The sequence below is a fragment of the Hordeum vulgare genome, chromosome 5H (assembly GCF_904849725.1).
Source record: "Hordeum vulgare subsp. vulgare chromosome 5H, MorexV3_pseudomolecules_assembly, whole genome shotgun sequence".
Taxonomy (NCBI): domain Eukaryota; kingdom Viridiplantae; phylum Streptophyta; class Magnoliopsida; order Poales; family Poaceae; genus Hordeum; species Hordeum vulgare.
The window spans coordinates 579751171-579822633 of record NC_058522.1 but is presented as its reverse complement, the minus strand read 5'-3'; the positions used below and the strand labels follow the sequence as shown (position 1 = coordinate 579822633).

Genomic DNA, 71463 nt, shown 5'->3' with positions numbered 1-71463 from the left:
CGCCGCTTCCCCGCCCCTCCGCAGCGTCGCCCCGTCTGCCCCGTCCGCATCGCCGCAACTGCCGCCGCGCCGCCCCCGCCGCCCCTCCGCAGCGCCGCCCCGCCGCAGCGCCGCCCCGTCCCCGCCGCCCCTCCATAGCCCCGCAGCGCCGCCCCGTCCCCGCAGCGCCGCCCCGTCCATCAAGGAGAGGATTTCGCGTGGGGAGAGGATTTTGTTCGTTGAATAGGAGAAGCGCGTCGTTCCCCTCGGGCCTCCTCCAGCGGCAGCCTGTTCTATGAAGAGGAGAAGAGCGCCCCGGAGCAATTTTTCCTGAGGTGCAGCCACCCCGTTCCTCCTCCAGCGGCCAGAGCAGCCCAAGGTAACGCCCCTTCAGTATATACTAACAATTACATGGAACTATGCAATGCTCGATTGCTAATTTTTCTGAAGTTTCAGCAATATCAGTATATTATTTCAGTAGTTTCAGTATATTACTGTTCTTGCCTGTCCAAAAGAACCCAACTTCAGGCAACAATATGGCAAGATCCGGCATATATACTATATACTTGGATTTCAGTATATATGTATTAAGATTTGAGCTGAATGTGTTTCTTTTTTACAGTTACTGGATGGGTTTACAGTATATATATATATTTGGATTTGAGTAGTTTCAGTAATACTACTGTTCTTGCCTGTCCAAAAGAATCCAACTTCAGTCAACGATATTTCAGTAGTTTCAGTAAATATATATTATGATTTGAGCTGCGTCGATGTTCTTGTCAATTTTGTCTGTTTGGAGGAAGAAGACTCGTATGGAAGCCATTCAGCATACAAGTTCTCACCTTTGTCCTGCAAATTTCTTATCTTGTTGTCTGAATTCCGTTTTGGATATTTGCAGGGGATCTCTTTCAGAGTACAGGAGTTCAATCTTGGTCTTTTTAGTGGGCTTGCCATACACAGTCATACTTTTGAGCTTGAGCAATGACGTCTGGAAGTTTACTAAGTGCATAACTGCAAACCCACTTATCAAGAGTTGAATGTGTTTCTTTTTTACTTTCAGTCACATTTGATGGGATATATACTGAAGTATTGTTTAGTTAAGGAACAACCACATATGATGAAATGTGATGAAATGTGTGATATATGAATGACAGTTTTAAGGTTTGGGGTTGGGGCAAAGACTAGAACCCTCAAACCCAACCCTTATAACGGAATATTCCGTTATAAGGGTTGGGTTTGAGGATTCTAGTCTTTGTCCAGTTTTTCAACCCTTAAAAATGTCAAAAATGTGCAATTCTCAACCCTTAAAACTTATTTTTGTTTTAAGGGTTTAAGGGTTCTACTAGACTTGCTCTTACTACTGCACAAACCTGTAAAAAGTCAGATGGAGGGAGAGGAGGGGAGAGAATGGTGTGTAAAATATATCCTTTTTAAAAAAACTTGCATACTTTTTTATGGGATTTTTTTTAAATGTTTAGGGGTAACTGTTTACTGTTGTTCGGAAGCACACTGCATACGATGTTTCATGTGCACGGGGTAAGTGTTTACGCGCACGTACGGGGATGTTGCCGTGTATATACAAACAGTAGGTGATGAAAAAAATTCAAGTGTTTATTGGTTGCTTACTGTTCACACCCCTGTTTATTAACGTCGACGTTGCCGTGTATATACAAACAGTAGATGCAAAAAAAAGTCAAAAAAACCAGAAAACGCAAACCCTTCCCGGTTTAGTATATTGTACATATTACTCGCGGAGCAGCTACATGGGAGGTAACCACCGATCCGTACATCTAGGAATATGGGAGACGTCGTGCCGCACATACCTGGTCAAACGGGCCTGACACGGCACGGTCCGCACCGGCACATTTACCAATTGGGCTATGCCGTGTCAGCCCGTGGACTACGCCTCCAGGCCCAGACATGGTATGATCATTAAACGGACCGGCATGTTGATCTGATTAGCACACTCAGCTAGCTATTCATATGACTAGGTCATGCAGTTAACCAACATCATACTTGGTCAAACTGGTCGGTCCGACACGGCCTGTCATAATCGTGTCATGCACGGCCTGTCACGGCACGCTTATTAACCGGGTCGTGCCGTGCCGGCCCACGTGCCCGGGGTCAGGCCCAAGCACGGCATGAGTCTTAAACGTGCCGGCCCGCAGCACGCTGGGGCACGCTGGAAACGTGTGCCGGGCCGATTGCATTTTTTCGAAAAACAGACCAAAAAAACCAGAAAAAAAATCCAAAATATATATAATTTGATATAGTATTATATGGGATAAATTTAGAGTTTTATTAGCGCCTGCCTCATTAAATACCATAGAAGTAAAAGAGTACAAGCCATTCTATAAAAATACAAAAAGATGAAAAGATAGAGAAAGGGAAAAAAATACAAATACTACATTACATGCCATGCTTTGGATTTCTAGAAATCCTTTAACCTTGCCCTGCAGCCGCAGCTATAGCCACCGCCTCGGCTGCCTCCTTCACGTGTGCCGTTATGTGCCTATGGTCAGGAAAATGCCAAGATCTATAGTCAGGAAAATGACAAGATCTATGGTCATGAGAGGTGAGGCCGGTGCGCGCCTGCGTGGTCTGACATCGCGAGAGCATCCCTGGGGATGCCGGCACACGGCTCCGATGCTCGGGATAGCAAGGAAGGGCCCTTCCAGTTGTGGGCGCAACAAATCTGGTCTCCAGTGGGCGCGTCGGCGCATCTGATGCTTGGTTGCAGCTTGGAACCATGGTGGTTCTTGGCATCGGTGCAACGCTCATTTTGTTCTGTGTCGACATTGTATTCCGTATGGCACATTGGGTAGCGCTGCGTGTGGTGGCTTTGTGTCCGGACAACCATTGATGGTCACCGCGAGGTACGGTTAGCTGTAGCGAAAATCAGTGCTTCTTCATCGATGAGCAGCTTCGATGCTGGCGGTGGTTGGTCAACGTCACTTCGGGATGATGTTCGACTGAGGTGGTGTGGGAGCTTGGAGACCCGGTCCCGGCTCTATGGCATGACCAGCGATGGCGAAGGATGTGGCCATCGTTGACCTTCCTGGAGGCATCGCTACTATGCTCCCGCACCCCTCATGTGCAGATCTTGTCATCATGACCTCTCCGGGGAAACTCTTGATCTTGTGTGATCACACGATGATGACACCTTGGTGTTGTTTTCCTTCTTGGGTGCTTCGTCTTTGGAGCTTGGCATCAAAGAGCATGGTCGGTGGATCGACGGTTTTGGCGTCCAGGCTTCTTTTGCAATGATGACGGTGCAAGTGATGTTGGCGACGTGGCAATGTTTGAGGTAGCCGGCTCTTCAGCGGTGTGTCCTCGGGATTGCCTCGATTTGTTTCTTGTTGTGAAGTTGAAGCAGCAGCGGTTGGGGTCCCTATGGCATACGATGACTGGGTCAGTTCGGTGATCTTCCTTGGCGCCGTCGTACCTTGTTTGTTGTGTTGCTATTATTCAAGGGATTGAAAAACTTCACCGCTTCAACCGGTTCATGTGTAAGATCAAGGTGCAACCCCCGAGGGTGAGATGAGGACATTAGGGCTAGCACCGTTGACCTTGAGTCTAGGATGAGGGGAAGATGGGGGCATTGCAGATGGCCGTAGCTGGTGGAAACGAAGGAGCATCTTAATGCGCTGGGTGGGAAGGGTTGTCGAATCCAAAAAAAGGTTGGGTTTAGCGGGATGAGGGTGAAGGGGGCGGCCTGTGAAGGAGGGATGACGAGGTGGTGCAACACCGCCGCCGGCCACGGTAGGTCGTGGCAGGCGGCACTGTTGACGTCAGATGGAGGTACTCCGGGGTTGAAGGAAGAAGATGGTTCGAAGAGCAATAAATCTACTCCATTCGTTTCTAAATATAAGTATTTTTAGATATTTTACTATAAACTACAGGATGTATATACAAATATTTTAAAGTTCAGATTCACACATTTTGCTCCGTATGTAGTCGGTAGTAGGATATTTAGAGAGACTTATATTTAGACACGGAAGGAGTATAAACTAATAAAAACAACGAAACCCAATATAGTTACTTATTGATCACTGTATATGTTTTTCTTCCATGGAGAATTGTCAAAATCTAAGCTTGGCCCTCACCTTTTTATGGGTTTATTTGGGTTCACATCCAAGGTCAAAAACCATCTTGATTTCAGATACCAACACTTCATATGAACCGAGAAAATAAGAAGAAGAAAAAAAAGCAGGGAGAAATAAATATTCCAAAAATGCTAATAAGCTTCTACGAAATTAAAATTCATAATATTTTAGACAAACATTTGGCAAAAAATCTCAAAATTCATACTGAAGTTACAGATTTTGAGGCTTTGTGAGATAATTACGTGGATGTGAATGACACAGTAGAGTACTGCAAAGGTGAGTGAATTCAACAAGCCTGTTGTTTCCTTAGCTCTATAACAAGCTTCAGTGTAACCCTCACAATCTCTGACCAAACACTATTCATATGCTTATTTCAATATAGAAGGAGGAGCCATTTATTGCAAATTCAAACGCATTTTACACCCAAGACTTTAAAGTGCTTGTGAAAAAAGTTGCTCAGCCTGGGCATCATTGGACACTGCATAACCTTGTGACCTGAAGTGAGCAATAAATGCTCCTCCAAAGAGTCTCTAGCAAAATTATGTTCAAGTCAGCTGATCATAATGGACAGCTGAAGTGCATTACGAGGAGAGCCGGCAGCAAAACATAGCTTCCAATGATCATGATGTTAGATCCTGTCATGTTCTCTGCAAATGTAGATTCCAATGCATGCAGCAAGTTCGGAGAGGCATGTGCAAAAGAAGAAAACAAACTTAAACCTGCAATGTAATAACATAGTTTTAAAATGTAGATCCTGTAGTTTTAAAATTTGAATGGGTGGCTCCCAGAGGGGATCAATTATCAACATCTATCATTGCTCCTGCCAGTTAATCTTGCTGCCCAGCGGCACCTGTCTCCAATGCTGAATTGCTGATCACTGCATAATAACATAGTATGAATATCTCCATCCTCCTACATGGGCATCGCAGTCTACTATTATTCCACTCTACATGGCCAAAAGTATTCAACAAGTAACTGACAGTTTTGTCGACCTGCTGAAGCAACAAAAACATGTATGAGATCTTACACCGTTGACTACAAATTCAGTTTCCATGCTATGCTCTTTTGACTACAAATTCAGTTTCATTGCTATGCTCTTCAGCAACATTGCTTTCTAAAAAAAAACTACTGCAGTGACATCAGCACTTGACAGATAGCACTAATGTTTTTTAGGGTGACAGATAACACTAATTAAAGCCACACAAGATTAACTAGGATACATCAGCAGACCAGCATGCAGAAACCATCATTATATCAATTCTTGGATGACAGAACAACTAACCCTGGATATACTTTCATCATCTCCTCAGCTCAGCAATGGACATCCTTTGAGATGAATTTAAAGAATGCATCAGAGCTGGGAGAGCAAATAGTATAGTTTAGAAAAGGGTAAGACTAAGCTACTGTCTACAGAAACAACAGAGCACATCTCTCATGCTGCAAGAACATAGAGGTTCATTAGAAGAAAACCAATTCACTCGCTACTGTCTATATTTTTCTGAACCACCACTATCATCTTCGTCAGTTGGATAGTTATCTGTTGCCTACTGAATCTGAATTAATTTTGCAACCTCAGTTGGAATGAGAAGAGCTTTTGCTTCTGCCTGAAGAGGAGACCTGACAGCAGCACAACTTGCCATATGATCATGATGTTGATCCTATGATCACCCTGCTCTCTGCAAATGCTGATTGCTAGCCTACACCAGCTTGCAGAGAGGAATTCTTCCAGGAGCATCTGCAACAAACTTAAAATCAGCAATGTTCAAGTCAGTTTTAATGGTAGCTCCCTGAGGATGGTCAGTCATCAACCTCTGATCATCAACACTAACTAAATCTACAAGATTAATTAGGGCACATCAGCATGCCAACATGCAGAAATCATCTTCGTATTATCTGTTGGGCATGTTCTCATCAATGGAACATCTTTTGAGATAAATCTAAAGAATGGATCAGAGTTGGGACAGCAAATTGTACAGTACATGGTTACTAAAAACAAAGCACATAGCTGACGCAGCAAGAAACTGATGGTTCATTACAAGATAACTCATTCATCCGCTTACACATGGCTACTGACGGGGAAATTATAAGCTTAGTGGCAAAAGCCAACAACAGTATGAAAAAGAAGCACCGGTGCACAAAACCAACTACTCCCTCCGTCCCAAAATAACTGTCTTAAGCTTAGTACAAATTTATACTAGATCTAGTATAAAGTTGAGACAGTTATTTTGGGACGGAGGGAGTACTAAATAGCGATTACCCTTCTAGCCTCCAATTTCTTCTTGATGAAAATGGCCTCCTACCCCAAGCATACTCAGCCATACATTGTCAGTGCGCCACATCACCAGTGATCAGTTTTTCTGCAAGCATAAGTTTGTCAGTGTAATTCCAAAAAGGAGATGACATGATATTATATAAATTGCCACTCAGTAAGCATAATAAATTGTAATTACACAGAGAACTCAAAATTTGCTTGGGCACATTTCAAATATAGCTTTCAATCTGATTAGGCATTCAATGTTTTGTTTGTCCCACTAATTAATATGTAGTATCATATAAGAGCTGTTCCCAAATCATAAATGAGAGGACATATAGTTATAGATACAAACATACCTTGTGGATTGTAGAAACTCATGTATGGAATCAAACCACGAAGCTTTTCTCTCTTCTGCAGCATCTTCCACCGTAACGTCTTGAGGTTAATCTCGTAGATGTCAAGGCCCATGGTCACGAAAACGATATCACTGCCCCCCAGAGATCCAATCAATCTAAATCTTTTATTGGGAATTTGAATGGGGAGATGGTTATCAAGATCGATGACTGTACGCCTAGTCCATGACCCAATTCCGTCAGAATCTCCCTGTCTTGACCACAAGTGGAGGGTTACCTTGTCCACATGTGCAAACCCCAGAGTGCCATCCTCCATGGCCATGAGGATAGCGGCGTTGAGACGGATAGACCCAGCGAACGGCACATCAATCAGTGATAAGCAATTAGATCTCAGGTTGTACTTGAGAACTGCAATGGGATCACCTGGGTCATACATGAGCTTGATGTAAAGTGCGTCTTCCACGAAGACAGGGGCCCTTTCGTCCCAGGATGGAGTGTAGCCACCAACACGAAGAAGAGAGCACGGATCACCCCACTTATCAAGACGAGATTCAGAGCACGGCTTGCTCCGATCAGCTGACATCGGCAAGGACAAGCATGCGGTCGCAAAGCATTCGCCATCTTCTTCAATCGTATCAATACCAATGTAGGCAACCTGGAAGGGGCCTGCGTGGCACGCACGGTGGTCACAGCCGGCCACCGCGCAGAGCACCGCCGCCCCATAGGTGCTGCCGACCTGTCCGGGCTGATCCAGCTCCCTCCGGCAGCCAGTCATGGGGTCCCAAACGACGAGCGAATGGGGGTCGCAAGAGCCATCGCCGAGGAGAACGCGGCCATGGCGGCAGTCCCACGCAGCGTACCGGAAGTTCCCCCAGTCGTCGTCGGGAATGCGCGCAGGGAATTTGGTGGTGGGGAAGAAGTGCGGGATGTTATCTCCCACCTCACGGACGGAGTTGTGGCGCCAGGAACAAAGGAAGCCCAGCATGGGGGGAGCTCCATGGAAGTCACGGTAGCGAGCACGGAAGCCAGGGTCGGAGAGGAGGGCGAGCCAGACCTTGCTGACGAGGGAGGCGCGCAGGAGGTGCTCGGGCTCGTCCGGCGGGAGGCGGAAGAAGACCTCCTCGAGGAGCTCGTCCGGCAGCGGCGGCGGCGGTGGCGGCATAGTGGGTGGAGGCGGCGAGGGTTTCGGATGGGGAAATTTTGGGTCTGGGTGTGGTGCTCTCGATTTCTTCTGATCGGCCTCTACTTTGGGGGCAAATCATGATTAGATCATTTGCCTCACTTTTTTTTTTGTGATGATTTTCCCTTTTCAATTAGTGTAATCATTTTCAGATTTATATCTTCTTTTCTCCATGCGGAAAGACACAATTGCTCCCGTGGTTAAATTATAATTTGATACTCTATAAATCTTTTCTTTATAAGGCTGTATCCAACCGAAGCAACTAATTAACAGGAAACAAATCATATCCCTTTCTTCACGTGGCTTTACCCAACAGAACCAACTATACTAACAAATCATAGATTGATTATGTTCCTTTGGTCGTCATATTCATTGCTAGAGGAGAGGTCGATCCACTGCCGGTCGCAAAGCCATCAACTTCGACGACCCCCGGACAACGAGGCTTCACACAAATGGCCGTCGAGACAATTCTACAGACTGCCGGACATGGAGGCACCTCTTGCGTCCATGGCTCACCACGATCTGCTCCAGATTAGTCAGTATATGATCTCCCCTCTCACCCATCCCACCCCAAACACACACAGTGTCACACGGGTCCAGAGTTCGAATTTCTTGTCATGCTACACTTGTAGTAACCCCTGCAACTGCAAGACCATGATGGAAACATAATTATCGGGATTCAGTAGTATAAAGGCTAAAATTATCCAAATCTTTGAACCATGTGGATGAATACTTGTAGGAGGATCATGGATGCAATGTTGATGGCTAGATGATACGCCTGGTTTTACTGGAAAATGAAAAATCAAACAATTTGTTACTTGTTTCCTTACGTAACAGAATGATAGTCAGGATGTCGGTGACCTTTTTTTTACTAATTGGAGACTTTGATAGACCTCCTTATCATTAGCTTCCTGGAGTTGCATACATGTAGCATGCTTTTAATAGTTGCTAACTAATTAGATGATGGCCTTATTTCCCCTCCATTACTAAAAATCTTTATTTGTTTTCCAAGTAGGTCTCGACCGGTGGCTACAAATGGTACATACGTATCTATTGGAAATTGTTGGAATTATGCCCTAGAGGCAATAATAAATATATAGTTATTATTATAATTCCTGTATCAAGATAATAGTTTATTATCCATGCTATAATTGTATTGAATGAAGACTCATTTACATGTGTGGATACATAGACAAAAACACCGTCCCTAGCATGCCTTTAGTTGGCTAGTCAGTTGATCGATGATAATCAGTGTCTTCTGATTATGAACAAGGTGTTGTTGCTTGATAACTGGATCACGTCATTAGGAGAATCACGTGATGGACTAAGACCCAAACTAATAGACGTAGCATATTGATCGTGTCATTTTGTTGCTACTGTTTTCTGCGTGTCAAGTATTTATTCCTATGACCATGAGATCATATAACCCACTGACACCGGAGGAATGCTTTGTGTGTATCAAACGTCGCAACGTAACTGGGTGACTATAAAGATGCTCTACAGGTATCTCCGAAGGTGTTAGTTGAGTTAGTATGGATCAAGACTGGGATTTGTCACTCCGTATGACGGAGAGGTATCTCAGGGCCCACTCGGTAATACAACATCACACACAAGCCTTGCAAGCAATGTAACTTAGTGTAAGTTGCGGGATCTTGTATTGCGGAACGAGTAAAGAGACTTGCCGGTAAACGAGATTGAAATAGGTATGCGGATACTGACGATCAAATCTCGGGCAAGTAACATACCGAAGGACAAAGGGAATGACATACGGGATTATACGAATCCTTGGCACTGAGGTTCAAACGATAAGATCTTCGTAGAATATGTAGGATCCAATATGGGCATCCAGGTCCCGCTATTGGATATTGACCGAGGAGTCTCTCGGGTCATGTCTACATAGTTCTCGAACCCGCAGGGTCTGCACACTTAAGGTTCGACGTTGTTTTATGTGTATTTGAGTTACATGGTTGGTTACCGAATGTTGTTCGGAGTCCCGGATGAGATCACGGACGTCACGAGGGTTTCCGGAATGGTCCGGAAACGAAGATTGATATATATGATGACCTCATTTGATTACCGGAAGGTTTTCGGAGTTACCGGGAATGTACCGGGAATGACGAATGGGTTCCGGGAGTTCACCGGAGGGGGGCAACCCACTCCGGGGAAGCCCTTCGTGGGCTGGTGGGACAGCCCACCAAATCCTATGCGCCAAGGAAGAAAAATCAAAGAAAGAAAAAAAAAGGAGGAAGAAGTGGGAAGGGGGAAGGACTCCCTCCCACCAAACCAAGTAGGACTCGGTTTGGGGGGGAGAGTCCTCCCCCCTGGCTCGGCCGACCCCTTGGGGTTCCCTTGGACCCCAAGGCAAGGTCCCCCTCCCTCCTCCTATATATATGGGGCTTTTAGGGCAGATTTGAGACGACTTTCTCACGGCTGCCCGACCACATACCTTCATAGTTTTCCCTCTAGATCGTGTTTCTGCGGAGCTCGGGCGGAGCCCTGCTGAGACAAGATCATCACCAACCTCCGGAGCACCGTCACGCTGCCGGAGAACTCTTCTACCTCTCCGTCTCTCTTGCTGGATCAAGAAGGCCGAGATCATCGTCGAGCTGTACGTGTGCTGAACGCGGAGGTGCCGTCCGTTCGGTACTAGATCGTGGGACTGATCGCAGGATTGTTCGCGGGGCGGATCGAGGGACGTGAGGACGTTCCACTACATCAACCGCGATCTCTAATCGCTTCTGCTGTACGATCTACAAGGGTACGTAGATCACTCATCCCCTCTCGTAGATGGACATCACCATGATAGGTCTTCGTGCGCGTAGGAAAATTTTTGTTTCCCATGCGACGTTCCCCAACAGTGGCATCATGAGCTAGGTTCATGCATAGATGTCTTCTCGAGTAGAACACAAAAGGTTTTGTGGGCGGTGATGTGCGTTTTGCTGCCCTCCTTAGTCTTTTCTTGATTCCGCGGCATTGTTGGATTGAAGCGGCTTGGACCGACATTACTCGTACGCTTACGAGAGACTGGTTTCATCGTTACGAGTAACCCCCTTTGCTCAAAGATGACTGGCAAGTGACGGTTTCTCCAACTTTAGTTGAATCGGATTTGACCGAGGAGGTCCTTGGATGAGGTTAAATAGCAACTCATATATCTCCGTTGTGGTGTTTGCGTAAGTAAGATGCGATCCTACTAGATACCCTTGGTCACCACGTAAAACACGCAACAACAAAATTAGAGGACGTCTAACTTGTTTTTGCAGGGTATGATTGTGATGTGATATGGCCAATGATGTGATGTGATATATTGGATGTATGAGATGATCATGTTGTAATAGAAATATCGACTTGCACGTCGATGGTACGACAACCGGCAGGAGCCATAGGGTTGTCTTTATACTAACATATGTGCTTGCAGATGCGGTTACTATTTTGCTAGGATGTAGCTTTAGTAGTGATAGCATAAGTAGCACGACAGCCCCGATGGCGACACGTTGATGGAGATCATGATGATGGAGATCATGGTGTGGCGCCGGTGACAAGAAAATCGTGCCGGTGCTTTGGTGATGGAGATCAAGAAGCACGTGATGATGGCCATATCATGTCACTTATGAATTGCATGTGATGTTAATCCTTTTATGCACCTTATTTTGCTTAGAACGACGGTAGCATTATGAGGTGATCTCTCACTAAAATTTCAAGACGAAATTGTGTTCTCCCCGACTGTGCACCGTTGCTACAGTTCGTCGTTTCGAGACACCACGTGATGATCGGGTGTGATAGACTCAACGTTCACATACAACGGGTGCAAAACAGTTGCGCACGCGGAACACTCGGGTTAAGCTTGACGAGCCTAGCATGTGCAGACATGGCCTCGGAACACATGAGACCGAAAGGTCGATCATGAATCATATAGATGATATGATTAGCATAGGGATGCTTACCACTGAAACTACTCCCCACTCACGTGATGATCGGACTTGGGATAGTGTAGGTGGATCATGAACCACTCAAATGACTAGAGAGATGTACTTTTTGAGTGGGAGTTTAGCATGTAATTTGATTAAGTTGAACTCTAATTATCTTGAACATAGTCTAAGTCCACTTTGAATATATTTGTGTTGTAGATCATGGCTCACGCAAGTGTCATCCTCAATTTTAATACGTTCCTAGAGAAAGCTAAGTTGAAAGATGATGGAAGCAACTTTGTAGACTGGGCTCGTAATCTTAGGCTAATCTTACAAGCTGGAAAGAAGGATTATGTCCTTAATGCTGCGCTAGGAGATGAACCACCCGCTACGGCTGATCAGGATGTTAAGAACGCTTGGTTAGCGCGTAAGGAGGACTACTCAATAGTTCAATGTGCAGTCTTGTATGGCTTAGAACCGGGACTTCAACGTCGCTTTGAGCGTCATGGAGCATTTGAGATGTTCCAGGAGTTGAAGTTCATCTTTCAGAAGAACGCCCGGATCGAGAGGTATGAGACCTCCGATAAATTCTATGCTTGCAAGATGGAGGAAAACTCGTCTGTCAGTGAACATGTGCTCAAAATGTCTGGGTACTCAAACCGTCTAGCTGAACTGGGGATTGAACTCCCGCAAGAAGCTATCACTGACAGAATCCTCCAATCACTGCCGCCAAGCTATAAAGGCTTTGTGTTGAACTACAACATGCAAGGGATGAACAAGTCTCCCGGCGAGTTGTTTGCGATGCTGAAAGTCGCAGAGTCTGAACTCCGTAAAGAGCATCAAGTGTTGATGGTGAGCAAGACCACTAGTTTCAAGAGAAACGGCAAAGGCAAGAAGGGCAATTCGAAGAAGAGCGGCAAGCCTGTTGCCAATCCGCCGAAGAAACCCAAGGCTGGACCTAAGCCTGAAACAGAGTGCTTCTATTGCAAGGGTATGGGTCACTGGAAGCGCAATTGCCCCAAGTATCTGGCAGATAAGAAGGCGGGCAAAGAAAAATCAGGTATATTTGATATACATGTTATTGATGTGTACTTAACCGGCTCTCGTAGTAGTGCCTGGGTATTCGATACCGGTTCTGTTGCTCACATTTGCAACTCGAAGCAGGAACTGCGGAATAGACGAAGGCTGGCGAAAGATGAAGTGACGATGCGCGTAGGCACAGTGTCACTTCAACTACCATCGGGATTAGTGATGAACTTAAATCATTGTTATTTAGTGCCTGCGTTGAGCATGAACATTATATCTGGATCTTGTTTATTGCGAGACGGTTACTCTTTTAAGTCTGAGAATAATGGTTGTTCTATTTCTATGAGTAACATCTTTTATGGTCATGCACCGAATGTGAGAGGATTGTTCATATTGAATCTTGATAGAGATACGCATATACATAACATTGAGACCAAAAGAGTTAGAGTAAACAATGATAGCGCCATATTTTTGTGGCACTGCCGCTTGGGTCATATTGGTGTAAAGCGCATGAAGAAACTCCATGCTGATGGACTTTTGGAGTCACTTGACTTTGATTCACTTGACACGTGCGAACCATGCCTCATGGGCAAGATGACTAAGACTCCGTTCTCCGGAACAATGGAGCGTGCAAGTGACTTGTTGGAAATCATACATACCGATGTATGTGGTCCAATGAGCGTGGAGGCACGCGGCGGATATCGTTATCTTCTCACCTTCACTGACGATCTAAGTAGATATGGTTATGTCTACTTGATGAAGCACAAGTCTGAAACATTTGAAAAGTTCAAGCAATTTCAGAGTGAAGTGGAAAATCATCGTAACAAGAAGATCAAGTTCCTACGGTCTGATCGTGGGGGTGAGTATCTGAGTTTCGAGTTTGGTACTCACTTAAGACAATGTGGAATTGTTTCGCAGTTAACACCGCCTGGAACACCACAGCGTAATGGTGTGTCCGAACTTCGTAATCGTACTTTATTAGAAATGGTGCGATCTATGATGTCTCTTACTGATTTGCCGTTATCGTTTTGGGGTTATGCATTAGAAACAGCTGCATTCACTTTAAATAGGGCACCATCGAAATCCGTTGAGACGACACCATACGAACTGTGGTATGGCAAAAGGCCAAAGTTGTCGTTTCTTAAAGTTTGGGGATGTGATGCTTATGTCAAAAAGCTTCAGCCTGAAAAGCTGGAACCCAAAGCGGAAAAATGCGTCTTCATAGGTTACCCAAAAGAGACAGTTGGGTACACCTTCTATCTCAAAACCGAGGGCAAAGTGTTTGTTGCTAAGAACGGAACTTTTCTCGAGAAGGAGTTTCTCTCGAGAGAATTGAGTGGGAGGAAGATAGAACTTGACGAGGTTGTCGAACCTCTCATCCCTCTGGATGGTGGCGCAGGGCAAGGGGAAACCCCTGTGATTGCGACACCGGTTGAGGAGGAAGTTAATGATGATGATCATGAAACTCCAGTTCAAGTTTCTGTTGAACCACGCAGGTCGACGAGATCACGCGCTGCTCCAGAGTGGTACGGTAATCCCGTCTTATCAATCATGTTGTTAGACAACAATGAACCTGCAAATTATGAAGAAGCAATGGTGGGCCCAGATTCCAACAAATGGCTAGAAGCCATGAAATCCGAGATAGGATCCATGTATGAGAACAAAGTATGGACTTTGGAGATACTACCTGAGGGCCGCAAGGCTATTCAAAACAAATGGATCTTTAAGAAGAAGACGGACGCTGACGGTAATGTGACCGTTTATAAAGCTCGACTTGTGGCAAAGGGTTTTTCACAAGTTCCAGGAATTGACTACGATGAGACTTTCTCTCCCGTAGCAATGCTTAAGTCCGTCAGAATCATGTTAGCAATAGCTGCATTTTTCGATTATGAAATATGGCAGATGGATGTCAAAACGGCGTTCCTTAACGGTTTCCTTAAGGAAGAGTTGTATATGATGCAACCCGAAGGTTTTGTCGATCCTAAAAATGCTGACAAGGTGTGCAAGCTCCAGCGATCCATTTATGGACTGGTGCAAGCATCTCGGAGTTGGAACAAACGCTTTGATGAGGTGATCAAAGCATTTGGGTTTATACAAGTGGTTGGAGAATCTTGTATTTACAAGAAAGTGAGTGGGAGCTCTGTGGCGTTTCTAATGTTATATGTGGATGACATATTGCTGATTGGAAACAACGTAGAGCTTTTGGAGAGCATAAAAGGTTACTTGAATAAAAGTTTCTCTATGAAGGACCTAGGAGAAGCTGCTTACATTCTAGGCATTAAGATCTATAGGGATAGATCAAAACGCCTGATAGGACTTTCACAAAGCACGTACCTTGATAAAGTTTTGAAGAGGTTCAAAATGGAACAGTCCAAGAAAGGGTTCTTGCCAGTGTTACAAGGTACGAGATTGAGAAAGACTCAGTGCCCAGCAACTGATGAAGATAGAGAGCATATGCGCTCCGTCCCCTATGCTTCAGCCATAGGCTCTATCATGTATGCAATGCTGTGCACTAGACCGGATGTTAGCCTGGCCATAAGTATGGCAGGTAGGTTCCAGAGTAATCCAGGAGTGGATCACTGGACGGCGGTCAAGAATATCCTGAAGTACCTGAAAAGGACTAAGGAGATGTTTCTCGTGTATGGAGGTGACGAAGAGCTCGCCGTAAAAGGTTACGTCGATGCAAGCTTTGACACAGATCCGGACGACTCCAAGTCGCAAACCGGATACGTATTTATTCTTAATGGGGGTGCAGTAAGCTGGTGCAGTTCCAAGCAGAGCGTCGTAGCAGATTCTACATGTGAAGCGGAGTACATGGCTGCCTCGGAGGCGGCTAAGGAGGGTGTCTGGATGAAGCAGTTCATGACGGATCTTGGAGTGGTGCCAAGTGCACTGGATCCAATAACCTTGTTCTGTGACAACACTGGTGCCATTGCCTTAGCAAAGGAACCAAGGTTTCACAAGAAGACCAGACACATCAAACGACGCTTCAACCTCATCCGCGACTACGTCGAGGAGGAGGACGTAAATATATGCAAAGTGCACACGGATCTGAATGTAGCAGACCCGCTGACTAAACCTCTTCCACGACCAAAACATGATCGACACCAGAACTGTATGGGTGTTAGATTTATTACAATGTAATTCGCATGGTGATGTGAGGACTAGATTATTGACTCTAGTGCAAGTGGGAGACTGTTGGAATTATGCCCTAGAGGCAATAATAAATGTATAGTTATTATTATAATTCCTGTATCAAGATAATAGTTTATTATCCATGCTATAATTGTATTGAATGAAGACTCATTTACATGTGTGGATACATAGACAAAAACACCGTCCCTAGCATGCCTCTAGTTGGCTAGTCACTTGATCGATGATAATCAGTGTCTTCTGATTATGAACAAGGTGTTGTTGCTTGATAACTGGATCACGTCATTAGGAGAATCACGTGATGGACTAAGACCCAAACTAATAGACGTAGCATATTGATCGTGTCATTTTGTTGCTACTGTTTTCTGCGTGTCAAGTATTTATTCCTATGACCATGAGATCATATAACTCACTGACACCGGAGGAATGCTTTTTGTGTATCAAACGTCGCAACGTAACTGGGTGACTATAAAGATGCTCTACAGGTATCTCCGAAGGTGTTAGTTGAGTTAGTATGGATCAAGACTGGGATTTGTCACTCCGTATGACGGAGAGGTATCTCAGGGCCCACTCGGTAATACAACATCACACACAAGCCTTGCAAGCAATGTAACTTAGTGTAAGTTGCGGGATCTTGTATTGCGGAACGAGTAAAGAGACTTGCCGGTAAACGAGATTGAAATAGGTATGCGGATACTGACGATCAAATCTCGGGCAAGTAACATACCGAAGGACAAAGGGAATGACATACGGGATTATACGAATCCTTGGCACTGAGGTTCAAACGATAAGATCTTCGTAGAATATGTAGGATCCAATATGGGCATCCAGGTCCCGCTATTGGATATTGACCGAGGAGTCTCTCGGGTCATGTCTACATAGTTCTCGAACCCGCAGGGTCTGCACACTTAAGGTTCGACGTTGTTTTATGTGTATTTGAGTTACATGGTTGGTTACCGAATGTTGTTCGGAGTCCCGGATGAGATCACGGACGTCACGAGGGTTTCCGGAATGGTCCGGAAACGAAGATTGATATATAGGATGACCTCATTTGATTACCGGAAGGTTTTCGGAGTTACCGGGAATGTACCGGGAATGATGAATGGGTTCCGGGAGTTCACCGGAGGGGGGCAACCCACTCCGGGGAAGCCCATAGGTATTTGTGGGGGTCACACCAGCCCTTAGTGGGCTGGTGGGACAGCCCACCAAATCCTATGCGCCAAGGAAGAAAAATCAAAGAAAGAAAAAAAAAGGAGGAAGAAGTGGGAAGGGGGAAGGACTCCCTCCCACCAAACCAAGTAGGACTCGGTTTGGGGGGGGAGAGTCCTCCCCCCTGGCTCGGCCGACCCCTTGGGGTTCCCTTGGACCCCAAGGCAAGGTCCCCCTCCCTCCTCCTATATATATGGGGCTTTTAGGGCAGATTTGAGACGACTTTCTCACGGCTGCCCGACCACATACCTCCATAGTTTTCCCTCTAGATCGTGTTTCTGCGGAGCTCGGGCGGAGCCCTGCTGAGACAAGATCATCACCAACCTCCGGAGCGCCGTCACGCTGCCGGAGAACTCTTCTACCTCTCCGTCTCTCTTGCTGGATCAAGAAGGCCGAGATCATCGTCGAGCTGTACGTGTGCTGAACGCGGAGGTGCCGTCCGTTCGGTACTAGATCGTGGGACTGATCGCGGGATTGTTCGCGGGGCGGATCGAGGGACGTGAGGACGTTCCACTACATCAACCGCGATCTCTAATCGCTTCTGCTGTACGATCTACAAGGGTACGTAGATCACTCATCCCCTCTCGTAGATGGACATCACCATGATAGGTCTTCGTGCGCGTAGGAAAATTTTTGTTTCCCATGCGACGTTCCCCAACAGAAATATGTCCTAGAGACAATAATAAAGTGGTTATTATTATATTTCCAGTTCATGATAATTGTCTATTATTCATACTATAATTGCATTAACCGGAAACCGTAATACATGTGTGAATATATAGATCACAATGTGTTCCTAGTGAGCCTCTAGTTGGCTAGCTCGTTGATCAATAGATGATCATGGTTTCCTGAGCATGGACATTAGATGTCATTGATAACGGGATCACATCATTAGGAGAATGATGTTATGGACAAGACGCAATCCTAAACATAGCACTAGATCGTGTTGTTCGTCTGTTAAAGCTTTTCTAATGTCAAGTATCATTTCCTTAGATCATGAGATTGTGCAACTCCCGGATACCGTAGGAATGCTTTGGGTGCATCAAACGTCACAACGTAACTGGGTGATTATAAAGATGCACTACGGATATCTCTGAAAGTGTCTGTTTGGTATTTTTTTCCTTTCCCGTCTGAGTTGGTCACACGTACATGTGTTACAACTGAATAAAAAATCTTTAGACTCCTACGGTCTTCGTATATGCTTTTTGAAGAGAAAAAATGGCCAGCTTAATTTATGAAGCACGTTAAATACCTTGACAGGTTATCAACACCTTTTATTATGCTCATCAGTGTTCCATATATTTTTATTTTAATTACTCATTTCGTTTACATGGGACAACAGCCCTTAAAAGCGCCCCCACGGTTCTGTGACGTGTAATTGCTTTTCACCGAAAGAAACAGAATTACAAGTCTAAATACGAGGGCCACAGAAAAAAGTAGCACGAGGACAGGCCGTTGGCCCTGATAGCTAACTCAAGATGTCCTATGAATCATGAACCGTAAACTGCCGGACATCACTTTTTTTTTTTGAATCACATTCACACCTGATAATGTACCACTACTCTCCTTCGAATGGTGATAGGAAACCACTTTTTTTGTACAAATAATTGGAACAAGAAAGAAACAAAGCAGACGAATGCTACAATGGAGACCCGTCATGTCAGCAGCCATTCATACACAGCACACAAGTATGATTCAGTTTTCCTGATGGAACAGAGACATACATGATGCCCAACCACATACATAATCAGTAATCACTAACCAGCAAGTACCTAAAGTAGTAATTAGTTTGGGTGGCACTATCAGCGAACTCGGCACCAACAGTCTGGCACCGGCAATGAAGTGAACTGTCCCCCAACAAGAGTTTGGCGCCAGCAGTATTGCTAATTTGGAGAGGGTGAATAAAGTTGGCAAGCAAATCAAGGCTTGTTTCAGCGAGGCATGTGCGCGTACCTGCTTCTTCTTCCTGGCGAGGTTCCAGATCCGTCAGGACATGTTCTCCAGCCGCGTGTTGCGCTCCTGCGGGCTCCGTATCGTCGACGTTTGGGCAGCAGAAAACAGAGCCCGAGATTATGAATCAACGGAAACAGGAACCAATTAGCGAAGGCGCGAGGAGGAAGGGAGCGGCGAGGAGGAGGAGGGTGGCTTACTCGGACCCATGTCTTGTAAAGGTCGGTCTCGTCGAAGTCGGAGATGACCTCCTCGACGAAGTAGCGCGCTGGTTTGAATCGGCCGCGCTCCCGCAGCATGAGCGACGCCTTGTCTCGCTTCTTCTCTGCCGCGTCGGCGCCAGTGCCGGGAGCCGCGGAAGAGGAGGCAAACGGTCGGCGGCGAGGGGAGGCTTACTCGGACCCATGTCTTGTAGAGGTCGGTCTCGTCGAAGCCGGAGATGACCTCCTCAGCGAAGTAGCGTGCCGGGTTGAATCGGCCGCGCTACCGCAGCATGAGCGACGCCTTGTCTCGCTTCTTCTCTGCCGCGGAGGAGGAGGCAAACGGTCGGCGGCGAGGGGAGGAGGAGAATCGGGGAGGGGCGGACGGCGGGTTGATTTCGGAAAAACATGGGGACTTTTCTGCAAAATCATCACGACGTACGGTAGAAGCAGTAGCTGCTTTATTATTAGGGAAAGATTTGTTCAATCAAGTTTTTTAACATAATGCATACACAAACGCTTATGTACACGCGCATATACTTATCTTTACAAACACACACATCATATTCCTATAAGCATCTCGAAGAGACTGAGACGACATATCATCTTGATATTGACAAAGTCATTATAAACGCCTGATAGTTGACGGAATCGTCTTCCTCCACTGAACGCGCTTAGCCATAAATCCTGAAATAAATCCTCAAAATACAAGCAGTAAGAATTGAACCCTAATGGGTTAGGAATATTACAGTCCACCTAATTGGTTTGCTGTTCAATCAAGCCTTCCTGGTAACATTAAGTGGTCTAGTCGACTCCAACATATGTAAAACGTAATTTGGATGCTTCTTTTTTCCTTTGATACAGGACAAAGTTCAGTTGCCGATATGGCACGAATTACACAGGCCAAGTATTCCCTCGTTATGCAACAAGATTGGTCTTTCCTAGAATGCTGAAGAAGTGGAGTATATTGGGGCGCTGGTCGGCATGGCTGCACTGGCGCATGCCTACCATGGTCCATCACATTATTTTTTAATGATATGATTCCGTTATCAAATGATACTTCATGTTTATGTTTAAAAAATCTTAATCATATTTGATCAACGAGCTAATCTAGTAAGACTTATTAGGGACACGGTGTTGTTTATACATCCACATATTTATTAAAGTATTTAGTTAATATAATTTTAACATGGATAATAAACACTAGTAGGGCAGAAGGTGCGGCGGCACGCCGCACCCGAGTTTAAGCCTGTCATTTAGCAAATTTGTTTTTTATATATTATTTATGTTCATAATTTTTTGGTAATTTTATATTTTCACTTAGAAAAAAGTATGAAAATTTGATCGTCATAATTATTGGTTGGCTATAGTTACTGTTTATCCACTATTATTATTTTTAGAAAAGTGATATGATATTTGTTGGTTTTTTTGTAAATTTATCTTTTTAAGTTTAATTTTAAAGAAGGAATAAAAAATATGGATTCATTGTAACCATAGCTTATTGTTTGACCGTAATTACTATTTACAAAAAAGTGATCTAATGTTTGTTTTCAATTTTTGTTGGTAATTTTAAATTTTGAAGAAGAAGTGGAACAAATTGGTAATTTTGTAATCTTAGTAATTTTAATTTCAAAGGAGAAGGGGGTTAAGGAGAAATAATATATGTTTTCATTTTTCTTGGGAATTTTATCTCCTTAATTTGAATTTTAAAGAAGAAGGGGGAAAATAAATAATATATGTTTTCATTTTTTTGGGAATTTTATCTCCTTAATTTGTATTTTAAAGAAGAAGGAGAAAAAAGGATGTAATATTTGTTTTAAAACTCGAAGAATATTTTTTTGTAATTTTAACTTTTTAATTTTAATTTTGAAAAAGGGGTTTTAAAAAAGGGAAAACACAAGACACTATTTCGTTCAAAAAAAGGAAGACTGTTCGATTTTGTTTGTCGACATGTACTGTTCATAAGAGCGCACTGTTCACCCGCAGTTACCGTTCACCCCGTACTGTTTACACGTGCCGGCTGGGGGAAGGCCAGCCCCAACGCTGGGGAGCTCCCTCGTGGCTCGCTGCTTAGCAGCTTTAATATATAGGTATATTTATCATTTATCATGAACAGAGAAATGTGATAATGGTCGATCTATTATTGTCTCTAGGACATATTTCCAACAGGCTTCACCAAGCTTAGAAGACAAAGTCCTTCCTTCTCTGAAGAGGAAACCTACCCTTTTGCCCTGGCTCTTAGGACGTTGCACCGTCAACAAGAAGAGGTACTCACCCAAGAGCTAGGCAAGAAGCTAAACTCGCGACATGGATGCCCACAACAAACACCTCACACAAGTCTGAAGCACACCTTGCCATCTGCAACGTCGCTACTCTCAGGAACCCAAACATGGAAGGAAAGGAACTTGAGGCAATCTAAGACACAAGAACCGACACCAGGGCCAATTCAAGTCGACGAACACAAAGAACACAATGACATCCGTCACAAAGGGGAACCGGGCATCCAGAGTCAAAGACGTGTCACTGGCACCGGGAAAGAGATCACTATCCCCTTCGACGCAGGGATTCCGAATACAACCCAGTGTGAAATGGTGGTCACGGATGAGCGAAGGACACTAGCATAGGAAGACGTTGGTTGCAGGAAAATTATCACAAACCACAGCTTCTTGAACTTCAATGCCGACAACAGTTCCACAAACACGTGCCCACTCCATTGGACCTACCCCAGGTGCTGTCTCGAAGGAGCAAACGATGCGCCTGACGTTGTCGCCACACAATCCACTGGATTTTGAGCTCTCGCTTGGGAGGATGTCTTGGGATGGGAAGGGGGCTCCTCGGTCGTTCTTCCATGAAGGAAAGTAGTACCCTTGGGCGTTGCCGCAATCGTGGCCAGACCAACCAATTAGGGGTCGTCTTCGGAGCCAACCAACATAATCTGTACTTCGTCAGCTTTAGGACCGGTAACAATGACCACCGTTCGACAAGGGATGGGGGAGGAGTGGATCTGAGGCCCAGTTCTTTTGAACAGATTCTATAGAATCTCAGTCCCGAAAATCGCGAGTCAAAAGAACTCGCATGAACTACCAAAATCTGAATCAGATTCTGCAGAATCTCAGTGCAATTCAAAATCTGAGGAAAACCTGATTTCTCCCACAATCTCAAGATTCTACCAAATCCCACAAAAGAAAACCTTTCGGATTGATACCATACCCCTATTGTACCACGTAATTACAGGCAAAATGCCACCGAGCAGTCAACCAAAACGCCCCGCATCTGCGCTTGCTCCCCACCTCGCCTCTGCATCTGAGCTCGCTCCTCAGGCCGCATCTGCGCTCGCTCCTCAGGCCGGCCCCGCCCCGCCGCCGGCAGGCCCCGTCGCCCCGCTCGTCAGGCCGGCCTCCGCCCTGCTCCTCAGGCGGCCCCGCCCCGCCCAGCCGCCGACCGGCCCCGCCCCGCCCCGCCTTCGGCCGGCCAGGCCCCGCCCCGCCCACCCTGCAGTCTTTTTTTAGTTTATGCACTTGCCGTCATGAACAAAACTTTACACCCATTGTAATATTTAGCAATTTTTATGCTATTCTTAAAATACACTTTCGTCACTGTTAGAAACAACAGAGTGTTAACAATTCAGCAAACAACTTCTATCTAAGGGCAGTACAAACATTTCAACACACGACACTTTTCAGAATCTCAAACTACAATCTCTGAAAAGAACTCGACCACAGATTCTGGGAGAAGCAGATTCTGGGAGAATTTTCCATAATCCTGATTCTCTAGAATCCAGGGTGAAAAGAACTGGGCCTGAGTGGGCTCGCCTCTCGCGTCCGCGTGTTTGGGTTGACCCAGAAATCAGGTTTCTTAGCATGTCAAACACTCGGGTAACTTTAGCAAACGCCCGATGGGTGAGGGTATGTCGTTTATTTTCTTCTTTGTTTACTGCTAGGACTAGTCTAGCTTTACTTTTTAATTTTATATTATTGTGCTTTCTTTTGTTTTATAGATTTTAATTATGTTTGTTCTGTGTTTTTCTTTACAATTTTATACACTTTCCCTTTTTTTATGTTTTTATACACACTCTTACTTTTTCAGTTTCTTTGCATTGGTATTTAATAGTTTTATTTGTTTGTTCACCAGTTTTTCTGGTTTTTTGGTTTATTTATTGGTTCCAACACATCCCCGCATTTTGCGTATGGATCAGGAACATTGTTTACACAGATTTAACATTTAAAAAAATACATTATAACATTGTTTTCATAAAAAATGTGTTCGTATACATCAAAAACATTTTTTGCATACATCTAGCAATTTTCAAATACATGTTTTGACATTTGTTTTTTCATACACATTGTAATTTTTTGGTATACATCTAAATTTATATTATACATGTCTATCATTTTTCAATAAATGATTAACATGTCTTTCAAATACATACTTTTGAACTTCTTTGAATACATGTTAAACATTTTTAAATAAATATTGAAACTTTGTTTAATGATATGATACATTTCTTAAAAATTATGTGAACATCATTTCATTTTTTTATTCTCCAGTAAATACAAGTTTTGGACTATATATATTCTGATTTTTTTAAATCACCAAAAGTAAAAGGAAAATAGGAATGAAACAACAAAGAAAAATGAACTAACCTGAACCTAATTGGGCTGGCCTAACTGGACGCTCGTTGTTGGTCAACGCTACGTTCCAACCGCATCACACGACGAGCAATGCTGCATATAAATAAATTTACAGAAATTTTACAGGCAGTTGATTTTTTATTAGAGATTAAGAGGAATGAAGGGCCCATCCCCATAAAAATCAATGAAAGAATGGTTAGTTAGAAAGATAAATTCTAGTCAGCATGTAATTACGTGTAATTCTTTGTACTTTGCTTCCTTCATCCCAACACGTTTATAACCACAGATGACTCACAAGCCACAAATAGCAAATCCCGAACCTATGGTTGGGTGGTTAGAAGGACAGTGGTATCCCAGCTCATCAGGGTTCAAATCCTGATGCTTTGTATTATTCCTGAATTTATTTCAGGATTTCCGGCGATAGCTTAGTCTCTGGAAGGTGCTCATAGGGATATGGCGTGCGTATGTGCGTTCATAGAGATGAGTGTATGCGCGTGTATATGAACGATTGCGTTTATACTATGTTAAAGAAAGTAGCAAATTCCGAAAGAAAAATTGTTGCATGCCTTTTATTCATGTACTATGTATGAGTACAAAATCATCACGGATGGCCATACAATAGCAATTACGATCGATCTAGTGGGGGAATCAAACAGTACACACACCGTACGATAATCAACACTGCTACACTGACCTGGCACCTGACGTCGGTTCGACAGTACCGAAGTAGGTAAGCTCGGCCATTTATTCTGTTAGGAATGAAGCTGCGTTCGTTGTGTCACGTAAAGACGCTGCTCGACGGTGGACGACGCGACGAGGCTATCTAGGCGGCGGTGACGGCGATCTTCATGCCGGACTGGCAGTGTCCGGGAATGCTGCAGATGAAGTAGTTTGTGCCGCGTGCGAGCGTGACGCGGTCGGTGCCGGACTTGTAGACCTTGGCGCCCTTGGCCGGCTTGGCGCAGGCCTTGTACCCCGCCGCGCTCACCGCCACCACGTCGTGCGCCGCCGCGTCGTACTTGAACACTGAATGCATCAAAGGTCTATTAGTTTGCAAAATGAAGGATAGTTAATTGATGTATCTTGCTCCTTGTGAACCACAATACTTGTAGCTAAAGAAACTTGTATCAGTTTTCTCCAACAGCAAGTATTTAGATACAAAGAAAGTAGTAAGTTTGATGCACCAATGCATGCACTTGCAGAGATGGGTGTAATGGTACCTAGGACGTCGCCGGCCTTGAAGCGCTTGCCGGTGGGCCAGGAGTTGGTGTTGAAGGACCAGCCGCCGCGGTCGCCGACGTTGAACACCGCCGCATCCGCCACGAGCGTGCAGAGAAGAAGCACGCCGAGGACCACGGCCACGTTGGCACTGCCTCTTCCCTGCGCTGCCATTGCTAGCTAGGTTAGCAGCCGCCGATCAGTCACTCACTCGAGCTAGCAGCTAGCAGGTAGCAGGTACGAGGAGAGGCGGGTAGAGAAATGTTGGGAGTGAGGTGCGGTGGTGGTTGGCAATGGAGTAGCCGGTGCGGTTTTATAGGCCCGCCGGAGTGGAGGCGTGAGGGCATGTAGGCCCCGTCGCACGGCCGAAAGGAGTGTCGGAATACTGGTTTTCTTGGTAGGGTTGTAGTATTTTTCTGGTGATGGCGTAGAGTAGAGTGGAATGGGGGTTGGCCAACGACCCACAACAATGGAGGCGCGCCATTACTTTCGTCTTTGGAGTTTGGACCCGACCGACGGCGACAAATCCTACATGCATAGACTTGGAAGTGAACGTTTGATGTATCAAAATTTTATTAGTAACTATGGACACCAAAGTGTGGACGGAGAAAAACTAAGCAAGAAGTGGCGTCCAAGTATAATTGGACTGCGCACTATACGTTATAATCAATCGATCCATCCATCTCGACCAACAACATCAAATAAGCTTAACTTTCCCGCTTTTGCTAAACTTCACGCGCCTGAAATATTTCGATGCGAGAGCTTGTTCTGTACAATTATTTTTTGCTTCATAATGCGGGGTGAGAGCCTGTTTCGTGCAAAAGTTCGCCGTGTCGGTCGATTCACCCTTTGCCCCAAGCATGAGACGTGGAGTCCTTGGCCGAGTGTGAGCTGTGAATGAGCGTGAGCTGATGTGGCCCGATGACCAGTGGCAGACCATAATTTGAATATGGCCGCTGAAAGAGGAGGGGGGACCAAATACTTTCATACTTGTTCATATGAATCAAATATACGCTATATACTTTAGGTTTCGTGGATCATTGGGGGGAGGCCCTGCTTGTCCCCCCTGTCTCAGCCCCTGCCGATGACCATGGCGACAATGGTCCAGGGCTAGGATGGCGAGACGAGCGTGGCACTGCGAGGCAGGAGCACGTGGCTCATCCGGCGTCGATAGACGGGCGCGGGGAGGAAGAAGATGAATAATGCATGGTCGGTCGGGGCCTTTGGATGAAGATGTAACGCTCTAGAAATTTGGCTGGCGCAAAAAAAAAAAAAAAACACAATTCGTGCACTTGACTCGTAGTCGGTCCCGAACTTCTCACTCGAGTACTGTATGTATATACTCCCTCCGTCCTAAAATTATTGTCTTAGGTTTGTTTAGAAATGGATGTATCTAAATACTGAAACGTGACTAGATACATTCATATCTAAACAAATTTAAGACAAGAATTTTGGGACGGAGGGAGTACTACATAATAAATGACACGTGAAATGGCCGATTGAATGCTCTAGATGCTCTTTGCCTGATAATTCTCACTGGAGTAGTGGCTAACCCTGGCGTGACATCAAAGCAGGGTGGTGAGTGGGGCTTGCCGGTGATGGAAAATGGAATGGAAGAGGGCTGGAACTGGAAGGTCAGGTGAGGTCGCCGTCGACTAGAAACATACACATAGGTTTCTGGTACATCCGCAGTTACGTACAGCGTGTTGTACGGGTTCCGCTGCCTCCCAGTCCCCAACCAACACCACGCACCAGAACCCGGCGTCTCCGATAACCTGCCTGGCCTGTCTTCCGCGGGCGGTCAAAGGCAACGACGGTGGATCGTCGACGCATGCAGGGCAGTTTGTTACTGTGGTCTGGCTAGTCCTCCGTGCTCCTAGTGAACGCGTAGAGCGATGGGAACACATCAATCGAGACCATCATAATCGACACCTGAAAGCCAGTGCCAATACTACTGGCGAGCTTCACCTGTCCGATTCTTTATAAAAAATACTAGTCGTTGGATGTTTTCTCATCTGGTTTATTTTCATTTCGTTTTTTGCAAAAAAAAAAAAAACGTTTGGTGTGTGTTTCAAAAAAGTATCATGTGCATTATAAAATGTTTAGCATATATTAAAACAAGTTCGACATAATTTAGAAAAACGAGCTCGGTTTGTCTATTCAAATATTCATTGCATGTTAATGAAAGTTCGCTGTACATTTTTCACAGTATATAGAAAAAAATGGTTCAGCGTATGTTATAAAATTGTTCAATCTACATTGACAAAAGTTTGATTTGTATTAGTAAAATTTCATTGTATGTGAAGGAAAAATGTTGAAGAAAAATTAAGCCTACAAGAAAGAAAAAAAGGAACAAAATAATAAAAGATCACAAAGGAAAGAAAACCAAATCAGAAACAAAAACAAAAAAACACAAAACAAAAGAAATGAAAAAGAACAAGCCAAGAAAAGGAACTGAAATGGAACTAACACCAAAGGTGGCGGACCTACTGGGCCATCCGGCCTGGCTCGCTTTCAAGATAAAAATGTTTTAAAGAAAAATCATGATTTTTAAGAATAATCATTTTGAAATGCTTGGAATTGTTTATGGAACAAAAAAGGTCACAAATTTGGAAAAAAATATCTAAGTTAGGAAAAAAATCATCACTTTGAAAATCTTCTTCATCTTTAAAATCTCTTTTCTTACATGACTCAATCTTGTACTTCTCATCTGTAGAAAAATAATAAATGTATCAAATTACAGACATGTAAATACCAACTAGAGTTTGCCATAGTTTTAATTTGCCCCGCAATGCCAAGTCTACGATGGACACACTCAACCATTAAAGTTATTGACCAACATCGGCAAGAGTATCAACCACTGTATTTCAGGGACAAAAGCCGAATAGTCAGGTCGATGTCGCTCGGAGCCCAGAGTATCAATCATCATTGTGAAGGACGTAGGAGTCGGCCCAGATATTGCAAGAACAATCCTCCTTGCAGCGACCAAGAGAAAATAAATCCAAAATCAATCTGGCGAAGCAAGATTTGAAGGACCATACCACTAGTGGGGACCGGACCTTTAGCCCCGGCCCGTAAGGGGCTTTAGTCCCGGTTCTCCAACCGGGATTAAAGGGGCGGGACTAAAGGCCTAACCTTTCGTTCCGGCCCTCTTACAAGCCGGGACTAAACGTGCTCCACGTGGGCGTCTCGTAGCGCCTCAGGGGCAGGCCCTTTAGTCCCGGTTCATTACACGGACCGGGACTAAAGATTTTCAGATTTTGCTGGTTTTGGGTTTTTTTTTGAATGAAATTATTTTTGGGTTTAGGGTTTTAGGTTTTAGGTGTTCGGGAGATTAACGTGATGCCTCGTTTGGTGTTCGAGAATTAGTTTTCATATAATTTAAATAGAAATAATTATGCATATATATATAAGGTTAACTTATCTTACAAGCGAGCATATATATACAATTATATGGAGATCTAAATTATCGGGACTAGAGCCCGTCTATTCGATTACATGGACGAACATCAGTAATGGCCCTTAGCTACACTAAATCGTCCTTTGTCATCTATAGCTTCCGTCCTCAGAAATCCCGCAAGCTCCTCTGCAACAGCAATCGCGCGTTGCTCTGGTAGGACCTTCGTTCTCATGGCCGTGTGCTATATAAGAAGAGGAGATGAATATGAATATCAATCATGATAACAAAGAATGACGGGTAAAAATAGAGGTGTGAATGTTCATTGCTTACGTCGAATTAGTGATCCTTGCGCTCAGAGGTAAACGTGCGAATGGTCTCGCAAACATAGTATCCGCATAGATGCGTTCCCCGGGGCTGCTGGTCGCACTTTACGAGAATAGAATATATAGAATCAAAATAATAATCTAGCATCATAAATGTATTGAAAATTAATAGAAGTATATCATACTACTACTTACCTGAGCCGCTCTAAAGGTCAGCTTCTCAGGAAAGTTACCGGGAGTCACGCACTTGAACCGCTTCCAAACCCTGCCCGACAAGGATAATGATTTGCTAAGTTTTTCATTAATTGATATATCAGAAAATCATCGAAAGAGACCAATAGAGCGCAAGAATGATTAAAATTACCCTTGGAGCATGTCCTGGAGGCTTTGGAACTGTTCCAAGGATCTCGATAATGGGTCGAAGGCATCAACTCTTCCCTTATCAATTTGAATGTCCAACAGAATCCAATGGAAGCTGCACATGTATATATATATATGTGTGTGTGTCAGTAACTTATCAATTACACTTATAAGTGAATGGACACAACAGAGTAAAGACTCTCACCTGAAGTTGTATGGAAACAGTATGTGGTCACAGAAATTTTGATCTCTTAGAAACCTTAAAAGGTTTTCCTCCGTCTCCTTGGGTTTGTCAGTTAGCGTCGCTATATGTATTTTATCTGGGTCAATAAACCCAATATTTAGGATGCTCTTACTTTTACAATCCAGAATCTTCATTCTGCATAATAGAGTACAAGTTATATATAGACAATGAATTGAAATAACTAAACAAGTTATATGTAGACAACGAATTGAAAAACTTACAGACAATAGCAACTCATAAGCGATTTGTCGAGGGCGTCGCCATTGTACATCTGGAGGAGTTCATCAAAGTCGATATGGATTTCTTCGGAGCGGCCGTAGTACTCCCGTGGGACACTCAGCACGATCATCGTTCTCCCATTCTTTGATTCACTTAAGTACCATTTATGCAAGTAAGCATATTTGTTGGGAGACCATCTTTGCTGACCAAAGGCTCTCCCATGACAAACTGTGGCTTAGGGGCTACCACAGCCTTGGGTATCCTGTCGTCTTGGGCAGCCAGCAAATCTTCAACCGAGATACCACATTCAGCTGCCAACTCCTTTGCTCTTTCAAAAGCTTGCCCCTACACCGGAGGGGGAACATTCTCGGTTAACACCTTGAGGGGTGGGATCGACTGTTTGGCCTGTTGTCCAAGCTGAGGAACGTCTGATTTTTTCTTGCTTGTAGTTGAACTTGATTTGCTCCCACTTGCACTTGCACGTGAGCTGCTCTTTTTCACTTCCGTCTGCAATGTGCGTGTATAGTCATCAGGCTTATAGTGTAAGTCATACTATGATGGAAGGGTTATGAAGTCTTTTGCCCATGCTATTTGCTTCTCGGTGTATTCCGGGCGGGGCTCGGGTTCCTTCTTTTTCATCTGCGCATCATGATGTTCCTTTGCTATCCTGGCGTTTTCCTCGGGGGTACGATCATAAGGTCTGATAGGAAGATTAGCATGAGGTACCTTTGGGAGGGGCAACAGTTTGCGCTTTGGGGAGCTCCGTCGCTTAGAAATCATCGACGGAGCGTTCTTGCTGGCACGCTTCCGCTTAGTATCCGGAGCGGGCGGCGGCGGAGACGGACAACCCAAGTCCGGCGGCGGTGATCGAGATGGACTCGTGTTGTGCTGGCCGACGTCATGTGGAGGGCTTGGAGGTAATGGAGGTGTAGGTGACCTGCAACGACTCGGAGGCGGTGTTGTCCTTGGGGCCGAGCCTCGAAGCTTGATGTAGTTCTTGTCCCATAGGATGACTCCACCCAATACTTCTCCGAGTGTCCTCTCATCTTCGGGTCCAACTATGTCGAGGTCCATATCATTAAACCCCGTCATGATTTCATCCACCCCGACTTTAGCAAAGCCAGTTGGAATCTCACGGCCATGCCAGCGTGCATCAGGTCCAGAAGGTAAAGTTTGTCCGACGGCCACCTTCATGGATATGTTCTTGAATTTCTGATGGAGTTCACATGATGTTGACTCCTTGATTCCATCCATGGGGTAGCCGGGACCGCCCTCTATCATTCTTCGTTCATCGTCGAGCGGGGCCTCAGATTCAGCCACGCTGCTTTTCCGCTTAGATGGGGCGCCGGTAATATCAAGTGCAGGATCTTCCTGGCGCGGTACTTCTCTAAGCTCATCAATCTGCTTCTATTGCTCGTTAATCCTGGCAAGCAACTGGTTGAACTTGTCATTCTCCTCATCCTGCTGCCGCTTCTTTGCTCTCTCTCGGCTTCTGTAAGTGTCTTGGTCTCTGGCAAACCCAAGCCACCACGGGTAAGAAGGACCGAAGCCTCGCGTTCGTCCTCCATGTTCGTCATTGCCGAGGACCAGTGTGAGCAAATCTTTATCTCTATCTGCAGTGAACTTTCTTTGTCCCTCCTTAATTTCTTTCACTATCCTTTTCCAATTCTCCCTGGGTATCCTAAGATCGTCATTCCAGATGAGGTCCCCTGTTGTTTCGTCGTACGACCCACCATGCGCAAGGAACCAATTTCTTGCTCTCAATTCCCACTCATCACGGAGTGGTTCAGGTACGATGCCTTTATCTATCAGATCTTGCTCTTTCTTATCCCAGTTTGGGATGACAGTCTCATAGCCCCCTGGCCCCAGCTTGTGGTGATATTTCTTCTTGTCGGCATTTATCTTGTTCTTTTCTGATAATGCCTGGGCATCTTCTGACTCCTTGTACTCTTGAAATGCCTTCCAGTGATTCGCCTGCTTGGCTAGATACCCCTCGAATACTGGCACTTTCTTTGTCTTCAGATAGTTTTTCCATAGCTTCTTCTTCCAGCTATGGAACAGTTCGTCCATCTTCTTCAGAGTCCACTGCTTGACTTTGGCCCTCAGTTTGTCTGCGGTGTCTTCATTCTCACATTCTGGCAGGTTGAAATGTGACATGAGATCATTCCAAAGATTATCTTTGTACCTTTCGGCGACATAGTCACTATCGGCTGCCCCTTTGCGCTTGTTCCACTCCCGAATGCTGATCGGGATGTGATCCCTAACGAGAACTCCGCATTGCTTCTTGAATGTGTCAGCAGCATTCTTAGGAAGCTTGGGTTCGCCCGTAGGAAATATCACCTCAAATGTGTAATGCGTCCGTGCATCCAACTTTCTAGTCGGGCCTCGTTTCGTAGTTTTGCTCGATGTGGAGGCCTAAGAGGGAGAAACATTCGTCAAATGAATGTATATGTATACAATATAGAGCTATCTCCAATATTTTTCACATATTACAAGTGATTGTCGAACTTCATATGTATACCTCGCCGGACTTCTCCTCTTCACCGGCTTCTCCATCAGTGGAGCTATCACCTTCTCCGTCATTGGACCTATCTCCTGCCCCATCGGCTTCATCTTCGTGTCGCTCGACCTCCATTCCAACGTCGGGGTTTAGATATGACGACGGAGATTCAGCTGGTTCAACATCGGGGCCGTCTTTGATAATGTCTTCGAGAAGTTCTTCCTCTTCGAGGTTCCTGATATGTAGATCCATAGTTCTGCAAAAAACGGATTCTCTTAACCTTTGTACCAAAAAAGAATTATTCTATCAGGAACTCCGTTTCAAAACAACTTAAGTCCCGGGTCGTGGCTCCACCCGGGACTCCTAGATTTCTGCATAGTATTCAAAGTAGGAGTACTTTTCCAATTTGAGCATTCAATAAGCAAAACCAAATCGTAAAATAAAGTAGTATTCAAATTAGCATGCATTCAATTATAAGCTAATACATCATCACTTTTGTCCATACATCGTCGAATATTATCACTAATACTCCTCGAATACTATCATACATATAGCATCACTGATACATCTAGAACCGTAGCGCCCGACGGGTATCGGCGCGGGCGGTGGACACCCAAAGAGAAGGAACCATCACAGGATCATAGCTCCAGTGAGATCCCCGAAGAACCTGCCAGGTATGCTCGAACCTGCCCTCCAACGCAAACATGTAGCGATGCAGTTCCGCGGTGTCCGGAAGCCTCGGCACCCTCACTGGCCCACGCGACCGCCACCAAACAAGGATCGGGTCAACGACGGGCTGGCTCCTCATCAACCTACGCCCCCCGGAAGGTAGCACCTCCCAATACCAGTTGGGCGGAGCCCAGTTCCGGACAGGGCCCCTCTGACCAAGCAGGTGTCCTCCGCCGAGTCGACGACGAGGATGCGGGATAGGCATCGTAAAATGAACTAAAAAAACAAACTAGTTCTATTAATTTTCTTGCTAAAAATAAACTATTAACACTTAAGCATATACAATAGCAAAATTAAACTATTAACACTTAAGCATATACAATAGCAAAATTAATCAATAATCTAAAAACACTATTAACACTTAAGCATATACACTATACAATAGCAAAATTAAATGACAATTTTTTTTTTCTTCTTCTTGTAACCCTAAACTAATTTTTCCTCTTCTTATATTTCTCGTCTTCTTCTACTTCTACTTCTCCTCTTCTTCTACTACTTCTGCTCTTCTCTTCTTCTACTTCTCCTCTCCTCCTCTTCTAATTTTTTTCTCTTCTTCTACTTCTCCTCTTCTTTTATTTTCCTCTTCTTCTCCTCTCCTCCTCTTCTTATTCTCCTTTTTCTTCTTTTCTTCTCCTCCTCTTGTTATTTTCATTTTTCCTAATCTTATTTTCTTATTTTGTTCATATTTCTTCTTATTGTAACCCTAACCTAATTCTAAATATTACTAACCCTAATAATATAGCACAAACCTAATAACAATAGGAATTAAATGACAAAAAAATCTTTTTCTTTTTCTTATTTTCTTCTCCTTTTTCTTCTTTTCTTCTCCTTTTTCTTCCTTTCTTCTCCTTTTTCTTCTTCTCTTCTCCTTTTTCTTCTTTTCTTCTACTGGCCGGAGTGTTGGGGAGGAGGGGGCGGGGGGCTTACCGGCCGGAGGTGTCGACGGCACGCGACGAGGAGGACGGCGCGGCGGCGAGGAGGACGGCACGGCGGCGAGGAGGACGGCCGACGGCGAGGAGGACGGAAGGCGGCGGCGAGCAGGACGGCGGGCAGCCTGACGGCGTCGTCGAGTTCGTCGCTGTGCCGCGCCGGGCGAGCAAGAAGAAGAGAAATAGACGATTTGGGTTGGAAATTTTTGAAGTCCCGCTTATATAGGTGGATCTGTAGTCCCGGTGTGTGGCTCGAACCGGGACTAAAGACCCCCTTTAGTCCCGGGTGGAGCCATGACCTGGGACTAAAGGCCTCTTTTCGGGCAGACCAGGAGGCGGGAAGGAGGGGGTCTTTAGTCCCGGTGTCTTTAGTCCCGGGGCGTGGCTCCACCCGGGACTAAATCCCCTCCTCGGCTGTACGATAAGTTTAGTCCCACCTCGCCCAGCGAGGGGGACTAACACTTGTTTATAAGCCCCGTCGCAGCTTCTCCATCGAGCTCCTCTCTAAAGCAGGCTTACGGGCCTAAACTCACTGAAAATTGTAACTATATTAGAAATTATAGGGAAAATTCAATCTAAATTCAAATGAGAATTTAGATTGAATTTTGTCTATGATTTCGAATATAGTTTAAATTTTTTCTATTTTCATAATTAATAATTTTGACTATCCAAACTATTATCTATTTTGTAATTTTCAATTAAAAACTATGTTTATTAAAAATTCTTTTTGCATATTTGAGAATTTGACAAAACTATGATAATGAAAAGTGTTTCAAATTGCATAAATAATGCAAAACTATTTTTTATTTTCATAATTAATAATTTTGACTATCCGAACTATTATCTATTTTGTTATTTTCAATTAAAAACTACGTTTATTAAAAATTCTTTTTGCATATTTGAGAATTTGACAAAACTATGATAACGAAAAGTGTTTCAAATTGAATAAATAATGCAAAACTATTTTTTATTTTCATAATTAATAATTTTGACTATCCAAACTATTATCTATTTTGTTATTTTCAATTAAAAACTATGTTTATTAAAAATTATTTTTGCATATTTGAGAATTTGACAAAACTATGATAATGAAAAGTGTTTCAAATTGAATAAATAATGCAAAACTATTTTTTATTTTCATAATTAATAATTTTGACTATCCAAACAATTATCTATTTTGTTATTTTCAATTAAAAACTCTGTTTCTTAAAAATTCTTTTTGCATATTTGAGAATTTGACAAAACTATGATAATGAAAAGTGTTTCAAATTGAATAAATAATGCAAAACTATTTTTTATTTTCATAATTAATAATTTTGACTATCCAAACTATTATCTCTCGAAGTAGCAGCGTTTCGAACGAGGACTCATCTCTTACAAAGGGATTTCATTTTTTTGAACTTATTTGAACTCCATACTTTTTGTGTTCTCAAAATGCACCATTAAAGGCACATCACAAAATTTCAACAATTTCTGACTTCATTCGGTATATTTCGTGCATTTACTTATTTTTTAGCTAGTTGACCGTGAAATTGAAAAGCACTACAAATGAACTCTGAAAATGTTGAAAGTTGGCATGCTATCATCATTTCACCCACATAGCATGTGTTAAAAAGTTGAGAGGGCTACGACAAAAACTGGATGCAGTTCGTGTACAAAACGGACAATCTCTCTCGAAGTAGCAGCGTTTCGAACGAGAACTCATCTCTTACAAAGAGATTTCATTTTTTTGAACTTATTTGAACTCCATACTTTTTGTGTGTTCAAAATGCACCATTCAAAGGCACATCACAAAATTTCAACAATTTCTAACTTCATTTGGTATATTTCGTGCATTTACTTATTTTTTTGAGCTAGTTGACCCTGAAATTGAAAAGCACTACAAATGAACTCTGAAAATGTTGGAAGTTGGCATGCTATCATCATTTCACCCACATAGCATGTGTTAAAAAGTTGAGAGGGCTACGAAAAAAACTGGATGCAGTTCGTGTACAAAACGGACAATCTCTCTCGAAGTAGCAGCGTTTCGAACGAGAACTCATCTCTTACAAAGGGATTTCATTTTTTTGAACTTATTTGAACTCCATACTTTTTGTGTGTTCAAACTGCACCATTCAAAGGCACATCACAAAATTTCAACAATTTCTGACTTCATTTGGTATATTTCGTGCATTTACTTATTTTTTTGAGCTAGTTGACCCTGAAATTGAAAAGCACTACAAATGAACTCTGAAAATGTTGAAAGTTGGCATGCTTTCATCATTTCACCCACATAGCATGTGTTAAAAAGTTGAGAGGGCTACGACAAAAACTGGATGCAGTTCGTGTACAAAACGGACAATCTCTCTCGAAGTAGCAGCGTTTCGAACGAGAACTCATCTCTTACAAAGGGATTTCATTTTTTGAACTTATTTGAACTCCATAATTTTTGTGTGTTCAAAATGCACCATTAAAGGCACATCACAAAATTTCAACAATTTCTGACTTCATTCGGTATATTTCGTGCATTTACTTATTTTTTTGAGCTAGTTGACCGTGAAATTGAAAAGCACTACAAATGAACTCTGAAAATGTTGAAAGTTGGCATGCTATCATCATTTCACCTACATAGCATGTGTTAAAAAGTTGAGAGGGCTACGACAAAAACTGGATGCAGTTCGTGTATAAAACGGACAATCTCTCTCGAAGTAGCAGCGTTTCGAACGAGAACTCATCTCTTACAAAGAGATTTCATTTTTTTGAACTTATTTGAACTCCATACTTTTTGTGTGTTCAAAATGCACCATTCAAAGGTACGTCACAAAATTTCAACAATTTCTAACTTCATTTGGTATATTTCGTGCATTTACTTATTTTTTTTGAGCTAGTTGACCCTGAAATTGAAAAGCACTACAAATGAACTCTGAAAATGTTGAAAGTTGGCATGCTATTATAATTTCACCCACATAGCATGTGTTAAAAAGTTGAGAGGGCTATGAAAAAAACTGAATGCAGTTCGTGTACAAAACGGACAATCTCTCTCGAAGTAGCAGCGTTTCGAACGAGAACTCATCTCTTACAAAGGGATTTCATTTTTTGAACTTATTTGAACTCCATACTTTTTGTGTGTTCAAAATGCACCATTCAAAGGAACATCACAAAATTTCAACAATTTCTGACTTCATTTGGTATATTTCGTGCATTTACTTTTTTTTTGAGCAAGTTGACCCTGAAATTGAAAAGCACTACAAATGAACTCTGAAAATGTTGAAAGTTGGCATGCTATCATCATTTCACCCACATAGCATGTGTTAAAAAGTTGAGAGGGCTACGACAAAAACTGGATGCAGTTCGTGTACAAAACGGACAATCTCTCTCGAAGTAGCAGCGTTTCGAACGAGAACTCATCTCTTACAAAGGGATTTCATTTTTTAGATTATGGAACACTATTCATTTTTAAATGACTATTTTAATCAAAAGTGGTTCCGCGGCACGCCACGTGGTTCCGCTGCACGCCACGTGGGACTAATGGTCTTTCATTTTTAAATGACTGTTTTAATCAAAAACAGATCTATTACAAAAGGGATTTCATTTTTTGAACTTATTTGAACTAAAGACTTTTTGTATATATATGTGGTCGAAATGCATGATACCATGAAGTTTGAAAGGGCTAAACCATTCAAAAGTAGCAAATGAAGTTAGAAAGGGCTAAACCATTCAAATTTGGAAACTATAATGGCACAAACAGAAACTAGACATATATAAATTGGTCCAAGAAGTACATGATACTACTCCAAACAGTACATAATAATAGCTACCATAGATATATATACAAGTGTTCGACGTTCAGAACACTACTCGTCTGAATCATCTAAATCAGAATGTCCACCTTCCTCGAGGTGACGCTGGCCATAGTGGACGACTCGAATCTTGCGGTACAACTCGTATGAAACGTATGCATCTTTTGCTGCATACTCAATGTTGATATCATCAAGTGGGCCCTTCTCCCAAAGTTTGTGCTGAGACTTTGGGAAACTGGTCTTCATATCAGTATATGAATCGTCGATCAAGGCAACTGCCATATGAGCCATCGAAGTCCTGTCATGTCGAGGCCTGAATATCGTTTGGAGATCAACGAGGCAACCAGCTGGTATCTCAATACCGAAGCTGTGCCTCATCTTCAGCTTGTCGTTCCTTATGTCAACGGAAGAAAAAGTGATGCCACTGCGAAGGAAGTCCATGAGTTCTGGACAATGCTTGTCACTCCTGCAACAGAAACAAATTAAAATGGAACAAATGTTACATACTGCTGCAATAAGGAAACATGTTTCACTACAACTAAAGAGAAAATTATCTTTAGGATTCAAATAGAACATATGCAATGGAACCTAGAGAGATCACTATAGCTATCCAGTGGAACCTAGAGAGATCACTAGCTATATGCAATTGTCATGACTATGACATATCATATTGCTATCCAATGGAACCTAGAGAGATCACTAGCTATATTCAATTTTCATAACCTTGGATCAAAGAACACCGCATAAAATTGTATCACTACAACTATGATTTCAATGGAACATATTGAACCAATCAGATTTTTCAGATTGTGGAACACTATTCCAATCAGATTGTGTTCCCTTCAACTAATAAAAATTGTTTCACTACAACTATTTGAAGCGAACCAACTATGATTCCAATGGAACATATTAAACACTAGTTGATTCTAATATGATTTTTCAGATTATGGAACACTATTCCAATCAGATTGTGTTCTCTTCAACTAATCAAAATTGTTTCACTACAACTATTTGAAGGGAACCAACTATGATTCCAATGGAACATATTAAACACTAGTTGATTCTAATACGATTTTTCAGATTATGGAACACTATTCCAATTAGATTGTGCTCCCCTTCAACTAATCAAAATTGTTTCACTACAACTATTTGAAGGGAACCAACTATGATTGAAACAAATAAACTTACAATGTCATTATCTTGGATCAAAGAAAGCCTCAAAACTTACCTCGCCCATTGGAAGATCAAGGCATGGCGTGCGAAGCATAGTTGGATGACGGCAACACCGCGTTGATCGGCCGTGTACTCCAGATCAAGCCCCAAGAACTTCTCATGATCCACTGCGTTGTCAAACCATAGTTCCTTCAACTGTTGAAGAAAAAGCGGCACCTCCCCGCTCAGGTTCGTGTACACGACATGGAGCTTGGTCGTGCCATGTGCGAGCACCTCATGAAAGCTAGTTGGCATGGTGGAAGAAGAGAAGGGAAGAAGAGAGGAGAAGAACACAGAGGGAGAGCGAGAGAGAAGAAGAAACAGAGAAATGGCGACTGTACGCTTCGGTTCGTTCTTTTCATCGCCCGAAACGACGCAGATGCAAACCGTTTGGGTCCTTAGTCCCGGGTCGAGCCACCAACCGGGACTAAAGAGGTATACCAACGGTCGCCACCACTACGGCAGGCCACGTGTTAGTCCTTTAGTCCCGGGTTGAGCCACCAACCGGGACTAAAGGGGGATACGAACGGTTGCCACCACCACTGCCCGCCGCATAGCCCTTTAGTCCCGGTTTGGGACACGAACCGGGACTAAAGTCTCCTTACGGGTCGGGACTAAAGCCTCGAGGGAGGCATTGAGAATTGGGGCGACGTGGCCGGGCCTTTAGTCCCGGCCAGAGGCAGGTCGGGACTAATTGGTCCCGGCCAAAGGCCCATTTTCCACTAGTGTACCTTGATAAAATAAATCTTCCAACATCACCATTGACATCGAGAAGGAGATTTTGTCGTCAAACCAAGGGCGGAAAATTATTTATTATAGACAATGCCATCTCCAATGAAGAAGCCGATAGTTACCAAAACCCTACACCAATCTAATAAAAACATTGCTGTTATTAAGAACTCCACTCATAGATCGGTCCGCCGTCCCTCCCAACGCCGCAAAAGGTCGGTCGGAGAAAAGGGAACCGATCTATGATGAAGACAAAGGTGGTGGTGGCGTCCTCTAGGTTTAGAGAGGACCTCTTGGGCGAGGGAAGGAAACATTGGTTAATCCTCCATCTTTTTGCCTTTGTGTTCATACTTCCATGCAAGTATGGAGAGAGAGGCATTGTTGTTACCCATCAACATTTTTACACTTGCCCAACTATGAAATTCTGTAGGGCCTATGTAGTTGTTTTCTTCTCTCTCGAAAGGCTTTAAAAATAGTTCACAGAAACTCTTGATGGACGACCATTGGTATGAGATATGGACCCAGTTCTTTTCGTCCGGTTCTGGTGATTCTAGGTTTGAAAAATCAAAAGCTTAAAATAACACGATTTGCTTCTTCAAAATCATCAATCAACACAATCGAGAGTGTATCGCAGAATCCAGCAAAAAGGTCGATTGTGGCGATTCTGATAAGTTCCACCAAACAAAATGTTTTGTCTATACACAATACTATTTGGAACGCAAAATTGCTAGGGAAATGGCACCGGTGGCCAGCTGCGCGAACGAAAACGAGTCGTGTGACTCGTTCCTCTCACCCTCGATTTCACACTCCCCGCTCATCCTCAAGGTAGGGTTCCAGGGCTGCCGCCACCTGAGAGCCCACCCTGGCAGCTCCTCCGCCCGCCCGACGCAGACCCTCTACCCCGCTCGTCCGCTCCGCCCGCTCGCCTCCAGGCCCGGAGCCGCTGCTCCGCTCGCATCCATCCCCGGAGCAACTGCTCGTCGCCGCTCTACAACCGACACCCAACACTAAATCCGCCTACTCCACATGCTGCCGGACGCCGTCACGCCGGAGTTCGCTCAGGTGGGCTCTCCTCTCCTCTCTATTTTCTCTGTTTGTCATGTCGTTCAATCGTTGTACATAGAAAAGCAGAGGATATATGGATGCATTTGTCTGTTTTTCTACTTGTGAATGGTTCTGTTTTGCTAAGGCTATGGGCTAATGGAAATACATTGTAGTTGGATAAAGAAAAGAAAATCAAGGCACCTAAAGAAAACTGGAACTGTGCGGCGCATACTATTTATATGGATGCGTGTGTAGAAGAGGTGCGAGCTAGTAACCGTGGCGGCACCACTTTGACTAACGTAGGAAAAGCTAAGCTGGTTAGAAAGTTTAATGGACGCTCCGATTGAAATTATTCTTCTGACCAACTGAAAAATAGATGGGATATATGTAGAGCAGAGTACAGTGTGTGTGTGGAAGACATTGACTCAAAAAACATCTTGTATTGGTAGAGATGAATATATGAAGACCATTGCAACTTCGGATGAGTGGTGGGCATTGGAGATAAAGGTATGTCCTCGTATCAGTTATTCAAATAATGTGTGATACTCTTGTTTCATTATTTAACCATGAGTTCGGGTATTTGATTGCAGGCAAATCCGGTGGCTGCCAAGTTCCGGTATGCTTCACTACTAGAGGAGGAAAAAAATGAGAGAGGTGTTTGACGCTTCTTGTGTCACAAATGAGAACTCTAGGGTTCCAATTCCCACATATATATCAGAGTGGTTCATCTTGCTTCAATATGGATGATGACCCAGGTTGTGAAAGCTATGATGTCGAAGCTACACCTCGCCCAAAGCGGGGCAAGAATGGGAAGAAGATGTCTTGTTCTTATTGGCCAAGTCCTAAGATGAATGAGAAGTGGTGAAATGAAATTGTTAAAACTGATGCACTTGTGCATATGATTGACCTCTTTGGTGCAAGGAAAATAAGAAAGGGAAACTCTGGAGAGGATAGAACAATAAAGGAGATTGGAGACATGATGGACATGGTGATTTGGGATGGTGCTAAACCTGGGAGTGATGTGCATTTCTATAATTCTCATATTATGCTAGAAAAGAAATATCGTGATATTTTCGTAACCTTCAAGGGTCACCAACCTAGTTCAAGGCGTCGAGGGATAGCGAGGACATGGGAGCTCAACAAGAATAAGTAGAGCCATTTGCTTGTAATGTTGTGAACTTATATGTACCGTTTGCTTTCAATTATTTGCTTCAAACCTAAAATGCGTTGAACCCCAACTATTTGCTTTGAACATGTTTTGCTCTCATATTGTAATGTTCACTTGTCCAGAACATAATTATTTGCTTTGAAATTGTGTTGTATCATGTTGAACTATTGTTGATATTTTATCTATGTTGTTGCTCAACTCTCATGTGTATGTTTATGTGGCAGATGAACACTTCAGATGAATTGGACACTTCATATGAATCAGACGAGGAATGGGATTTGGCCATGTATGCATGTGCTATAAAAATGGAGTCGTCAAATGAGAGATTGTCATATGCACCAAGAAAGTTACACCTTGTCACTGGCCTCCAATGGGTGGAACAGAAGGAACAAGATGCAAAAGTTTTCTACTCTATGTTCATAATGAGGAGATCAGTGTTTACTCATTGCATGAATTGCCGGTTCAGAAGTACGGGCTTAAGTCAACTTGCAACATATCATCGAAAGAAGCATTGGCACAATTTTTATGGACTTTGGTGCATGCCAAACAACTGATAATATAGCAGATCGGTTTGGACATAGTTGTTCTGTCATTAACAAAAACTTTCATGAGGTTTTGGAGTGTGTAGACCTCATGCCTGGTGATTTCATTAGGCCTATTGATCCATCATTCTCCGAACCACACCTTATACTACGAAAAACAAAGTTTTGGCTCATTTCAAAAATGCTATTGGAGCCATAGATGGAACACACATTGAAGTGATTGTTCCTAAGGAGTTGGATCCACAACACAGGAATAGGAAAGGAGTTACAGATGAAAATGTCATGGCAGTCTGTGATTTTGATATGAGGTTCACTTCTGTTGTTCCTGGATGGCCCAGATCTATTCATGACACACGTGTATGGAGTGATGCTATAGTTCGTTATGATCATTTTCCACACCCATAGGTAATCTCTTGTATGTCTTTGTGTTCTTATGTACATGATGGTACGTAGTTAATTTCTAATATCTTCTCGTGTCTTACTAGATAAATATTACCTTGTGGACTCCGGATATCCAAACATAGTTGGATATCTAGCACCCTGCAAAGGGCAACGATACCATGTACTGGAGTTCCAACAACACCCACCCGTTGGTAGACACGATACGTTCAACCATCGTCATTCTTTTGTATGAAATGTCATCGAAAGATCATTCGGTGTTCTCAAGATGAAATAGCGAGTACTCAGAGGCATACCATGGTACAAACTAGAGTCCCAAAAGATGATTGTCACTGCATGCATGTGTCTCCACAACTTCATTCGTGATAGCAAGTTGCATGATGAGCATTTTGACAAGTTTGATAATGATGCGTATGTGCAACCCCCATTGTCATTTACAGGCGCCAACGCTCTACGACCCGAAGATGATGGTACCATGGCCGCAACACATGAGGCTATTGCTACCAGTCTTGTATCATGAGATTAGTAAATCTATTTGTACTGAAACTTATTTTGTAGCAAAGAAAACGCGGAAATCTTCTTTATTGTAATATTTATCTATCTAAGATAATCATAAATCGTATTCATGCTCATATTTGATGATAAATTGTTCGAAACATCTAAGTATATTAACAATCTAGAATCTAATTTTTGTTCAATGGCGTTACATATATTTTAGCATACAACTTGTTCCATAATATCATACCATAATCTCAAAAAAGAATTCGACGTCTGATTTTGGCTGATTCTGGGGAAGCTGATTCTAGAGGAAGTTTTTCAAAAGCTGATTCTCAAGAATCAAAAGGTAAAAAAATTTGGGCCATGATCATCTATGAACCAATGGTCGCACTTGTGCCGGCCTCGCGCCTCGGCTCGCCCTCATCGAGGACGCTCCATCTAGGCCTTGGGACACTCTCAGGCAAAATCGCGTGACACATTTTTGTAATTCAGGCAACCGACAGATAGCAAAACCAGAAGAATAATTGTTGCACGCATTTTTATTTTCGTATATATGAGCACAAAATCAGTACACATGGCAGCATATACAACAGCAAGTACGATCGGTGGAGTCGAAATCAAACAGTACACACACCGTACGAATAATACCCTCAGCCTTTTATTTTGGTTATTATTATTATTACTCTCGTGTCACGTAACGTCGCGCGTACGAGTTACGTGCATGATGGACGATGGACGAGGCTAGCTAGGCGGCGGTGACGGCGATCTTCATGCCGGACTGGCAGTGTCCGGGGATGCTGCATATGAAGTAGTTTGTGCCGCGGGCGAGGGTGACGCGGTCGGCGCCGGACTTGTAGACCTTGGCGCCCTTGGCCGGCTTGGCGCAGGTCTTGTACCCTGCCGCGCTCACCGCCACCACGTCGTGCGCCGTCGCGTCGTACTTGAACACTGCGCGTACGCATCAAAAGACTTGGTATCAGTTAACTCTTGCATGCAGCATATATACATCGATCCATGCATGCATGCATGCACGGACGTACCTAGGACGTCGCCGGCCTTGAAGCGCTTGCCGGCGGGCCAGGAGTTGGTGTTGAAGGACCAGCCGCCGCGGTCGCCGACGTTGAACACCGCCGCATCCGCCACCGCTGCGTTCAGGAGCACGCAGACGAGCAGCACGCCCACAACCACGGCTGCACTGCCTCTTCCCTGCGTCGCCATTGCTAGTAATTACCTCAGGAGCTCCTACCGATCAAACACTCACTCCGGAGCTAGCAAGTACGAGGACGAGGAGAAATGTTGAGAGTGAGGTGCGGTGGTGGTTGGCAATGGACTAGCCGGTGCAGTTTTCCTTTATAGACCCGCCGGAGTGGAGGCGTGAGGGCAAGTAGGCCCCGTCGCACGGCCGAAAGGAGTGTGTGGAAATATTGCTAACTAGTGCTCTCCGGAGTTCTCCGTTGCTGTATTTTTCTTCCGAGAAGGCGTGGAGTAGAGTGGAATGGGGGTTGGCCAACGACCCACAACAATGGAGGCGCCATTAAATTGCTTAGCTTTGGACCCATCGACCAATGTTCTGCTCGACGGCGACAAGTCCTACATGAGTTGAATTACAAGTGAAACGTTGAACGAATGGATGTGGGACGCGACGACGCCAACCCGGCCACTACATAGCGTGGAAACATGTGAAGTAGGCAAAGGTGTGGAAAACAAAGCACCACGCGCGCAAAGGTGGCGTCCAAGTACAATTGGACCGCGCACCATACCTATAATCAAATCTCCCAAGTCCCTCTCAACACCTTCAGATTAATCTTGATTCGATGTTAAGGGATACTGACAAAGATTGGGTACTCCATCTCTTGATAAATTGTTCGAAGCAGGTTAGAGACCTTGTAATTATGACTATATGACGAATTTGGCAACTGGGCAATAACATACACATGAAAAGAATGGATGCATAGTACAGATAACTATTGACTACTTAGACAACTACTATAAATCTCTGAATCTTGTGCAGGAGTATAGCATGGAGGATATTGTTAAAGAAAAGATGCCATCTGTTGTGCACAACCGAGTAAAAATTACAAACACCAACCATGTTCCACCTAAGCATTGGTCTCCACCACCGATAGGATGGGTGGCACTATCTGTGGACAGATCTTTCTCTACTCAGAACGACCGTGCATCGGCCGGGTTGGTGCTACGGAGGGAGAATGGTTTGTTGATATTTACAGCTTATAGGTATATCTTTAACTGTAACGACGCCTTGAAAGCAGAGATTCATGTTTTAATGCAAGGTAAGGCACTAGCCTTGCAGCATTCGGATATGTCCGTCATTGTCCACTCATATTCTTCAAACGCTTTGGCCATCATTGAGGGCGATGCTTGGTCTAGGTCGGCCTATGGACACTTAGCTGATGAGATTAAAACTCTTATGGTTGATAAAGAGTTTGTTCCACTGGAAATTAGTAGAGATCAGAATAGGGTAGCACATGAGCTGGCTCATTATAGCCGTACCAATGCTTGTATTGCGGTATGGTTGAACTCGAACCCTCCGTTCTGTGAAGACTTGTTTTCTCAGAGATTGTAACCCGACTTTTTTGAAATAAAACTCTCTTTAACCTCGCAAAAAGAAAATCTTAGCTACAACTTTGCATTGGAGTACACGCCTGAGTATCGTAGTGTATGCATACATATTTGGCGTGTGAAGCTCGACGTCTATATTATACTCGATCCGTAACGCATACGTAGTAGGAGTAGTAGTGACTAGCGCTAGTTAATGACCCTGGCTGGCTGCTGTTGTGACATCAAAGCAGGGTGGCGAGTGGGGCTTGCTGATGGATGGACCGGAGGAGGAAGACCGGGTCGCAGCAGGTGAGGTCGCCGTCGACTAGAAACACATGCAAGTACGACATAGGGTTCTGGTGCATCTGCACTTCCGTCCAACGTGTTGTACGGGAGCCGGTAGATGTGGGGTCTTCAAGAAACAGCAAGCACCATAACCCGGTGTCTCGAATAAAGGCTCCGGCCGGCCGGCGTACCAAACGGTGGCCGGCGACGGGCAGTGTGGACGCCCATGGCTCATCGATGCAGAGCAGTTTCTTTTTGTGGGCTTCGCTGCCAGGGCCCCCGAATAAGCTTCGTTGTTTTTCCTGTTTACTTTTCCTTTTTCTTTCCTTTTTTATTGGCGTTTTCCTCTTTTTGTATTAAAAAAGTTTCATATTATGAAAAATATTCATCATATATTTAGAAATGTTCACCGTATTATAACAAAAAGTTCATTGTGCGCTGTAAATGTTCATATACCAATAAATCGTTCAGCTGTTTTTATAAAAATGTTCAGTGTGTATGTTGAATATGTCTAGCATATATTACAAAAGAATCACTGTATTAAAATGGTTTCTCCATATATAAATACATGTCAAGTATGTATTTTTGACAATGTTCGGCATATATTACAAATGTTTTCACCATATAATAAAAAACACGATCTATATTTAAAAAAGTTCACCATAAATTAGGAAACTGTTCACCTATAATAAATGATGTTTGAAAGAAAATTAAATTGTTTTGTTCAGAAGTTTAAAAAATGATTGCAAATTTCAAAAGTTGATGGAAATACTCTCCTTTTTCTAAAAGTCCGCATTTTAATATATAAAACCAACTAAAAATGCTCAAAATAATCGTCGCAATTGTTCTATCAGATAATTAGAAATCTTGTTGTTGGTCCAGCCCACCTGATGAGAACTCTTTGCGAAAGCTCGATTATTGGACGCACGCGAGCATCCAATAGGAGAACTCAAGCTAAAGGTCGCATGCGTCATCAGTATCAGCCCTAAAATGTTAACGTAGGGGCTTTCTTGTACTAGGCCTCCACGAGTCCATCGGGCAATGCAAGCCCTAGTGTATGCGCACTTGTGGGAAAAGAATCATATTCCCTTCAATTCATATTAATCGTCGCTGATTGAGTATAATTTTAATACTTCTATTATCAAACACACTACTATAAGTGTCATCTGGAAATATGAGCCACGATAAAGACACCTAGTATGAATGTCAAAAATAATAATTCTTTTGTTATTTTATAGTTATTTTCAAAATGGATCCAAGTGTGTCCCTTCACCGCCATGGGATTGGTCGGGTCCCATGCATCTCCAAACTTGACCCACCTCTTCTTTGGGTGCCCCACCTTCATCGATTCCACGGTTAGATGCTGCATGATAGCGTCCGAGCCCCCTCATATCTATTGTCCATACCTCATGGCCAGTCCAGCTCCATTGTCCATTCTAGAGGAGGTGTGGAACATGTTCTCTATTGTCCATACCACGTTGCTAGTCCAGCTCCACGCAACCTATGTCTCCCTTGCACTCTTGGTTGTCCGGAAACCTATAACCCAAAAATGGTGGCTGGTGAGCTATATGTCGCTGCCCTCGCACTGGGTTCTTAAAACAGCATCACACCGAGGTTCTCATTCTATCCTTTATTGGCATGAGCCTCTTTTATTGTGGAACCCTAGGGCACATATTGTTTATTCAATGAAACATGCACCTGCTCCTTTGGAGAACCTTTTCCCGTATTCATGTGTGCAATCGTCGTCAGGTGTTTACCTCAAAAATATTGTTATAGTTCTATGTGTAGGTAGGATGGAAACATCATACGGAAAGACACACCAAATATGCGCCCTCGTTTCTTCATACACCGGTACATGGATGATTCTATTGCCCATTGTACGTAGGCTTCCTCCTCCGGAGTTCATCACCATCTTTCCTTTAGCTCTACCTTCTCTTCGACGATGAAACTACCGTAAAAGTCCGGATTGTGGTTGTGTTTCGGATTTTAGCTTTACCGAGAGACAACTCGGGTATGTCTAACATGCAAATGACGAACCACTATAACAGCTGAAACAGTGCCAATATCGCCGACCAACTCGTTGTGAACTTCATCTTCACCGCCATACCAAACGTGAAGGAAGCAACATGCTCAAGACCAAAAGAAAAAAAAAAAGGATTAGAAGAAAGGAAGGGGCGGGTAACCTACCCCAAAGACACAATTGTCAGCATGGGTGGGCGACCGCTGCTTTACTCCCAAGCGAACGACCTCCCCATAGCTCCTCCCAAACTGAAATGACTCTAGTACCCTTTGTGCTATCCAGAAATCAATGCAGTGCCCAGCACTCGTTCAGATTTGACACCGACCTGTTCAGACTTCAGAATCCCGGCGAGCGGTCGCCGGAGTTACAGTCAACAAGATGCCGCCTTTCCCACTCCTGGCCGTCCTCCTCCTCCTCCTCTGCCACGGGGACCCGCGCGCCGCCGCCGCCGGCAACCCGCCGGACCAGCCGCCGACCCCGACCCCGACCCCATGGCCGCACCAGTTCCACGCGAAGCTGCTGATGGACTACAAGGGCAACCTGTCGCTGGCCGACCTGTGGTACGACTGGCCGGGGGGCCGGAACCTGCACGTCATCCGCTACCAGCTGGCCGCCGACGCGCCCTACTACGACGCCGAGTGGAACAACGGCACCTCCTTCTTCTACACGCCGGCGCGCCGCGCCTGCCGCTCCGCCGCCGTCGGGGTCGGCATCCTGCGGCCCGACTGGCTCGCCCCCGGCGCCGCCTACCTCGGCCGCGCCCAAGCCGACGGCTTCGACTGCCACGTCTGGGCCAAGGCCGACTTCATCACCTACTACGAGGACGCGCAGACCAGGCGCCCCGTCAAATGGGTCTTCTACACAGGTAAATAAATTGCTGGTTAATTAACCCTTTTAATGCCATGAATGGCGATATGAGTTGGTGATTTGTGATTTGGCTGATGATATAGGGCGTCCTGCAGTATTATTGGGGGTACATACACATGGTCCTTTGTTAATCTCCTGTGGCTGTGTGGTTAGGGCCTTTGAAAATTCAGTAATTCACCTGTTGCCCATTGAACATGGTGCTGTTAGATAGACAACACACTGGGTACAAGTTAAACAGAAAGGATTATAATAATGTAGTGCTAAGAAAGTAGAATCGATTTGGGTAGAACCACATAAAACTGGCAGATTGTGGTGAAGGGGAGAAAAAATGCAGTCAAGTCTCACTCTCACAAAGCACACAGATACACCATTGCTCTGCTGCAACTTGTGTTGTCTAGAATCCGGCTCATGCGGGTTGAACTTATCTTTCAGCAGCAGCCAGCAGGTAAGGGAAGGTTTAGAATTTGCTAAACTGACTCATCTTTCCGAGAGCAGTCAGATGTAGTAAATCTAGCATTGGGTTTTCTGTTTCATAACCATGTGGATTTATTATTTCTCGTACACTAACCAGTCGATTTGCTCCAACACTAGCTACTCCCAATTAAGAAATATTATGTTTGCAGATAAGAATTCTGACAATTCCCCCCTAGTGCTCCTCCCGATCCACTATATGTCTGTTTGCCTTCAACCCATGAAGACAGCCACTAAGATCGAACTGTGACTTGTTCTTCCAATTATATCAGTTAATGGCTGATATAATGTGTCCTGCCATTCAGTATCATGTTCCTCTGCTATAGCCAAGGGTCTATTAGGTTTACTGACTTGCTGTATTCAAGATCGAAGAGCTTTTATTACCTAGCTTGTATTCAAACCTTCCAAGTTTACTGTATCCAACCCTCCACCATTTTTCTTACTTCTGTGTACGTCCTTCCATGATGAGAATGTAGCAGTGTCCGGTTGGTTAGAGCACACACCTGTGAGCTTACCCAACCGCGTTGAGGCGCAACCTCCGCATCGTGCCTGGTTTCTACCTAAACAATACAGTTAAGGGAGGGAACTTCCCCATTTAACCACGTTTTTACATCCTTCATGCACGTACGCAAACAGGCATTGTCACCTATCAACATTGGCCACATGTCCAACTATAACGAATTTTTGTAGGGCCTATGCTGTTGCTTTAGGTTTCTCTTAAAAGGCTTTACATTTGTTCATACAGATCTGGGATGGAGGACTATCAGTACAAATTGCACTTCCCTTTGTTGTAGTATTGGATATATAGACCTATGTGTCAGATCATCGTTTATGAACCTATGGAAAGACAGACAACGCCAAATATGTGACTGCAACATGTAGGTTTTGACTGATGGAACCTGTAGGACCTGTTATGTGTTGCTTGCTCAATATCAATTATAGGCAGTGTACTGGATTTATGGATATTACCTAAAGACATTGTGTTAGCTTCCCTTAGGCTACAAGGTGTATTGTTACACAACTGGTACAAGTCAAACATGGATGGTAGCAATGATGTTAATGTTAATGAGACTCGGTTCATATCGATTTATAAAAATATCCAACAGTTTGTGGCGAAGGGGAGAACAAATATGGTCCAGGCTCGCACTCCCTCCGTTTCTAAATATAAGTCTCTTTAGAGATTTCAATATGGTCTAAATATGTGTAACTTATATTTCCTTTCCTGACTAGTACAGTAGTGACTAGTGAAGGGGAGACAAAAACTGTAGCGAAGTCGTACTCTCTACTTGAGCAGCAGGAAAAGAAAGATTTCAAATCGAAAAATGCACTAATTTAGCATCCGTATATCATGCTTTAGGAATCCGGTGATTATTTTTCTACAGCAACCAGTTTTATTTTCTCCAGTGATACTGCCCGTCCATTAAATGCCAGTTTGGTGGCAACACGTAAAGACAAGCGCTAAAATCATACCCAATTTATCGGGTCCTGCCAATATGCAACCTGTTTTCCCTATCATAGTTCCAGCGTTGGGATATAGGATTGTAGGTGTGAGAATGGGACAGCTTATCTTTAGCACACCCATCTGCTTTTATTTGAGACGTCAGTCTTGAATCTGCAGCTATGAGCCTATTAACACAAACAGGCAATGTCTAGCTGGAAGATGTTCCAGTTGCAGGCAAACGTGCCTGCTAAAAATAGCTCCCACTCGCTTGATCAAGATCGAATATAGGTGCCGGGCTGGACCATGGGTGTTTGTTTCCAGTTCCCTCGAATTAGAAATTAAGTGTGCATCTATCTAGAAAGAGAAATGCCTTCAATATGCAGAAGAAGAAGTGTATCAGCTCTCCTCAGTGTATCAGCCGATGCACTAAACTCAGGGTCACCAAAGTAATACATTAGTAGTTTTAGTTTCCGAGATTATTCGTCTGAGCAATCACAGGTACGGTACGCAACCAGATTGATCGTTGTCATGCCACAAATATCTGATACTCGCTCCGCTCACAAATACCTATAAGACGTTCCTCCTAAGTTAGAACATCTTAATTTGTGAATGGAGGGAGTAGTTCATACGAGATATAACCTGGACTTGGAGCACGCTGACAATTCCTGATTCGCGTGCAGGGCGGACGGCGCACGTGATGAGCTTCGAGCCGGGGGCGGTGCTGGAGGACGCCGCGCAATGGCAGGCACCCGACTACTGCTTCGCGGCCGGGAACGACCTTGCCTCCGAACCCGCTGACGGGCGCGACGACCAGGGCTTCATCCCTAGGATCAGAATGCCGTCGGAAGGCTAGTCTATCTCATCGTGGAACGGTCGAATGCCGTCGGAAGGCTAGTGGAACTGTTCGACCGTCGCTCGCGATTGATCGATGTGGACTATGTAACATGAGCGTTTCACATTTTGCTGGCAAACCGACCAGGCACCGGGCAGTTCCCCTGAGCAAGACGGTGCTGCATATAAATATGTCTGTCCGTATCTCTGTTTGTGATGATGGATGGTGGTTGCATTTGCACGACCGATGGAGCTGCATCTGCACGAGGGAAACGGGGAGCGACCCAACCGTCGCCATCTCGCGGCTGTTGGCTCATAATTCCCTCTGTCAAACACCAAGCAGGGTAGGACGTGCGTCCACCTCAACCATCAACTCGCCAGCAGTTTACTTGACACACTACTGTCGAGTCGTGTCCAACGGATGCCAACTTCCTTTCTTTCTCTCGAGCCTTTTAAAAAAAGAAGATGGATGACCCTCGCCATCTGCTAGATATGCATACAATCGCTTTATTAATAATTTTTAATAATCTTAAAATAAATATACATCAATAAATCTAAAGTCCTTATCTTGCCAACATCTGTCGTTACTTCTATTCACTTGATGAAGTAATGGAGATTGTCTGAGTGAATATCTAGATATCACACCAAAGCTGAATGTCTCAATCAAGCCGCATTGTCGGGTCTGGCACACACCGCTCCAGCGCACTCTCAACCGTTACCAGGCCTGTCGTCAACGCAGTCACTAGGGTGATGAGGCCCAACCGCCTGTGCGCCGTGTGGTCTCTTTCTCTCTCTCCCTCTCTCGCTCTCTCTTTCTTTCTGTGAGCGCGCGTAACAAGGATGTAGTAGTATGACAGGTTAATTACGTACAGTTTGGAGTGTGTGTCTCCGTCTGCCATTGCCGTTTCGCGAGTTGCTGGGCAGCCTCGATCAGAGGTACTATACGTACCGTACGTACGTGGTATGCTGAAAGTGTCACTGCTCCAACTGCAATTATAAGGTTAAGAAAAGGACACGACCTCTGCAGCTACAAGTGTCAATGCTAGCTACTACTACTAGATGCATGCTTGACTTCTCCAACTACAAGCGTCAACACAGCTCGCCAGAGGTCTTTGTTACCAACGAATAGTGCTCTGAAAATGCAACATGGAGCCGTAATTACTATTAGTGCAACAATCCTTTTACTAAGTCTAGTGGCATGGGCTCTGAAGATACATATGGGACGTCCACTTCAGTTCCTGCCGGCAGACGGCGACGGAGCACCTCACTCACTCACACTCACATGTCATCACAGTGTCAGCCTTAATGATAACTTGCACTGGCAGCCCAGCTCACCCCCACACCCTTCTCCAGCTATAAGAACCAGCACCCCCGGGCGCTCCATGCCCAGCTGACACAGACCAGAGCAGTTCGAGCGCCACCGTCGAAGCAGGAATGGACTGCGGTACTGATGATGCGCACCAACACGGCCATGGCCATGGCAATGACGACGGCGGCGATGCGGCGGAGTGGAAGAAGGTGGCGGAGCTGAGGGCCGTGGTCGAGGCACAGGACCCCGCAGCCAAGGTACCCTCCCTACCGCATCCATTCCATCGTCTCCTTGATTCCTCGTCAACTCGTCGTCTGAGTGACTCCACTAATCCTCGATATACATACGCCCATGACCACTTCAAACACCCCACCTTAGATGCATGGCTATCTAATGGCAGTTTATGTTTGTTGAGGATGACAAATTTAGTTGACAAGCTCGACAAATCCGACTCGGTTTATTGTTTTGCCAAGAAATTACGGTGCTCGCATACTAAATGTGCCATCCTCATGCCAACTAAGTTCGTCATAAAAATGTTCGATTTGCCATGTTTTAAAACCTGACGTCATATCTTTAGCATTACCGTAATTAATCCGGCCTTAGGTGCACCAGATCCATCGAATTCCTTAATTAATCTGCAAGGGTCAATTAGGTTGGTGTTCTACTGCTAGCTTAATTAGCAGAGACTGGTTGGTTAATTTCCTTGTCGGACACGCACGCGAGGAGAGGACGTGCGGGTGGGGGTCATCGGTCCTTTCTTGCCAATCCAGCACCACTACCTTGATTGATTGATGCAACCCCATGACAAAGAACAATCATCCATATAGAACCTGCCATCCAATCATGTGCATAAACGTGGATGATGATCCAGTTGTTGATCTATTGCCATCGCACGCTTGCTTGCAGGAGGAGGACGACCTCGCGCTCCGGCGGTTCCTGCGTGCCCGGGACCACAACATCGGCAAGGCGTCGGTGATGCTCCTCCACTACCTTGCCTGGAAACGCGTCGCCAAACCCCATGGCTCGATCTCGGACGACGAGGTGCGTGACGAGATCGCAAAGGATAGGGTCTGCATGGAGGGCTTCGACCGTCTCAACCGCCCCATGGCGTATCTCTATGGCGCGCGCCATTTTCCCGCCCGGCGTGATCTCGACGGGTTCAAGCGCTACGTCATCTATGTCCTCGACAAAATCTGCACCAGGTATATTTCCACGTAGACCCATCGAGCTAATGCATGACAATTTTGCTAATTAGCTACTCGTTACGATTGATCGATCGAGTAACTAATCGATGGTTTCGTTTGGATCTTTAAAGGTTGCCGGTGGGGCAGGAGAAGTTTGCGGCGGTGATAGACATGAGGGGTTGGGGTTACGCCAACTGCGACATCCGCGGGTACGTGGCGGCACTGGACATCATGCAGAGCTATTACCCAGAGCGCCTGGGCCGAGTGTTCCTGATCCACGTGCCCTACATGTTCATGGCAGCATGGAAGATGGTGTACCCATTCATCGACGATAGGACCAGGAAGAAGTTTGTGTTCGTGGCCGATAAAGACCTTGACCCCACCCTCCGTGGCGCCATCAAGGAGTCCCAGCTCCCCGAGGAGTACGGCGGCAACCTGAAGCTGTAGGGCTATGATAGTTCACTATCGTCTAAGTCCATGTAACGATCGGTCGATGGCGATCACTACCTGAGATATGCAATTAAGGGTGCGTCAGAATATCTACTAGAGTCAACCTAAGAGCATCTCTAGCAGACCCCGTATAATGCCGACTCGTAAAAGTCGTTTACAGTTTGGGAAAAACGGTTTTTGCCGTCCGGCATGGGCGCAAACAGAGGCAGACCTCCAAAACGGATCCGTATAAAAGGACATTCGCAGAAGATGCTATTATACGGGTCGTCAATGCGGGGTTTGCTTAGACGCCATAACATCGACCCGCAAACCGAATATCACGTAAATCAGAATTACTCATCATGTGCAAAATAAGTAAAATGTCAATATTACAGATACAGTAATCATCTAAAATACAATAATTATTCAAATCACAATAGCAAACTAAATGAATGTCACACATGAATACAAAACTTGTTCCGTACACAAATCACACATGAATGAAATGGAAATGAATGGAAAAATGGAACGGGTTACTCCCCAGCCCTTTGCCAATGCTGCTCAATGAGATCCTTCTGAAGTTGACAGTGGGTGTTTGCATTTTCAATCTCCCTGTAGGTTTGAAGAAAAACTCTAATTCAGTTAGGGTCAATAGCTGGTTTGACACGGCTGCCCACATTGTCATAGAAGAACTCCAAGTTCTTGCCTCTCTCATCTTCGAGAATTGTATTATGAAGAATAACACAACATGTCATGATGTTTTTTAAGGATCACTTGTCCCAAAACCTAGCAGGACCACAAACAATGGCAAACCTAGATTGCAAAACCCCAAATGCTCTTTCAATGTCTTTTCGGGCTGCCTCTTGTGCCCTTTGGAATTCAGACTCTTTCCTAGTTTGGGGATCTTTGATGCTCTTCACAAATGTGCACCAAGAAGGGTATATACCATCTGCAAGATACTATTCTTTTGTGTATTCATGACAATTGATAGTGTAGTTGCAAGCTGGAGCATCACCACTAGCAAGCCTAGCAAGAAAATGAGACCGTTGCAACACATTGATATCATTTAGAGTACCCAGCATACCAAAAAATCAATGCCAAATCCATAAATCATGTGAAGGTACGGCCTCTAGCACAATTGTTTGCATCACGAGACTTACCACAATACATTCCGTGCCATGCTTTAGGGCAATTTTTCCAAGTCCAATGCATACAATCTACGCTTCCTTGCATGCCAGGCCACCCTCTTCTTTCATTAAATGCCATCAATTTTTTTTGTCTCTTTCATGTTGGGTGCCCGAAGATATTCAGGACCAAAGATACGGACAATCACTTTGCCAAACCTACGCATTGACTCAATTGTACTATCTTCTCCAATGCGAATGTACTCATCGGTATAGTCAGTCGGAACTCCGTATGAAATTACCCGCATAGCTGCCGAGATTTTCTGATATGCACTAAATCCCTTCAAGCCCGCGACATTCCTTCTTTGAGTAAAATATCGACAATTGGCCTCGCAAGCTTCAACAATTTTAACAAAGAGGGATCTGTGCATACGGTACCTTCTCTAGAAGAGGTGCGGCGGGTATGTTGGATTCGCGGCGAAGTAGTCTCGCATCAGCATCTCGTTGCCGAGATTGCAATTTCGAGGAATGCAAAGACGGCCGATGATGATCCACAAGTGTAGGGGATCTATCGTAGTCCTTTCGATAAGTAAGAGTGTCGAACCCAACAAGGCGCAGAAGGATCTGACAAGTGGTTTTCAGCAAGGTATTCTTTGCAAGCACTGAAATTATCGGTAACAGATAGTTGTGTGATAAGATGATTCGTGGCAAGTAGCAAGTAGCAAGTAGCAAGTAACAAAGTGGCCCAATCCCTTTTGTAGCAAGGGACAAGCCGGGACAAACTCTTATAGGAGGTAAAGCGCTCCCGAGGACAGATGGGAATTTCTGTCAAGCTAGTTTTCATCATGTTCATATGATTTGCGTTCGCTACTTTGATAGTTTGATATGTGGGTGGACTGGTGCTTGGGTGCTGCCCTTACTTGGACAAACCTCCCACTTATGATTAACCCCCCTCTCAAGCATCCACAACTACGAAAGAAGAATTAAGACAAAGTCTAACCATAGCATTAAACTAGTGGATCCAAATCAGCCCCTTACGAAGCAATGCATAAACTAGGGTTTAAGCTTCTGTGACTCTAGCAACCCATCATCTACTTATTACTTTCCAATGCCTTCCTCTAGGCCCAAATAACGGTGAAGTGTTATGTAGTCGACGTTCACATAACACCACTAGAGGAAAAACAACATACAACGCATCAAAATATCGACGAATACCAAATTCACATGACTACTTATAGCAAGACTTATCCCATGTCCTCAGGAACAAAAGTGACTACTCACAAAGCATAATTATGTTCATGACCAGAGAGGTAATGAATAGCATCAAGGATCTGAACATATAATCTTCCATCGAGTAATCCAACTAGCATCAACTACAAAGAGTAATCAACACTACTAGCAACCTTACAAGTACCAATCGGAGTCGCGAGACAGAGATTGGTTACAAGAGATGAACTAGGGTTTGGAGATGAGATGGTGCTGATGTAGATGTTGATGGTGATGAGTCCCATCCGATGAGAGGAGTGTTGGTGATGACGATGGCGATGATTTCCCCCTCCGGGAGGGAAGTTTCCCTGTCAGGACGACCCTGCCGGAGCTCTAGATTGGTTCTGCTCAAGTTCCACCTCGTGGCAGCGGCGATTCCTCCCGAAAGCCTCCTCCTTATTTTTTCTGGAACGAAACCCTCCTTATAGCAAAAGAGGGGAGCTAGAGGGCCAACAGGGAGCCCACAAGCCCCCTAGGCGCGACCACGGGGGTAGGCCGCGCCTAGCAGGCTTGTGGCCTCCTCGCGGCTCCCCTCTGGTACTTGTTCCGTGCAGTATTTTTTATAAATTCCAAAATAATTCCTCGTTGATTTTCATGGCTTTTGGAGTTGCGCGGAATAGGTATCTCAAACTTGCTCCTTTTTCATACCAAAATTCCAGCTGCCGGCATTCTCCCTCTTCATGTAAACCTTGTAAAATAAGAGAGAAAAGGCATAAATATTGTACCGTGAAGTGTAATAACAGCCCGTAAAGCGATAAATATGAACATGAAAGCATGATGCAAAATGGACGTATCAACTCCCCCAAGCTTAGACCTCGCTTGTCCTCAAGCGAAAGCCGAGATCAATAAATATGCCCACATGTTTAGAGATAGAGGTGTCGACAAAACAAGATACGTAGATGCAGGCATCATGATCATAATCAGAACAACAATATCATCATATAATCTCGTATGCTAAAGTGATAATTCCTTCACAAAGTAAAGTATGGATCAAGAACCTTATTGAGAATTAACAACCAATAGCCTTTAGTCATTGAAGCAATTGCAATTTATCATAACGTCGGAAAGAGTCAAATAAGAGCTTGTAAAACAAATCCATATACTCAATCATCCTTCGTCTTCTACAATTGCTAAAACTCACGTGGTACTCATGAGATCAAAGTTTCAGTTGGACACATAGAAAGATAGGGGCTTATAGTTTTGCCTCCCAACTACTTACTGATACCTCCATTTTGCATCATGTTTTCATGTTGATATTTATAGCTTCTTGGGCTGTTATTTCACTTCACGGTACAATACTTATGCCTTTTCTCTCTTATTTTGCAAGGTTTACATGAAGAGGGAGAATGTTGTCAGCTGGAATTCTGGCCTGAAAAAGGAGCAAGTTTGAGATACCTATTCTGCGCAACTCCAAACGCCGTAAAAATCAACGATGATTTTTTTTCTCGATTTATAAAAATACTAGGCCAAAGAAGTGCCACAAGGGCGCCAGCAGGTGGCCACAAGCCTTCTAGGCGCGGCCACCCCCTGGTCGCGCCTAGGCTGCTTGTGGGCACCCAGCTGGCCCTCTGCTCCCCCTCTTCTGCTATATGAAGGGTTTCGTCCAGAAAAAAAAAATCAAGAGGAGGCTTTTTCGTGGATTCGCCGCCGCCACGAGGCAGAACTTGAGCAGAACCAATCTAGAGCAGGGTACTTGTAAGGATGCTAGTAGTGTTGATTACTCTTTGTAGTTGATGCTAGTTGGATTACTCGGTGGAAGATTATATGTTCAGATCCTTGATGCTATTCATTACCTCTCTGGTCATGAACATAATTATGCTTTGTGAGTAGTCACTTTTGTTCCTAAGGACATGGGATAAGTCTTGCTATAAGTAGTCATGTGAATTTGGTATTCGTCGATATTTTGATGCGTTGTATGTTGTTTTTCCTCCAGTGGTGTTATGTGAACGTCGACTACATAACACTTCACCATTATTTGGGCCTAGAGGAAGGCATTGGGAAGTGATAAGTAGATGATGGGTTGCTAGAGTGACAGAAGCTTAAACCCTAGTTTATGCGTTGCTTCGTAAGGGGCTGATTTGGATCCACTAGTTTAATGCTATGGTTAGACTTTGTCTTAATTCTTCTTTCGTAGTTGCGGATGCTTGCGAGAGGGGTTAATCATAAGTGGGATGCTTGTCCAAGTAAGGGCAGTACCCAAGCGCCGGTCCACCCACATACCAAACTATCAAAGTAACGAACGCGAATCATATGAACATGATGAAAACTAGCATGACAGAAATTCCCGTGTGTCCTCGGGAGCGTTTTTCCTCCTATAAGACTTTGTCCAGGCTTGTCCCTTGCTACAAAAGACATTGTGCCACTTTGCTGCACCTTTGCTACTTTTGTTACTTGTTGCTTGCTACGAATCATCTCACCACAAAATCACTTGTTACCGATAATTTCAGTGCTTGCAGATTTTACCTTGCTGAAAACCACTTGCCAGATCCTTCTGCTCCTCGTTGGGTTCGACACTTACTTATCGAAAGTACTACGATAGACCCCCTATATACTTGTGGGTCATCAAGACTCTTTTCTGGCGCCGTTGCCGGGGAGTGAAGGGCCTTTGGAAAGTGGAAATTGGTAAGGAAACATTCATATAGTGTGCTGAAATTTATTGACACTTGTCAGTATGGATACTAATCCTTTGAGGGTCTTGTTCGGGGTATATTCACCTCGAACGGAAGCACAAAGAGTTGATCCTCAACCTGCTGCACCTACTGAAAATATTTGCTTTGAATTTCCTTCGGGTATGCTTGAGAAACTGCTGGCTAATCCTTTTACTGGAGATGGAACATCACATCCAGACTTGCATCTAATCTATGTAGATAAAGTTTGTGGTTTATTTAAGCTTGCAGGTTTGCTCGAGGATGAGGTCAAGAAGAATGTCTTTCCTTTATCTTTGAAGGATAAGGCGTTGACATGGTATAGGCTATGTGATGATACTGGATCATGGGACTACAATCGGTTGAAATTGGAATTTCATCAAAAGTTTTATCCTATGCATTTAGTACATCGTGATCGGAATTATATTTATATTTTTTGACCTCGTGAGAGATAAAGCATCGCTCAAGCTTGGGGAGGCTTAAATCAATGTTATATTCATGCCCCAACCATGAGCTTGTTGGGGAACGTCGCATGGGAAACAAAAAATTTCCTACGCGCACGAAGACCTATCATGGTGATGTCCATCTACGAGAGGGGATGTGTGATCTACGTACCCTTGTAGACCGTACAGCAGAAGCGTTAGAGAACGCGGTTGATGTAGTGGAACGTCCTCACATCCCTCGATCCGCCCCGCGAACAATCCCGCGATCAGTCCCACGATCTAGTACCGAACGGACGGCACCTCCGCGTTCCGCACACGTACAGCTCGACGATGATCTCGGCCTTCTTGATCCAGCAAGAGAGACGGAGAGGTAGATGAGTTCTCCGGCAGCGTGACGGCGCTCCGGAGGTTGGTGGTGATCTAATCTCAGCAGGGCTCCGCCCGAGCTCCGCAGAAACGCGATCTAGAGGTAAAACCGTGGAGGTATGTGGTCGGGCTGCCGTGGCAAAAGTTGTCTCAAATCAGCCCTAATACCTTAGTATATATAGGAGGGAGGGGGAGGTAAGAGGCAGCCTCAAACCCTCAAGGTTTGGCCGAAATTGGAGGTGGAGGAGTCCTACTCCAATCCTACTTGGAGTAGGATTCCACCTTCCCACTTGGAAACTCTTTCCACCTTGTGTTTTTTCCTTCTCAAACCTTATGGGCCTTAGTGGGAACTTATTCCAGCCCACTAGGGGCTGGTTTATCTCTTCCCATAGCCCATGAGACCCCTTGGGGCGTGACACCCCTCCCGATGGTCCCCGGCACCCCTCCCGGCACTCCCGGTACACTACCGATGAGCCCGAAACTTTTCCGGTAATGCACGAAAACCTTCCGGTAACCAAATGAGGTCATCCTATATATCAATCTTCGTTTCCGGACCATTCCGGAAACCCTCATGACGTCCGTGATCTCATCCGGGACTACGAACAACATTCGGTAACCAACCATATAACTCAAATACGCATAAAACAACGTCGAACCTTAAGTGTGCAGACCCTGCGGGTTCGAGAACTATGTAGACATGACCCGAGAGACTCCTCGGTCAATATCCAATAGCGGGACCTGGATGCCCATATTGGATCCTACATATTCTACGAAGATCTTATCGTTTGAACCTCAGTGCCAAGGATTCATATAATCCCGTATGTCATTCCCTTTGTCCTTCGGTATGTTACTTGCCCGAGATTCGATCGTCAGTATCCGCATACCTATTTCAATCTCGTTTACCGGCAAGTCTCTTTACTCGTTCCGTAATACAAGATCCCGCAACTTACACTAAGTCACATTGCTTGCAAGGCTTGTGAATGATGTTGTATTACCGAGTGGGCCCCGAGATACCTCTCCGTCACACGGAGTGACAAATCCCAGTCTCGATCCATACTAACTCAACGAACACCTTTGGAGATACCTGTAGAGCATCTTTAGAGTCACCCAGTTACGTTGCGACGTTTGATACACACAAAGCATTCCTCCGGTGTCCGTGAGTTATATGATCTCATGGTCATAGGAACAAATACTTGACACGCAGAAAACAGTAGCAACAAAATGACACGATCAACATGCTACGTCTATTAGTTTGGGTCTAGTCCATCACATAATTCTCCTAATGATGTGATCCCATTATCAAGTGACAACACTTGCTTATGGCCAGGAAACCTTGACCATCTTTGATCAATGAGCTAGTCAACTAGAGGCTTACTAGGGACAGTGTTTTGTCTATGTATCCACACAAGTATTGTGTTTCCAATCAATACAATTATAGCATGGATAATAAACGATTATCATGAACTAAGAAATATAATAATAACTAATTTATTATTGCCTCTAGGGCATATTTCCAACAGTCTCCCACTTGCACTAGAGTCAATAATCTAGTTCACATCACCATGTGATTTTAACGAATCCAACACCCATATAGTTCTGGGGTTTGATCACGTCTTGCTCGTGAGAGAGGTTTTAGTCAACGGTTCTGAAACTTTCAGATCCGTGCGTTCTTTACAAATATTTATGTCATCTTATAGATGCTGCTACTACGTGCTATTCGGAAATGCTCCAAATATCTACTCTACTATACGAATCCGTTTCACTACTCATAGTTATCCGGATTAGTGTCAAAGCTTGCATTGACGTAACCCTTTACGACAAACTCTTCAACCACCTCCATAATCGAGAAAAATTCCTTAGTCCATTAGTTACTAAGGATAAATTTCGACCGCTGCTAGTGATTCAATCATGGATCACTCTCTGTACCTCTCAACATACTTTGAGTCAAGGCACACTACAGGTGCGGTACACAGCATGGCATACTTTAGATTCTACGGCTAAGGCATAGAAGACGACCTTCGTCTATTCTCTTTATTCTGCCGTGGTCGGGTTTTGAGTCTTACTCAAATTCACACCTCACAACGCAACCAAGAACTCCTTCTTTGCTGGTCTATTTTGAACTCTTTCAAAAACTTGTCAAGGCATGCATCTTGTTGAAACTTCTATTAAGCACTTTCGATCTATCTCCATAGATCTTTGATACTCAACGTTCAAGTAGCGTAATCCAGGTAGTCCTTTGAAAACTTCTTTCAAACAACCTTGTATGCTTTACAGAAATTCTACATTACTTCTGATCCACAATATGTCAACCACATATACCTATCAGAAATTCTATAGTGCTCCCACTCACTTCTCTGGAAATACAAGTTTCTCATAAACCTTGTACAAACCCAAAATCTTTGATCATCTCATCAAAGTGTATATTCCAACTCCGCGATGCTTGCACGAGTCCATTGAAGGATCACTGGAGCTTGCATACTTGCTAGTATCTTTAGGATCGACAAAACCTTCTGGTTGTATCACATACAATGTTTGCTCAAGGAAACCGTCGAGAAAACAATGTTTTGACATCCTACGTGCAATATTTCATAAATAATGCATCAACAACTAACATAATTCTAACAGACTTTTAGCATCGCTACGAGTGAGAAAGTCTCATCATAGTCAACTGTTTGATCTTATCGAAAACATCTTTGCGACAAGTCGAGCTTTTCTTAATAGTGACTTATCACCATCATCGTCTGTCTTCTTTTAAAGATCCATTTTTACTCAATAGTCCTATGACCATCAAGTAGTTCTACCAAAGTCTACACTTTGTTTTCACACATGGATCCTCTCTCGGATTTCATGGCTTCCAGCCATTTGTCAGAATCTGGGCCCACCATCGCTTTCTCCATAACTCGTAGGTTCACTGTTGCTCAACAACATGACCTCCAAGACAGGGTTACCGTACTACTCTGCAGCAGTACGCGACCTTGTCGACCTACGAGGTTTGTAGTAACTTGATTCGTAGCTCAATGATCATCATCATCAGCTTCCACTTCAATTGGTGTAGGCGCCACATGAACAACTTCCTACGCCCTGCTATACACTGGTTGAAGTGATGGTTCAATAACCTCATCAAGTTCTACTACCCTCCCACTCAATTCTTTCGAGAGAAACCTTTCCTCGAGAAAGGATCCGTTTCTAGAAACAAACACTTTGCTTTCGGATCTGAGATAGGAGATGTACCCAACTGTTTTGGATATCCTATGAAGATGCATTTATCCGCTTTGGGTTCGAGCTTATCAGACTGAAACTTTTCCACATAAGTGTCGAAACCCCAAACTTTCAAGAAACGACAGTTTAGATTTCTCTAAACCTCAGTCTATACTGTGTCATCTCAACGGAAATACGCGGTGCCCTATTTAAAGTGAGTGCGGTTGTCTCTAATGCATAACCCATAAACGATAGTGGTAATTCGATAAGAGACATCATAGTATGCACCATACCAAATAGTGCGTGGCTATGACGTTCAGACATATCATCACACTATGATGTTCCAGGTGGCATGAACTGCGAAACAATTTCCACATTGTCTTAACTGCGTACCAAAACTCGTAACTCAGATATTCATTTCCATGATCATATCGTAGACAGTTTATCCTCTTGTTACGACGAACTTCACTCTGAAACGGAATTGAACTTTTCAACATTTCAGACTTGTGATTCATTAAGTAAATACTCCTGTATCTACTCAAATTGTCAGTGAAGTAAGAACATAATGATATCCACTACGTGCCTCAGCACCCATTGGACTGCATACATCCAAATGTATCACTTCCAACAAGTTACTATCTTATTTCATCTCAATGAAAACAAGGCCTTGCTCATGTGGTATGATTTGCATGTCACTAGTGATTCGAAATCAGGTGAGTACAAAGATCCATCAGCATGGAGCCTCTTCATGCAATTTATACTAACATGACTCAAGCGGCAGTGCCACAAGTAAGTGGTACTATCATCATTAACTCGTAACTTTTGGCACCAATATCATGAACATGTGTAACACTACGATCGAGATTCAATAAACCATTGAAGGTGAATATTCAAGAAAATAGAGTAACCATTATTCTCCTTAAATGAATAATCGTATTGCAATAAACACGATCCAATCATGTTCATGCTTAACGTAAGCACCAAATAACAATTATTTAGGTTTAACACCAATCCCGATGGTAGAGGGAGCGTGCGACGTTTGATCATATCAACCTTGGAAACACTTCCAACACGTATCGTCACCTCGCCTTTAACTAGTCTCCGTTTATGTCGTAGCTTTCATTTCGTGTTACTAATCACTTAGCAACCGAACCGGTATCCAACACCCTCATGCTACTAGGAGTACTAGTAAAGTACACATCAACATCATGTATATCAAATACACTTCTTTCGACTTTTGCCAGCCTTCTTATCTACCAAGTATCTAGAGTTGCTCCGCCTCAGTGACTGTTCCCCTCATTACAGAAGCACTTAGTCTCGGGTTTGGGTTTAATCTTGGGTCTCTTCTTTAGTGCAGCAACTGTTTTGCCGTTTCACGAAGTATCCCTTCCAGCCCTTGCCCTTTTTGAAACTTAGTGGTTTTACAAACCATCAACTATTGACGCTCCTTCTTGATTTCTACTTTCGCAGTGTCAAACATCGCGAATCGCTCAAGGATCATTGTATCTATCCTTGATATGTTATAGTTCATCACGAAGCTCTCACAGCTTTGGTGGCAGCGACTTTGGAGAACCATCACTATCTCATCTGGAAGATTAACTCCCACTTGATTCAAGTGATTGTCGTACTCAGACAATCTGAGCACACGCTCAACGATTGAGATTTTCTCCTTTACTTTGTGGACAAAGAATCTTGTTGGAGGTCTCGTACCTCTTAACAAGGGCACAAGCATGAAATCACAATTTCATCTCTTTAGAACATCACTTATGTTCCGTGACGTTTTACAACGTTTTCGGCGCCTTGCTTCTAAGCCATTAAGTATTTTGCACTGAACTATCGTGTAGTCATCAGAAACGTGTATGTCGGATGTTCATAGCATCCACAGACGACGCTCGAGGTGTAGCACACCGAGTGGTGCATTAAGGACATAATCCTTCTGCGCAGCAACGAGGACAATCCTCGGTTTTACAAACCCAGTCTGCAAAGTTTTGCTACTATCAATTTTCAACTAAATTTTCTCTAGAAACATATAAAAACAGTAGAGCTATAGCGCAAGCTACATCGTAATTCGCAAAGACCATTAGACTATGTTCATGAAAATTAGTTCAATTAATCATATTACTTAAGAACTCCCACTCAAAAAGTACATCTCTCTAGTCATTTGAGTGGTACATGATCCAAATCCACTATCTCAAGTCCGATCATCACGTGAGTCGAGAATAGTTTCAGTGGTAAGCATCTCTATGCTAATCATATCAACTATACGATTCATGCTCGACCTTTCGGTCTCATGTGTTCCGAGGCCATGTCTGCACATGCTAGGCTCGTCAAGATTAACCCGAGTGTTCCGCGTGCGCAACTGTTTTGCACCCGTTGTATGTGAACGTTGAGTCTATCACACCCGATCATCACGTGGTGTCTCGAAACGACGAACTGTAGCAACGGTGCACAGTCGGGGAGAACACAATTTCGTCTTAAAATTTTAGTGAGAGATCACCTCATAATGCTACCGTCGTTCTAAACAAAATAAGGTGCATAAAAGGATTAACATCACATGCAATTCATAAGTGACATGATATGGCCATCATCACGTGCTTCTTGATCTCCATCACCAAAGCACCGGCACGATCTTCTTGTCACCGGCTCACACCATGATCTCCATCATCATGATCTCCATCAACGTGTCGCCATCGGGGTTGTCGTGCTACTCATGCTATTACTACTAAAGCTACGTCCTAGCAAAATAGTAAACGCATCTGCAAGCACAAACGTTAGTTATAAAGACAACCCTATGGCTCCTGCCGGTTGCCGTACCATCGACGTGCAAGTCGATATTTCTATTACAACATGATCATCTCATACATCCAATATATCACATCACATCGTTGGCCATATCACATCACAATCATACCCTGCAAAAACAAGTTAGACGTCCTCTAATTTTGTTGTTTGCATGTTTTACGTGGTGACCATGGGTATCTAGTAGGATCGCATCTTACTTACGCAAACACCACAACGGAGATATTTGAGTTGCTATTTAACCTCATCCAAGGACCTCCTCGGTCAAATCCGATTCAACTAAAGTTGGAGAAACCGACACTTGCCAGTCATCTTTGAGCAAAGGGGGTTACTCGTAACGATGAAACCAGTCTCTCGTAAGCGTACGAGTAATGTCGGTCCAAGCCGCTTCAATCCAACAATACCGTGGAATCAAGAAAAGACTAAGGAGGGCAGCAAAACGCACATCACCGCCCACAAAAAACTTTTGTGTTCTACTCGAGAAGACATCTACGCATGAACCTAGCTCATGATGCCACTGTTGGGGAACGTCACATGGGAAACAAAAAATTTCCTACGCGCACGAAGACCTATCATGGTGATGTCCATCTACGAGAGGGGATGTGTGATCTACGTACCCTTGTAGACCGTACAGCAGAAGCGTTAGAGAACGCGGTTGATGTAGTGGAACGTCCTCACGTCCCTCGATCCGCCCCGCGAACAATCCCGCGATCAGTCCCACGATCTAGTACCGAACGGACGGCACCTCCGCGTTCCGCACACGTACAGCTCGACGATGATCTCGGCCTTCTTGATCCAGCAAGAGAGACGGAGAGGTAGATGAGTTCTCCGGCAGCGTGACGGCGCTCCGGAGGTTGGTGGTGATCTAATCTCAGCAGGGCTCCGCCCGAGCTCCGCAGAAACGCGATCTAGAGGTAAAACCGTGGAGGTATGTGGTCGGGCTGCCGTGGCAAAAGTTGTCTCAAATCAGCCCTAATACCTTAGTATATATAGGAGGGAGGGGGAGGTAAGAGGCAGCCTCAAACCCTCAAGGTTTGGCCGAAATTGGAGGTGGAGGAGTCCTACTCCAATCCTACTTGGAGTAGGATTCCACCTTCCCACTTGGAAACTCTTTCCACCTTGTGTTTTTTCCTTCTCAAACCTTATGGGACTTAGTGGGAACTTATTCCAGCCCACTAGGGGCTGGTTTATCTCTTCCCATAGCCCATGAGACCCCTTGGGGCGTGACACCCCTCCCGATGGTCCCCGGCACCCCTCCCGGCACTCCCGGTACACTACCGATGAGCCCGAAACTTTTCCGGTAATGCACGAAAACCTTCCGGTAACCAAATGAGGTCATCCTATATATCAATCTTCGTTTCCGGACCATTCCGGAAACCCTCATGACGTCCGTGATCTCATCCGGGACTACGAACAACATTCGGTAACCAACCATATAACTCAAATACGCATAAAACAACGTCGAACCTTAAGTGTGCAGACCCTGCGGGTTCGAGAACTATGTAGACATGACCCGAGAGACTCCTCGGTCAATATCCAATAGCGGGACCTGGATGCCCATATTGGATCCTACATATTCTACGAAGATCTTATCGTATGAACCTCAGTGCCAAGGATTCATATAATCCCGTATGTCATTCCCTTTGTCCTTCGGTATGTTACTTGCCCGAGATTCGATCGTCAGTATCCGCATACCTATTTCAATCTCGTTTACCGGCAAGTCTCTTTACTCGTTCCGTAATACAAGATCCCGCAACTTACACTAAGTCACATTGCTTGCAAGGCTTGTGAATGATGTTGTATTACCGAGTGGGCCCCGAGATACCTCTCCGTCACACGGAGTGACAAATCCCAGTCTCGATCCATACTAACTCAACGAACACCTTTGGAGATACCTGTAGAGCATCTTTATAGTCACCCAGTTACGTTGCGACGTTTGATACACACAAAGCATTCCTCCGGTGTCCGTGAGTTATATGATCTCATGGTCATAGGAACAAATACTTGACACGCAGAAAACAGTAGCAACAAAATGACACGATCAACATGCTACGTCTATTAGTTTGGGTCTAGTCCATCACATAATTCTCCTAATGATGTGATCCCATTATCAAGTGACAACACTTGCTTATGGCCAGGAAACCTTGACCATCTTTGATCAATGAGCTAGTCAACTAGAGGCTTACTAGGGACAGTGTTTTGTCTATGTATCCACACAAGTATTGTGTTTCCAATCAATACAATTATAGCATGGATAATAAACGATTATCATGAACTAAGAAATATAATAATAACTAATTTATTATTGCCTCTAGGGCATATTTCCAACAGAGCTCTCGAGAGAAATTATCATTCAGAACTTCTATGCTTGGCTTTCTCATGATGTTCGCACCATGCTCGACACTTCTTGTACCGGTTCTTTTATGAAGAGAGATATTGACTTCAGATGGAATTTATTGGAGAGAATTAAACGCAACTCTGAAGATTGGGAGCTTGAAGAAGGTAAGGAGTCAGGTATGAATTTCAAGTTTGATTGCGTTAAATCCTTTGTTGAAACAAATATTTTTTGTGACTTTAGCGCTAAGTATGGACTTGACTTTGAGATAGTAGCTTCACTGTGTGAATATTTTGCTGCTCATATTGATCTCCCCAAAGAGAAGTGGTTTAAATATCATCCTCCTTTAGAAGTCAATGTAGTTAAAACCACTCCAGTTGAAGAGAGAGTCATTGCCTATAATGATCCTGTTGTTCCCAGTGCTTACATTGAGAAACCACCTTTCCCTGTTAGGATAAAGGATCATTCTAAAGCTTCAACTGTGATACGTAGAGGCTATATTAGAAGACCTACACCCCCTGAGAAAATTAGAGTTGAACTTAGCATTGCTATTATCAAAGATCTTCTGTCGGACGATGTTGAGGGACATGATATTCACTTCTGTGAAGATGCTGCTAGAATTGCTAACCCTCACGCTAGAGACAAACATAGGCCTGTTGTTGGCACGCCTGTTGTTTCTGTTAAGATAGGAGATCATTGCTACCATGGTTTATGTGACGTGGGTGCTAGTGTTAGTGCAGTACCTCAATCCTTATATGATGAAATCAAAGACGAGATTGCACCTATTGAGATAGAGCCTATTGATGTCACTATTCAGCTTGCCAATAGAGATACTATCTGCCCTGTGGGACTTGTTAGGGATGTTGAAGTCTTGTGTGGTAAAATGAAGTATCCTACTGATTTCCTCGTTCTTGCACAAGATAGCTTTTATCCAATCATATTTGGCAGACCTTTTCTCAATATCGTCAATGCTCATATTGACTGTGAGAAGCAAACTGTCACTGTTGGCTTTGAAGGTGTGTCACATGAGTTCAATTTTTCCAAGTTTGGTAGACAACCTCATGAAAAAGAGTTGCCTAGTAAGGATGAAACTATTGCCTTAGCTTCTATTGCCGTGCCTCTTACTGATCCCTTAGAGCAATACTTGCTTGAGCATGAAAATGATATGCATATGGATGAAAGGGATGAGATAGATAGAGTTGTCTTAGAACAATATCCTATCCTTAAGAACAACTTGCATGTTGAACTGCTTGGGGATCCACCCCCACCAAAGGGTGATCCTGTGTTCGAGCTTAAACAGTTGCCTGATACTCATAAGTATGCTTATCTTGATGAAAAGGAGATATATCCTGTTATTATTAGTGCTAGCCTCTCAGAGCATGAAGAAAAGAAGCTACTAAAAACTCTGAGGAAGCACCATGGTGCTATTGGATATACTATTGATGATCTTAAGGGCATTAGTCCCACTCTATGCCAGCACAAGATCAAAACTGATCCTGATTCCAAACCAGTTGCTGATCATCAAAGGAGATTGAATCCTAAGATGAAAGAGGTAGTAAGAAAAGAAATACTAAAGCTCCTGGAAGCGGGTATTATCTATCCTATTGCTCACAGCGATTGGGTGAGTCCGGTGCATTGCGTCCCTAAGAAGGGAGGCATTGCCGTTGTCCCTAATGATAAGGATGAATTGATCCCACAGAGGATTATTACTGGCTATAGGATGGTGATCGATTTTAGGAAATTGAATAAAGCCACTAGGAAAGATCATTACCCTTTGCCTTTTATCACCAAATGCTAGAAAGACTGTCTAAACACACACACTTCTGCTTTCTAGACGGTTATTATGGTTTCTCCCAAATACCAGTTGCACAATCTGATCAGGAGAAAACCACTTTCACCTGCCCTTTCGGTACCTTTGCTTATAGACGTATGCCTTTTGTCTTATGCAATGCACCTGCCACCTTTCAAAGATGTATGATGGCTATATTCTCTGACTTTTGTGAAAATATTGTCGATGTCTTCATGGATGACTTCTCCGTTTACGGGTTTTCCTTTGATGATTGCCTCAGCAACCTTGATCGAGTCTTACAGAGATGTAAAGACACCAATCTTGTCTTGAATTGGGAGAAGTGCCACTTTATGGTTAATGAAGGCATCGTCTTAGGACATAAAATTTCTGAAAGAGGTATTGAAGTCGATAAGGCTAAGGTTGATGCAATCGAGAAAATGCCATACCCCACAGATATCAAAGGTATAAGAAGTTTCCTTGGTCATGCTGGTTTCTATAGAAGGTTCATTAAAGACTTCTCTAAGATTTCTAGTCCTCTTACCAATCTCTTGCAAAAGGATATTCTTTTTGTCTTTGATGATGATTGTGAGGAAGCCTTCGAAATACTTAAGAAGGCCTTGATAACTGCATCTATTGTTCAACCACCTGATTGGAACTTGCCTTTTGAGATCATGTGTGATGCTAGTGATTATGCTGTTGGTGTTGTTCTAGGGCAAAGAGTTGACAAAAAGTTGAATGTTATTCACAATGCTTGTAAAACTCTAGACAGTGCCCAAAGAAACTATGCCACTACGGAAAAGGAGTTTTTAGGAGTCGTGTTTGCATGTGAAAAGTTCAGGTCTTACATAGTTGATTCCAAAGTC

The 71463-nt window shown here is 44.0% G+C and overlaps 5 protein-coding genes and 1 pseudogene across 8 annotated transcripts; 3 read left to right on the top strand and 3 right to left on the bottom strand.

Moving 5' to 3' along the window:
- Positions 1 to 5316: 5316 nt before the first annotated feature.
- Positions 5317 to 7953, bottom strand: LOC123395117. 3 transcript variants are annotated; one of them, XR_006609664.1, is made up of 3 exons: positions 6696 to 7953; positions 6343 to 6442; positions 5317 to 5830 (listed from the first exon to the last, which is right to left on the bottom strand). XR_006609664.1 is itself a non-coding variant. In XM_045090052.1 (2 exons), the coding sequence occupies exons 1-2, from the start codon at positions 7852 to 7854 to the stop codon at positions 6411 to 6413; spliced, it is 1191 nt and encodes a 396-aa protein (XP_044945987.1). In that variant the 5' UTR covers positions 7855 to 7953; the 3' UTR covers positions 5317 to 6410. The 3 variants fall into 3 exon arrangements, 1 of the variants encoding a protein (XP_044945987.1); XR_006609663.1 differs by having other exon boundaries at positions 5317 to 5820; XM_045090052.1 differs by having other exon boundaries at positions 5317 to 6442.
- Positions 7954 to 24492: 16539 nt separating this feature from the next.
- LOC123395116 (chemocyanin-like) lies at positions 24493 to 25459 on the bottom strand. The gene is made up of 2 exons (XM_045090050.1): positions 25167 to 25459; positions 24493 to 24972 (listed from the first exon to the last, which is right to left on the bottom strand). The coding sequence occupies exons 1-2, from the start codon at positions 25336 to 25338 to the stop codon at positions 24770 to 24772; spliced, it is 375 nt and encodes a 124-aa protein (XP_044945985.1). The 5' UTR covers positions 25339 to 25459; the 3' UTR covers positions 24493 to 24769.
- A 14864-nt stretch (positions 25460 to 40323) lies between these two features.
- LOC123397427 lies at positions 40324 to 41785 on the top strand (annotated as a pseudogene).
- Positions 41786 to 43754: 1969 nt separating this feature from the next.
- Positions 43755 to 44650, bottom strand: LOC123395115 (chemocyanin-like). Its single transcript, XM_045090049.1, has 2 exons — positions 44280 to 44650; positions 43755 to 44187 (listed from the first exon to the last, which is right to left on the bottom strand). Exons 1-2 carry the CDS (start codon positions 44455 to 44457, stop codon positions 43985 to 43987), a joined length of 381 nt encoding a protein of 126 aa, XP_044945984.1. The 5' UTR covers positions 44458 to 44650; the 3' UTR covers positions 43755 to 43984.
- Positions 44651 to 48354: 3704 nt separating this feature from the next.
- Positions 48355 to 51917, top strand: LOC123395113 (uncharacterized protein At4g14100-like). Of its 2 annotated transcripts, XM_045090048.1 has the most exons (3): positions 48355 to 48968; positions 51563 to 51753; positions 51784 to 51917. In XM_045090048.1, exons 1-2 carry the CDS (start codon positions 48482 to 48484, stop codon positions 51733 to 51735), a joined length of 660 nt encoding a protein of 219 aa, XP_044945983.1. In that variant the 5' UTR covers positions 48355 to 48481; the 3' UTR covers positions 51736 to 51753; positions 51784 to 51917. The 2 variants fall into 2 exon arrangements, with proteins under 2 accessions (XP_044945983.1, XP_044945982.1); XM_045090047.1 differs by having other exon boundaries at positions 51563 to 51917.
- Positions 51918 to 53058: 1141 nt separating this feature from the next.
- On the top strand, positions 53059 to 54752 carry LOC123399552 (phosphatidylinositol transfer protein PDR17-like). Its single transcript, XM_045093954.1, has 3 exons — positions 53059 to 53279; positions 53929 to 54224; positions 54338 to 54752. Exons 1-3 carry the CDS (start codon positions 53148 to 53150, stop codon positions 54651 to 54653), a joined length of 744 nt encoding a protein of 247 aa, XP_044949889.1. The 5' UTR covers positions 53059 to 53147; the 3' UTR covers positions 54654 to 54752.
- The last annotated feature ends 16711 nt before the right edge of the window (positions 54753 to 71463 follow it).

Coding starts and splice junctions, on each gene's coding strand:
- LOC123395116 (XM_045090050.1), bottom strand. CDS start 25,338: ATGGCAGCGCAGGGAAGAGGCAGTGCCAACGTGGCCGTGGTCCTCGGC. Junction 24,973..25,166: donor CAAGGCCGGCGACGTCCTAG/GTACCATTACAC, acceptor TGATGCATTCAG/TGTTCAAGTACGACGCGGCG.
- LOC123399552 (XM_045093954.1), top strand. CDS start 53,148: ATGGACTGCGGTACTGATGATGCGCACCAACACGGCCATGGCCATGGC. Junction 53,280..53,928: donor CACAGGACCCCGCAGCCAAG/GTACCCTCCCTA, acceptor GCTTGCTTGCAG/GAGGAGGACGACCTCGCGCT. Junction 54,225..54,337: donor CTCGACAAAATCTGCACCAG/GTATATTTCCAC, acceptor GGATCTTTAAAG/GTTGCCGGTGGGGCAGGAGA.
- LOC123395115 (XM_045090049.1), bottom strand. CDS start 44,457: ATGGCGACGCAGGGAAGAGGCAGTGCAGCCGTGGTTGTGGGCGTGCTG. Junction 44,188..44,279: donor CAAGGCCGGCGACGTCCTAG/GTACGTCCGTGC, acceptor GCGTACGCGCAG/TGTTCAAGTACGACGCGACG.
- LOC123395113 (XM_045090048.1), top strand. CDS start 48,482: ATGCCGCCTTTCCCACTCCTGGCCGTCCTCCTCCTCCTCCTCTGCCAC. Junction 48,969..51,562: donor CAAATGGGTCTTCTACACAG/GTAAATAAATTG, acceptor ATTCGCGTGCAG/GGCGGACGGCGCACGTGATG.
- LOC123395117 (XM_045090052.1), bottom strand. CDS start 7,854: ATGCCGCCACCGCCGCCGCCGCTGCCGGACGAGCTCCTCGAGGAGGTC. Junction 6,443..6,695: donor GAGTTTCTACAATCCACAAG/GTATGTTTGTAT, acceptor TTATGCTTGCAG/AAAAACTGATCACTGGTGAT.